The sequence below is a fragment of the Rana temporaria genome, assembly GCF_905171775.1.
Source record: "Rana temporaria chromosome 4 unlocalized genomic scaffold, aRanTem1.1 chr4q, whole genome shotgun sequence".
In the NCBI taxonomy this organism is placed as follows: domain Eukaryota; kingdom Metazoa; phylum Chordata; class Amphibia; order Anura; family Ranidae; genus Rana; species Rana temporaria.
The window spans coordinates 147,975-220,063 of NW_024404451.1; positions in this window are offsets into that span (position 1 = coordinate 147,975).

The window sequence follows — 72,089 nt, forward strand, 5'->3', positions numbered from 1 at the left end:
TCTCCCGATCTTCCGCCGGGACCCTGGGCTTCGGTGATTTCTGCCGGGGGAGGGCGCCATCCCTCGGTCCTCTCCGGAGCCTTCCGCCGGATGCCCCCACCCCATTTAAGCTCTTTTTCATTAGGGAGGGGCATCCGGACTTCGGGGTCTTCTGCCAGGGGATGGCGCCTATCCCCCGGTCTTTCCGGTGCCTTCCGCCAGGGTTCCGGTCTTCCTGGTCTTCTGCCGGGGGTGCGCCAACTCCCAGGTCTTTCCTCTTCTGTCTTCTCTGCTCCCTCTTCTGCCTGGCTCCCCCGCGGAGCCAGGGCTTTCTTCCGTCTTCTTTCTTCTCTCTTCCTTCTTCTGCCTGTCTCCTCCGGGAGCCCAGGGCTTGTCTCCGCTGTCTTCTCCCTTCTCTTCCATTCGATGTTGACACGACGAGGTTCCGCGCTGACATGCCGTGTCAGCGGCGGGCATGGACTTATATAGGGTAATGCCACCATGTGACCTCAACCCATGTGACATCACATTCCCATCATGCCCAGGGAATGTGATGTCACATGGGTTGAGGTCACATGGTGGCATTGCCCTATATAAGTCCATGCCCACTGCTCAGACGGCATTCCAGCGCCGGACCTCGTCGTGTCAACATCCAATGGAAGAGAAGGGAGAAGACAGCGGAGACAAGCCCTGGGCTCCCGGAGGAGACAGGCAGAAGAAGGAAGAGAGAAGAAAGAAGACGGAAGAAAGCCCTGGTTCCGCGGGGGAGCCAGGCAGAAGAGGGAGCAGAGAAGACAGAAGAGAAAAGACCGGGGAGTTGGCGCACCCCCGGCAGAAGACCAGGAAGACCGGAACCCTGGCGGAAGGCACCGGAAAGACCGGGGGATAGGCGCCATCCCCCGGCAGAAGACCCCGAAGTCCGGATGCCCCTCCCTAATGAAAAAGAGCTTAAATGGGGTGGGGGCATCCGGCGGAAGGCTCCGGAGAGGACCGAGGGATGGCGCCCTCCCCCGGCAGAAATCACCGAAGCCCAGGGTCCCGGCGGAAGATCGGGAGAGAAGAAACCCCCCTTCTAAGAGAGCTAAAGAAGAAAGGGGGGGCTCCGGAGCTGATTAATAAAATATTTTATTCTGTGTGGTGTTTTTTTTTTACTTTACATTTCCCCCATGTGAATGGGTAGAGGTACGATGTACCCCATACTCATTCACATAGGGTGGGGGGCCGGCATCTGGGGGCCCCCTTATTAAAGGGAGCTCGCAGATTCCGATTAGCCCCGCCCGCATACCCCGACAACCAATGGCAAGGGTTGTCGGGAAGAGGCTCTTGTCCCTATCGACATGGGGGCAAGAGTGCTTTGGGGTGGGGGGGCAGTGCCCCCCTCCCCCACAGCACACACTCCCCCATGTTGAGGGCATGCGGTCTGGTACGGCTCAGGAGGGGGGGGGGCGCTCGATCGTCCCCTCCCCCATTCCTGTCCGGGCCAGACTGCATGCTTGGGATGAGGGCTTGGTTTGGATCTTGGGGGGGAACCCCGCGCCGAATCGGCGCGGGTTTAACCCCTCACGTTCCGGACCAAGCCTAAGAGCCTAATGTAGCCCTGAAGGGGGACCCGCGCCGATTTCAAGTTTGAAATTTGGCGCCGAGTTCCCCTTCAGGGCTGAAAACAGCTCGGAGATTCCCGTGCGCCGCGTCACGCAGCGCAATCACGGGTACGCCGCTTGGTATTTACCAAGATTTTCACGGCGTACTGACAAGGCGCACGGGAATCCCTGACTTTTCTCTCTGCGCATGCCCAGTATGCAAATGAACCTCCCGAGGTTCAGGCGCACTGTGCAAGCGTACGGGGATCTGTTTTCAAAAAACACTTTCCCTTTCAATTCGGCCCGCCAAACACTTCAAAACACATGTCACTTCACTTCCCCTGCATCCCCCCACCTCCCCCCTTAATAAACTCCCGCCCAAACCCCCGCAATTTATAGTTTAATGTGCCGTGCGCCAGGTCTGTACTGGTGCACAATGCACCCTCTCCTGGGCGCACGGAGCACATTAGTAACTAGGGAAATACACTGCACTAGCAGCGTATTTCTTTAGTAAATGGACAAACGGCTGCTACTCCTGCTTTTACTCCATGAGTCATGGAGTAAAGGCTTGGTAAATCAGGCCCATTGTGCCTGTATCATCACATTGTCTAAGGTTTGTCGGCTATGTATTACCGAAAGTTGAACTTACTTGTTGCAATGTCATATTCTGTATACTGACTTTGAAAATTTCATAAATAAACAATTAAAAAAAAAATAAAAAAAAAATTGCTGTGCAAATAGGTTGCACTGGTCCACAATTCCGGATAGCATGTCCTCTGTGAACATTAGATTGAAATAATCAATTGGGGTAAAATTCTCTGTGTCCACCTGGATTCCTGGCTGGGCCGTGAAAGGGGGAATGTTGGCTTCTCCTGAAGTAGGAGGAAGCCCAAGGGGTTCTGAAGGGCATAGGGAAGGCTGGCATGGGTCCTTGAAGTTTGTTGCCGAGGCACTGCGGTGCTGGCAGATGGCACTGCGGTGCTGGCAGATGGCACTGCGGTGCTGGCGGATGGCACTGCAGTGCTGGTGGATGGCACTGCCTCCTCACCAGAACGCCTGAGTTTAGCCGGCCGGCTATCTTCCTCCTCTGAGTCACTCAGTGTTGCGCTACTGATGGCTGGCTCATAAGTGACGTCAAACTCTGAATCAGAGTTGGAAATAGAAATGGAGTCTGAAAGAGAGAGCTCCACATTGCTCTCGTCGGGCGCTGAAAGAATTTGGAAAGCCTCCTCGGTGGAATAAAGTATTTTTGACATTTTGCTGGTGTGTGCGCTAAGCCTTCACTGATGGGCACTGATTGGCAGCACAGGCGGGCACTGATTGGCAGCACAGGCGGGCACTGATTGGCAGCACAGGCGGGCACTGATTGGCGGCACAGGCGGGCACTGATTGGCGGCACAGGTGGGCACTGATTGGCGGCACAGGCGGGCACTGATTGGCGGCACAGGCGAGCACTGATTGGCGGTGCAGGAGGGCACTGATTGGCGGCACAGGCAGGTACTGATTGGCAGCACAGGCAGGCACTGATTGGCGGCACAGGCAGGCACTGATTGGCGGCACAGGCGGGCACTGATTGGCGGCACAGGCGGGCACTGATTGGCGGCACAGACGGGCACTGATTGGCGGCACAGGGGGGCACTGATTGGCGGCACAGGCAGGCACTGATTGGCGGCACAGGCGGGTACTGATTGGCGGCACAGGCGGGCACTGATTGGCGCTACAGGTGGGCACTGATTGGTGGCACAGGTGGGCACTGATTGTCGGCACAGGCGGGCACTGATTGGCGGCACAGGCAGGCACTGATTGGCGGCACAGGCAGGCACTGATTGGTGGCACAGGCGGGCACTGATTGGCGGCACAGGTGGGAACTGATTGGCGGCACAGGGGACTGGGATGGCTGACACTGGGATGGCTGGCACTGGGATAGGTGGTACTGGGATGTATGGCACTGGTGGATGGCACTGGGATGGATGGCACTGGTGGATGGCACTGGGATGGATGGCACTGGTGGATGGCACTGGGATGGATGGCACTGTAACACTGTAACAAACTAACTTTTTTCACTCACAGATCTTCTCCCTCCTCACACGCTGTCTCTGTGTGAGGAGGGAGAGGCGGCAATGAGAGATGATCTCATATGTTTACATTTGAGATCTCCTCTCATTGGCCGCACAGATCGCATCGCAAACGGCCACTCTGATTGGCCGTTTGCGGCGATCTGTAATTGGCTGTGTCCAAGGGACACGGCCAACACAGAATTTCCCCGCTGCGCGCTCTGGAGCGCGCGCGGGGAACGCGCAAAGGGGCGGACGTCAATTGACGTCCACTTGGATTTTGGGATCCGCGCTGTAGTCGTCAATTGACTATAGCGCGGGTCCCAAGCGGTTAAAGAAATGATGGGCGCACAAAGAGATTTACATTTGCATATGGAGGAGATAACAAGATTAGAAATGCACAAAAATAGACAGAACATATTTGAGCAGGGAGATAAAGGGGGTAGATTCCTAGCAAGATTGGTGCAACAAGAGTATCAGGCTACAACTATATCAGAAATTGAGGATTCAAATGGACAGAAAGTAAAAGAACCAGAAGAGATATTGGAGACTTTCAGAGAATATTACAGTACACTGTATGCCTCTTACCTGCCACCCGACTTCCGCCCAGAGGATATGACGGGCCTATTGGATCGAATAGCCCTAGGGTGGCTGTCGGATGGGGAGAGGAGAGCATTAGTTTGTCCTATTACGGCTGAGGAAATTATGGAGGTTATACGTACATTCTCGGGGGAGAAAACACCAGGACCAGACGGAATTCCAGCAGAATTCTATAAAAAATATGGAGCATTATTAGCTCCTAAATTAGCAGAAGTATTCACAGGCGGGTTAAGGAAAGGGGCCCTCCCAGATTCAATGAGAGAAGCACATATAACACTGATAGATAAAGAAACAAATGATCCAAAATGATGTTCATCATATAGGCCAATAGCGCTATTAAACACTGATTTAAAAATCTTGACGAAGATATTAACATTAAGACTACAACCCCTGCTTAGAAATATAATAGATGCTGATCAGACAGGATTTATGTCACAGAGAACAACGGATATTAATCTACGTAGGCTCTATACAAATATACATACCCATCATATGCAGGAGGGGTCTAGGACAGTGGCCTCCCTAGACATAGAAAAGGCCTTTGACACGGTCGAATGGCCTTTCCCCTGGGAGAAATACTTAGAAGGATGGGATTCCCATTTGTATTCATAAAGTGGATCCAAACAATATATGGGAGACCCATGTCAGCAGTTAAGCTGGGAGGAAAATGATCATCCTTCTTTCGGCTATATAGAGGTACGGATGCCCTCTCTCTCTCCAGCGCTCTTCGCAATAGCGGTGGAGCCAGTGGCAGAGGCTCTAAGGACCACACCGAACATTCAGGGACTCCGAGTGGGGGGGCTGGAGGAGAGGGTAGCCCTATACGCAGATGATATGCTTCTGTTTTTAAGAGATGTGGGGCCGTCTTTAGAGGGAGCGCTAGAGTTATTAAATGCATTTTCATTATTTACAGGGCTGAAAGTAAATTGGGGTAAGTCCCTATTGTTCTCCATTGATCAAGGAGCACAGGAAACTGCTGCCCCCGAACCTACCTTTGAAATGGGTAGCGGAATTTAAATATCTGGGTATTATAATATCTAGACAGGCTGAAGATTTTCGAAGGCTAAACTTAGACCCAGTGGTATAGGAGCTTGGGAGGAAGCTAAAGATATGGGGGACATTGCCTCTGTCATTACTAGGACGTGTAAACCTGGTGAAAATGAAGATCTTACCTAAATTTCTGTATATATTCAGGAACTCACCACAGTGGGTGCCAAAGAATTTCTTTATACAGTTACATGGAATGCTATCTACATTTATTTGGGCAAATAAACCAGCAAGAATTAAATTAACTACGCTGATGAGACCGGAGGCGCAGGGAGGACTGGCCTTTCCAGATTATTATAAATACTATATAGCTACACAATTAGTGACGGCCGGGAGATGGTTAAACCCGGACGGGTATGATGCAGCTACTATGTTGGAAGCGGCAGTGGTCCAATCGGTAGAGGCATTGCAGGGATTATTGTATAGAGGGATCAAAACAAGACGAGATCTAACCCCGGCAATGAGGACAACAGTAAAAATATGGAAAGTTGCTATAGGAAAAGAAGGAGATTTAAAAATAAACTTCTCACCAAATACCCCACTGTGGAGGAACCCGGAGTTACCACATCTAGTTTCCATCCAGGATCCAGGGGCGGGGACTAAATATGGGATAAAGAAATTGTCACAAGTTTTACAGGGGAGAAGTTTCTATCATACGTAGAAATGAGACAACTTTGGAACATTCCGGAGAGCCATGCATTTAGGTATAGGCAGCTTATTCACACCTTACTAGCTCAATTTCCAGAGGGGACCCCGCGATTAATAGAATCAGGTCTGGAGCAAATGGCAAAAAAAAGGAAAAAAGAAAACTTCAAATTTCTACATGTATTTAATAAAGATTACGTCTCCGGATACAAATAAATGAAGGGAAAATTGGCAGAGGGATGTTCCAAACTTAATGGAGAAGTGGGAGGAGGTATGGAGGTTTCCACTGCAGATACTTGTATCACTTAGGCCCCGTACACACGACCGGAAATGTCCGCGGACCGTTTTCATCGGACACGTCTGCTGGCAGATTTTGGTCTGATGTGTGTACACACCATCAGACCAAAATCCCAGCGGACAGCAAACGCGGTGACGTGGTGGCGACGATGACGCGGCGACGTGCGCGACCCAGGAAGTTCAATGCTTCCACGCATGCGTCGAATCACTTCGACGCATGCGGGGGATTTCGGCCCAGCGGACATGTCGGATGAGTCGTACTAACCATCGGACATGTCCGACGGACAGGCTTCCAGGGGACATGTTTCTTAGCATGCTAAGAAACTTTTGTCCGCTGGAAACCTATCCGCTAGGCCGGAAAAATGTCCGCTAGGCCCTACACACGGTTGGACATGTCCGCGGACCAATTTCAGCGGACATGTTCGGTCGTGTGTACGAGGCCTTAGAGATAAATGAATACAATTACATTTTTTTACATAGAAGCCATTACACACCATATAAGTTATACAAGATCTCCCCGATAAATCCTCAGGACTGCTGGAGATGTGCAGGCATCCCAGGGGATTTCATGCACATATTTTGGCCCAAAGATAGTGGTATTCTGGAGAGAGGTCCTGAGAATCATTGCCATAGTGACATCAATAAGATTGGAACAAGAAGCAGAGATCTGTCTGTTAGGATTGCAGGGAAAACACTGGGGTAGATTCAGTAACATTTATGCATTTTTTACGTAGGCGCAGGGCACCGTTTTTGCCCTGCGCCCCCGCAAATTTACTACGCTACCCGCAATTCACGGAACAGTAGCTCCGTAAATTGCTTGTGCGCTCTTTAAAATTGCCCGGCGTAAGCGCGCGCAATTTAAATGATCCCGTAGGGGGCGGGAATCATTTAAAGCGAGGGTTCACCCTATAAACAAAAAAAATTTTTTTTTTTCTTCTAGCATAAAATTAGGCATAGTAGCGCGAGCTACAGTATGCCTGTCTTGATTTTTTTAGCCCGGTACTCACAGTGCAATCGTACATTGAAGATTCCGACTCCCCGCGGGGAATGGGCGTTCCTATCCAGACGGAGGATGATTGACGGCCGGCTCTGGCACGTCACGCTTCTCCGGAAATAGCCGAAATAGGCTTGGCTCTTCACGGCGCCTGCGCATAGTCTGTGCGCAAGCGCCGTGAGGAGCTGAGACCTACTCCGGCTGTCTTCAGGGAGCGTGACGTGCCAGAGCCGGCCGTCAATCATCCTCCGCCTGGATAGGAACGCCCATTCCCCGCGGGGAGTCGGAATCTTCAATGTACGATTGCACTGTGAGTACGGGGCTAAAAAAATCAAGACAGGCATACTGTAGCTCACCCTTATAATCCTTAATTGTATGCTAAAATGTTGCTATGGAGGGTGAACCACCGCTTTAAATTAGGAGCGTTCCCGCGCCGATCGTAGAGCGCATGCTCCGTCGGGAAACTTTCCCGACGTGCATTGCGGCAAATGACGTTGCAAGGACGTCATTTGCTTCAAAGTGAACGTGAATGGCGTCCAGCGCCATTCACGAATCACTTACGCAAACTACGTAAAGTTCAAATTTCACGACGCGGGAACGACGGGTATACGTAACATTGGCTGCCCCTGCTAATAGCAGGGGCAGCCTAACGCGACAACCGCCGTACGCAAACGACGTAAACTGTGTACGCAGGGCTCGCGTAACGTTGTGAATCGGTGTTAGCATGCAATTTGCATACTATACGCTGAGCACAACGGGAACGCCACCTAGCGGCCATCGCAAGAATGCAGCCTAAGATATGCAGGCATAAGAGCCTTATGCCACGCATATCTTAGGCTGCAGTCGGCGTAACGAGGTTCCTGAATCAGGAGCATTAGTTACGCCGGCGCAAGTAAGCAATTGCGCTGCGTAACTATGGTTACGCAGGCGCAATTGCTCTCTGAATCCAGGCCAGTATGTCAGTAGGAAGGAGGACACAGATAGGTCTACTATTGTTCTACGCTAGAAAGGCAATAGTGCTAAACTGGAAAAAGACAGAAGCTCCCTCGGTAGTACACTGGAAAAACTTGGTAAACAGTAATTTGCCAATGTATAGAGAGGCATATCGGAATAGAGGACATGGGGAGAAATATGAGAGAGCATGGGCAAGCTGGATAGAGAACTCCATGACAGCATCCGGATAAATGGGGAATAAGGGGAGGTTAACCACACCATTGAATGAAGGGAGAGAGGAGGGGGTAAAGGTATTTGAGTCAGGTGAAAGGGACGAATTGAATTGTATGGAGGCTCTAGAGGAGAGCAGATGAATGTAAATGGGGGAATGTAAATGTATATGTATGGTTCTATTTTGTATGGAATGTTTTCGGGAAAAAATTAATAAAGAGATTTGAAAAAAGAATTAAGCAAGTAGCAAGTGAAAGAATGAGTCCATATGAAACATCCACCAGTGCTGAAGATTCACAATAATGTGACAATCCCTCCACCAGAAGTCTCACTAGGTACTCTCACCTCCAGCATAGACCCCTGAACTAACAGGAAGTCATGCAAAGCAGAAACAATTGCCACCGATCAAATCATCACAAGGAATCCTCCAAGGGGTTAATCAACACTCCACAGAGAATGTTAATAGATCAAAAGGCGAATGTAAACCAGCATATAAAAATTCCCTGATGGGCTGTGTAGCGGCGGCGGCGGGTGACGACATGTGCGGCCGATTCCCCCGTAATCAGCGGAGAACATGTTCTCTCCACCGATTATCTCAGCACAGTGAGAATCTGTAACTGACTGTCACAGAAACGGAAAGCAGTTTATGAAGGTGCGATCTCAGCACCTCACTGGCGATCTGTGACAGAATTCTCACTTTCTGATTCACCATCTCAGAGGTGGAGAATCCGAGAGAGAAGCCGAAGCTGGCTGAGTATTGTGGAGGAAGAAGGAAGTCTTTTGTCTTCCATGCTTCACACACAAGCAGCTATACAGTCAGATCCCATCTTCCCCCCAATACACCCCCCAAAATGAGCAGGTTAGGAATTTATAGTGTATGTATATGTCTATATATTGTAAGGGGTTAGCTCGGTAGCGGGGTGTGTGACCCCCTGGATGGGTTCACTACACACGGAACTATACAGAAAGGCAGCCGAAGACGGCTGAAAACAAAGATTTGGGTTTATTCTTCCATCTTGCTGGAAACAAGTGCAAGCATCCAAACAGCATAAACAAAATCAAACATAAAATAAACCCTGGCCACTTGGGGCGTCTACCTTCACCACACAGGAACCTATCTATGGAGTCTGGCACAGCCTACTGCTGGGCAGACACTGCTGGTCATACAGCAGAAAAACAAATTAGGCCAGATTCAGAAAGCGGTTACGCCGTCGTATCTTAGTTGCATATTTACGCTGGCCGCTAGGTGGTACTTCCTTAGATTTACGCGTAGAATATGCAAATTAGGTAGATAGGCCGATTCACGAACGTAGTTGCTCTCGGCGTATCTATATGTGTCGTTTATGTAAGGCGTCGGACCGGCGTAAAGTTACCCCTGCTATATGAGGCGTACGCAATGTTAAATATTGACGTCGGGACAGCGTCGAATCTTATGTCGTTTGCGTAAAACGTTCGCGAATAGGGCTTTGCGTAAGTTACGTTTACGTCGAAAGCATTGACTATTCGCGACGTGATTTCGAGCATGCACACTGGGATACGTCCAAGGACGGCGCATGCGCCGTTCGAAAACAGCGTCAATCACGTGGGGTCATGATAGTTTAACATAAAACACGCCCACTACCAGCCAAATTTGAATTAGGCGGGCTTACGCCGACACATTTACACTACGCCGCCGTAACTTAGGGCGCAAGTTCTTTCTGAATACGGAACTTGCGCCCTAAGTTACGGCGGCGTAGTGTATCTGAGATACGCTACGCCCGCCGATAGATACGATAATGTATCTGAATCTGGCCCATAGTCTTTTTGATTTTTATCACACAGAAAAATCAACATCACCTCACCTCTTCAGAAGTCTTTTCAGCTCACTGCTCTCCTTCACTCAGAAAGCCTCAGGATGCAGCAATCAGTAGTAATCCTCTGGATTACTTATAGAGGCCTTAATTGCCTCATTCTAAACAGCTGAAGTTTTCCAACGCCCTTAAACCTTTCTGGCTACTTCTGCAGCCGACACCTGATAGTAATTGCTGTATTGTCTAAACAAGGCAGAAATGTATCTCCCGTCTGTGACAACACCCACAGATTTACCTGACTTCCTGTCACATACCCCCCCCTCTTGTTTCAACCCTAGGGTTGGGACACAGGTTGCCAGGCAGGCATGCACTCGGGACAACCCATCTGCATTCCCCATTTTAACACCGGCAGCTCCTAAGCCCACATTTGACACATCTGTCTGAACCACAAAGTCCCGTGAAAAATCAGGCGAATTTAAAACTGGCTGACTACATAAGGCCTGTTTTAAAGCCTGAAAAGCTGTTTCTGCTTCGGGAGTCCATTTGGTCATTACAGACTCCTTCCCTTTGGTCAAATTGGTCAGGGGAGCAGCCTGTGAGGCAAAATGGCGGATAAAGCGGCGATAATAGCCCGCGATCCCTAAAAATGCACGAACCTGTTTCTTGTTGGTGGGACGTGGCCAATCCTGAATAGCCTTAACTTTGTTTATTTGGGGCTTGATTAAACCTCTTCCAATGGTATACCCCAGATACTTCACCTCTTCTAGCCCAAGGTTAAATTTTTTTGGATTGGCTGTAAACCCGGCTTTCCAGATGGAATCCAACACAGCCTGATCTTTTGGCAAGTGTGATTCCCAATTCTCACTGTGGATGACAACGTCATCGGGGTATGCAGCAGCATAGGCTCGATGAGGCTGAAGGGTCTTATCCATGGTGCGTTGGAATGTGGCGGGAGCATTCTGTAATCCAAAAGGCATCCTCCGATATTGGAAAGATCCGTCTGGAGTTACAAATGCTGTTTTTTCGCTGGCCGACTTTGAGAGAGGAATTTGCCAATAACCCTTGGTCAGGTCTAACGTTGTCATATATTGGGCAGTGCCTAGGCGATCAATCAGTTCATCTATGTGGGGCATAGGATAGGTGTCAAACTTAGTGATTTTATTCAGGTGGTGAAAATCTTTACAAAACCGCCAACTTCCATCTGGTTTGGGCACTAAGACAATGGGACTGGACCAATCACTATTTGACTCTTCTATCACCCCTAGCTCAAGCATTTGTTTTACTTCCTGGCGAATTGCCTCTCGCCGGGCTTCTGGAATTCTATAAGGCTTCAACTTGACCTTATCCTCTGGTGTGGTGATAATGTCATGTTCAACTCCAGAGACCCAACCTGGCAAATCTGAAAACTTCTCCTTATTACAGAGCACAAATTCTTTAACCTCCTGTTGCTGAGTTTTGGATAGAGTCTCCGCTATCCCAACTTCAGGGACAGCCAGGTTAAATGGAGCAGAAAATCGGGTAGTCTTAGCGACCAAGGACTCTCTATCCTTCTATGGTTTCAGCAAGTTCACGTGATAGAGCTGCTCAGGTTTTCGTCTTCCCGGTTGGCTAATTTTATAATTCACCACCCCCATTTTCTCCAACACTTCATAGGGACGCTGCCATTATGCTAGGAATTTACTTACGACCGTGGGGACCAGCACCAACACCCTATCACCAGGTGCAAAGAAATGGACCTGGGCCCCACGATTGTAAATCCTTTGTTGAGCCAATTGGGCTTGGGCTAAATGTTCCTTCACAATCGGCATCACTGTCATGGTCTTACCTCTCTGCAGGCCTCTTTCATCTGACATGTGCTGGCGGCCATATTGGTTTCTGGGCTTCTTATAACTTACCACACCCTGCGGCTCCTCCTTCCCACTGGGAGGAGCTGGATGCCTTGCATATATATAGGAGGTCTGTTGCTTCATTTCCCTGCTTGGTCCTTTTGTATTCACATGCTCCTGAGATTGTGCTGCTGCTTTGGTTACCGACCCGGCTTCCACGGACTATCCTTCTGGCTCCTGATCCCTGGCTTTGTTCGGACTATCCTTCTGGCTCCTGATCCCTGGCTCCGGTGGAAGACTCTGCTTACTGTTTGATTATCCGTTTGGACTTTAACCTTGCTGTTTGGTTTTTAATAAAGCCTTCCTATTTCATTTATCTGTTGTTGTATGTCTGATTCATGCTTCCCTGACATTAGGACCAAGCCATGAATTCTGACGGTACAGGGCCACCTTCGCTACCCATGCTGGTTGCCAGACTGGATCAGCAGGATCGCCTGCTGGGTCAGTTCGCTCAGGCGTTGCAAACCCTGCTTGCACGCACGGCTCATCTCGCTCCCATTGCCGATAGGCCGGTTGTCGCTCCTGGGTCTGCTCCTACTGCCGCTCCGGTTGTTGCGCCAGAGTCTACCCCGACACCTGTTGTTGCGCCTGCGGTGTCTCGGGGTATGACCGGTTCTGCCCCCCTTCCGCAGCGCTTTGGGGGACAGCCAACTCAGTGCCGAGGTTTCCTTAACCAAGTGGGCATTTATTTCGAGTTGCTGCCACATGCCTTTCCTACTGAGAGATCAAAGGTAGGCTTCTTGATCTCGCTGCTCTCGGACAAGGCCTTGGCGTGGGCAAGCCCCTTATGGGAGAACAACAATCCGGTGGTTGCCGAGTTTTCCGGTTTTGTTGCTTCTCTTCGGAAGGTATTCGATGTACCGGCTCGCTCTGCCTCTGCTGCGAAGCTCCTTATGTCCGTCAGACAGGGTTCACGATCGGTAGCCGAATACGCCATTGAGTTTCGTACCCTGGCAGCAGAGGTGGGCTGGAATAATGAGGCTCTGGTCGCTGCTTTCTCCCATGGTCTCTCGGATGCCTTGAAGGATGAGGTTGCGGCTCTTATTTCTTTCCTGATATTGATTGACACCAGACTCAGGGAGAGACCTTCCTTTAAGGAGAGCCTGCGGAGGTCTCCTAACAGATTAGCGCCTACGTTTGCTGTCCCACCCGTGCCTCCCTCTCCTCCCACGCCTCCTGGAGTTGACTTGCCTGGGGGTGAACCCATGCAGCTGGGGTTTGCTCGCCTGTCCGAGGGGGAGAGGGCATTCCGGAGACGCGAGGGCCGATGCATGTACTGTGGTCTCGGTGGGCATTTTCGGTTGGCATGTCCGAACCGTCCGGGAAACGCTCGCACCTGAGATCCTGTCGGGGGCAGATCTTGGGTGGAGTCTCTTCGTCCCCGGTTTCCCGTGCTGATAAACCACTGATCACCGTTGTTCTCTCCTGGGTTGGGGGCTCGGTGACGACCCAGGCGTTGGTGGACTCTGGTGCTGGTGGATTTTTCATTGATAGTAAGTTCGCTGCCGCCAACTCCATTCCTCTGCAGGCTCGAGTTTCCCCGCTGGTTCTCGAGGCGATAGACGGCAGACCTCTCCAGCCGTCGCACGTGACTCATGAGACCCTTCCAGTGGGGATAGCCATTGGGGCCGTTCACAGAGAGTCGGCCTGCCTTCAGGTCATTTTGTCTCCACACTACTCGGTGGTCTTGGGGTACCCCTGGCTCCAGAAGCATAATCCGACTTTCGATTGGAGATCGGCCGAGATCCTCTCGTGGTCACCACAGTGTGGGGCTAGTTGCATCCATGGGCCTGTCAAGTTGTTGTGTACCTCCTCGGACTCTGTGTTGCCTCCTGAATACGAGGGGTACCGGGATGTATTTGATAAGGTGTGCGCTGGGTTCCTACCCCCGCATCGCCCTTACGATTGTGCCATAGATTTACAACCTGGTGCCGTTCCTCCTCGTGGCAGGGTCTATCCACTGTCGGTTGCGGAGAATGAGGCCATGGAGGAGTACGTGAAGGAGGCGCTTTCCCGTGGTCACATTCGCAAATCCTCGTCCCCGGCAGGGGCTGGATTTTTCTTTGTGAAAAAGAAGGGTGGAGAGTTGAGGCCTTGCATCGACTATAGGGGCCTTAATCGCATCACGATCAAGAACGCATACCCGATACCCTTGATTTCCGAGTTGTTTGATCACCTGAAAGGGGCCACGGTCTTTACCAAACTCGACCTGAGGGCGGCATATAACCTGGTAAGGATCAAGGCTGGTGATGAGTGGAAGACCGCGTTCAACACCAGGACCGGTCATTATGAATCCTTGGTTATGCCCTTTGGGTTGTGCAATGCGCCCGCAGTCTTTCAGGAATTCATCAACGATGTTTTCCGTGACCTGTTGCAGCAGTGTGTGGTGGTCTATTTGGATGACATCTTGGTATATTCTGAATCCACGGAGGCCCACATTCTGGATGTCAAGTGAGTGTTGCAACGGTTACGAGAGAACAAGCTGTTCGGTAAGCTTGAGAAATGCAAATTTCACCGGTCCCAGGTAACCTTCCTAGGTTACATCATTTCCGCGGAGGGGTTCTCCATGGACCCTGAGAAGGTTTCGGCTGTCTTACAGTGGCCCCAGCCCAGTGGTCTTTGTTCCCTGCAGCGCTTTTTGGGCTTCGCCAATTATTATCGGAAGTTCATCAGGGACTTCTCCATGCTGGCCAAGCCTCTTACGGATCTGACCAGGAAGGGCAGTAATTCCCAGGTCTGGCCGGCCGAGGCCATCCGGGCTTTTGAGGCTCTAAAATCTGCCTTTGTGTCGGCTCCAATACTGTCTCATCCCAACCCTGGGTTGCCCTTTGTTCTCGAGGTGGACGCGTCTGAGACGGGAGTAGGCGCTCTTCTGTCTCAGCGTCGGACACCAGAGGGTCCTCTGCTTCCCTGTGGGTTTTACTCCCGGAAACTGTCTCCCGCGGAGTGCAACTACCAGATTGGTGACAGAGAGTTGTTGGCCATCGTGCAGGCTCTCAAAGAGTGGAGGCATTTGCTCGAAAAAGTTATCGTATAACGAAACGCGTCTGGGTTACGGCGTGCAGTGACGTCATCGCGTGTGTACGAGGAGGAAGGGCTCCCATCTATGCCGGCCGGCATTCATTTCTTTTATGCTGCTTCCACATTTCTATGATGTGAGTAGATTTTACTTTGTTTTAATAAATACTGTTGGACGTATTACACCATGTGCGGCTTTTTTTTCCTGCATGACATGCTGCTGAGTTCCTGAAAAGATCTTAGAGGTTCTATCTGTGCTGTTTGTGCTTCAACCACATCCCTCCGTGGATGACTGCATATGGTTCTGAGCTGCATACCTGATTCCACCTTGTGTTGTGTCCATACTGCCTGGATATCCTGATGCGGATTGTGTAATAACGCTGTTATTTACCTACCATCTGGTAAGCCTCTGTCCATGTGGTGGTGGCTCACTATTAATATTGGTGCACCGGGTGTTGTCTGTCCCAAGATTATCATCAAGTTTTGGACTTTTATTATATAAAAAAAAAAAAAAATTCTATTTGTGTTGTTCACTATGGACTTGAATGTTATTAATTAGTTTGGCGCAGATTTTTCTTTTTTCACTTATGCTGGTGCTTTGTCACGTTTTTTGCTGCCTATCTGTATATTCATTTAATCACTAACTGTTTTGGTTAAGCGCGATTTTCTTTTACCTTTTTACATATTTGCTCGAGGGTTCGGTGGTTCCGGTTCTCATCCTGACAGACCACAAAAATCTGACTTACCTTTCTGAGGCCAAGAGATTGACACCCCGTCAGGCCAGATGGGCTCTGTTCCTGTCACGTTTTAATTACGTGGTCTCCTACCTACCCGGTTCCAAGAACGTCAGGGCGGATGCCTTATCACGTCAATACTCCGAGCTGTCCAGGGAGGAATCGATACCGACTTCGGTCATACCTCCTAATCAGATCCTGGCCGCCATTCGCACCAGCCTGACCTCTCCCCTTGGAGAGCAGATTTTGGCGGCCCAGTCTGGTGCTCCCTCTGGGAGACCCAACGGCAGATGTTTTGTGCCTGAGGAGTTGCGCACCCGATTGTTGCGAACCTACCATAACTCCAAGACTGCGGGGCATCCTGGAAAGAATCAGCTGTCCTGGGCTGTTTCACGTTTGTTCTGGTGGCCTTCTCTACGTTCTGACATCGCCGCATATGTAGCGGCATGCTCTGTTTGTGCTCAGAGTAAATCCTCTCGGCACCTTCCGTTGGGCCTTCTGCAACCCATTACCACTGGGGATGGACTTCATTGTGGACCTTCCTGCATCCCGAGGCCATACGGTCATTCTCATGATTGTGGATCAGTTTTCCAAAATGTGCCACTGTGTTCCTCTCAAGAAATTACCCTCTGCACAAGAGTTGGCCACGGTTTTTGCCAGGGAGGTCTTCCGGTTGCACGGTTTGCCCAAGGTGATAGTGTCGGATCGGGGAAGTCAGTTTGTGTCCAGGTTCTGGCATGCCTTTTGCTCCCAGTTGGGGATTCAACTCTCCTTCTCCTCGGCCTACCACCCTCAGTCCAATGGGGCCGCAGAACGATCCAATCAGGCCCTGGAGCAATTCCTTCGTTGCTATGTCTCCGATCATCAAGACAATTGGGTTGATCTTCTGCCATGGGCTGAGTTTGCCAGGAACACGGCGGTGAACTCTTCCTCTGGGACGTCTCCCTTCATGGCCAATTATGGGTTCCAACCTGCCGTGTTACCGGAGTCATTCTCTCCCCAGGATATTCCGGCTGTGGAGGATCACCTTTCCGCTCTACGTGCTTCTTGGGTACAGATCCAGAGGTCCCTTGAGGTCTCTGCGCAGCGCCAGAATCTCCAGGCTGATCGCAGACGGGCGCCTGCTCCTTCCTACCAGGTCGGAGACCGCGTATGGTTGTCCACTCGCAACCTCAACCTTCGAGTGCCCACTCCTAAGCTGGCTCCCCGCTTTGTTGGTCCCTTCCGAGTGCTTCGCAGGGTAAACCCGGTTGCCTATGCCCTTGCGCTCCCACCTGGTATGCGGGTCTCCAATGTGTTTCACGTCTCCCTGTTGAAACCACTGGTGTGCAATCGCTTCACCTCCTCGGTTCCTCGGCCTCGTCCGGTCCAGGTGGGCGATCATGAGGAGTATGAGGTGAGTGATATACTGGACTCACGCTTGGTCCGCGGTCGCGTGCAGTTTTTGGTCCATTGGCGTGGTTATGGTCCAGAGGAACGTTCCTGGGTTCCCTCCGGAGATATCCATGCTCCTGCCTTGCTCCGAGCCTTCCACGCGCACTTCCCCCAGAAACCGTTTTTTGCGCCGCGGAGGAGGGGCCCTTGAGGGGGAGGTACTGTCATGGTCTTACCTCTCTGCAGGCCTCTTTCATCTGACATGTGCTGGCGTCCATATTGGTTTCTGGGCTTCTTATAACTTACCACACCCTGCGGCTCCTCCTTCCCACTGGGAGGAGCTGGATGCCTTGCATATATATAGGAGGTCTGTTGCTTCATTTCCCTGCTTGGTCCTTTTGTATTCACATGCTCCTGAGATTGTGCTGCTGCTTTGGTTACCGACCCGGCTTCCACGGACTATCCTTCTGGCTCCTAATCCCTGGCTTTGTTCGGACTATCCTTCTGGCTCCTGATCCCTGGCTCCGGTGGAAGACTCTGCTTACTGTTTGATTATCCGTTTGGACTTTAACCTTGCTGTTTGGTTTTTAATAAAGCCTTCTGTGATACATTTGCCTATATGTCTCAGTGTACTGCTCCCTGCTAGCCATGGGTAGATGTAGAAAGGAATTTCATGTGTGATTCATTCCTCTGACAGGTTATTGACGTGCTAATGTCCCCTCACTATTCTAAAGGTTAATTGATCTATTGTGTTGTGTAAAGAAGATCTGTGTTTACCCTTAAAAGATGTGTATTGTATCATCAGGCTAAATGATTAGAGAAGTAGTATGTTAATTATTCTGATTGCTTCAGTGTAGTAATTAACTCCAGTGATGTCTTTATCTAAAGAAATGTGTCTGCATGGTCGGCTCCGACTTGTCTCCTATAATCTGTATGGGAAACCCCACTGTGTGAGGGGGGCGTTCCTAACAGGCTGTAACCACATATAAGCTGAGTTTTTGTGTCATTAAAGTGTCTTGTTCTAGCAGTAAGCTTGTCTCATGTGTGGCTTTCTGGGCGATTCCAGGGATATCCCTCCTCGTGGAATATTGGGGTGATTGTCGTTATGGGAAGAAGGGAACGTTGACGGGGATATCATACCGATACCGTCACAATTGGTTGGCAGCAGCGGGATCTTCCCTTCTATTCCCCTTCACACCCGGATTCCAAGCAGACACTGGAAGAACTACTGGAAGTTCGTGGAAGGATCGCTAGCAACAAAACCAAGCGGGTCATCATAGCAGAATTAATGGAGCTAGACCAGGAGGACGGGATTGCAGCAACGCCAGCAGTACAAGAGATGGAGACACCAGTGATTCAGGAGGAGTCACCAACCAACAAGCTAATGAGAGAGAAGCTAGCGTGGTTCGGCCCGAACCCAACGCCGGATGTGGTTCTGAAAGTGATGGACCTGTTAGCGGAGGAGGCTAAACAAATAAGGGACGCAGAGCTACAGTTAAAACTGGCAGCAGTCCAACAAGCAGCCGCACCTTCTCCGAACAGTGAGTACAGCACAGCAGACGCAAGGAAGATTCCGTTCAGCGCTTTTAAAGCTTTTGATGAAAAGGACTGTGAAATTGATAACTACCTGGCGGATTTTGAGCGACAATGTAACCTGCACCGAATAGCTAGAAGAGAGTGGGTTGCAATATTGTCAGGCAAACTGTCAGGCAAAGCTTCTGATGCTTTCCGGACCGTGCCAGATCAGGATATCCATAGCTACGCCCGGGTTAAAGAAGTGCTCCTGGCTCGTTATGCGGTAACTCCAGAGTCCCACCGACAGAAGTTCAGGGACTCACGCAAAACCACGAAAGACTCTTACGCAGAATGGGCATGCCAGTTGTCCCTGTCGGCCTCTAACTGGGTTAACAGCAGCCAGGCCACCACCGCAGAGGACATTTTGCAACTAATGCTCCTGGAGCAATTTTACAATCACATCCAGACGGACGTCAAGGATTGGGTGAGAGATCGCAGGCCCATGACTCTACCAGAGGCCGCGAAGTTGGCGGATGAATATGCGGATACTCGCAAGACAAACCAGGTCACACCACGGGTACAACCCCCACAACCAACGGCGCCCTCACACCCACCAGCCGCTAGATACCAACCGCCTAACAGACCGATGACATATAGCCCTCGCTACCCACGCCAGGAGGACAACGAACAACGCTGCTTCCGGTGCAAACAGTTGGGTCACTTCAAGCAGAATTGCCCCATGAATGACAACACCAGGTCAAATTGGTCTCAACCTGGGTACCGCTCACCAGCAGCAGCCCATTGTGTAGACTCGGCTTGGGATCCCCAGGAGCTGGGTCAGGAAGAACAATTGGGCACCCCTTACGAAGCCCTCATGGTACAATCTGTTATTACGGACAACAGGGAACACCATTGTCAGCTGGTCATGGGCGACAGCCATGAGCCGGAGGGGCCTTGGAGGGAGCTGGGCAGAAAGAGGCACCGCCAGCTACCCTCCAAGAAGAAGAGGTCCTGGAAGTCATATAACCAGCGGACCTGGGAGGAGAAGAAGCGACTGGAGGAGATGGAATCGCAGCGGGCGCCCCAGATGCGGGCCGAGATGTTCGCCAAGGGCCCACCGGTGGCCCCTTACACCACCACCCAGTTCCTGATGATGAAGGACCACGTGGAAAGCCTGCAGGACATGAGCAAGCAGGATCTGATCCGTGAGTACATAGAGCTGGAGGAGTGGATAAGCCGCATGGAGGAGGAGAACAACCACCTGAGGTCACAGCAGGCTGACCCCCCCAGGCTCCATGAACTGGAGATGGAGCTGGAGAAGCTCCAAGAGGAGAACCGGCAGCTGCGGAGGGAGCAGGGGGTGGCTGATCTTATGGGGCTCTGATTCCCCTCTCCCCCCCCGGACTCTGAGCACCAGTGCTACAGCATTTCAACAAATATAACTTTTTCTTTTTATGAATCTCCTGTGATTGTCACTTCAGAGCCATAACCTGCCCCCTCCCATAGCGGGACACCTAGATGGCGGCGCACAGACCCATTCGCTGTCTTCACACTGACTTCTGGTGACTTTGCAGATCGTACAAAGACTTGGGGACTGACCGGCGTGTGATCTGACGACCCGGTGACATACCTGAGTCTGAAGCAGTTGCCAAGGGAGGTCAGTCATGCCAAACGGAGTTAACCTCGGACTAAAAGCTCTAAACCCGTCAACCCTACTGGACCAGGAAAGGTCCAACTGGGTTTGCCGGAGCAGGGAGCAAAAGGGGGGCCATTGTGATACATTTGCCTATATGTCTCAGTGTACTGCTCCCTGCTAGCCATGGGTAGATGTAGAAAGGAATTTCATGTGTGATTCATTCCTCTGACAGGTTATTGACGTGCTAATGTCCCCTCACTATTCTAAAGGTTAATTGATCTATTGTGTTGTGTAAAGAAGATCTGTGTTTACCCTTAAAAGATGTGTATTGTATCATCAGGCTAAATGATTAGAGAAGTAGTATGTTAATTATTCTGATTGCTTCAGTGTAGTAATTAACTCCAGTGATGTCTTTATCTAAAGAAATGTGTCTGCATGGTCGGCTCCGACTTGTCTCCTATAATCTGTATGGGAAACCCCACTGTGTGAGGGGGGCGTTCCTAACAGGCTGTAACCACATATAAGCTGAGTTTTTGTGTCATTAAAGTGTCTTGTTCTAGCAGTAAGCTTGTCTCATGTGTGGCTTTCTGGGCGATTCCAGGGATATCCCTCCTCGTGGAATATTGGGGTGATTGTCGTTATGGGAAGAAGGGAACGTTGACGGGGATATCATACCGATACCGTCACACCTTCCTATTTCATTTATCTGTTGTTGTACGTCTGATTCATGCTTCCCTGACAATCACTTGGGCAATTCTATCTTGCATTTGGGCCACATGTTCAATCACACTTTGATGAGGGGAACTCTCACTCTCCCATGTTTCCCTGGCAATGTCCAGTAGGCCCCGGGGGTGCCTCCCATACAGTAGCTCAAATGGAGAGAACCCTGTGGACGATTGGGGAACATCTCTTATTGCAAACATCAGATAAGGGAGCAGATAATCCCAATTCTTTCCGTCTTTATCCACCACCTTCCTCAACATTTGTTTTAAGGTTTTATTAAACCTTTCCACTAACCCGTCAGTTTGAGGGTGATATACTGATGTACGTAATTGGGTCACTTTCAGGAGTTTACAAAGTTCTTTGGTCACCCTAGACATAAACGGGATGCCCTGGTCAGTTAGGACTTCCTTAGGAAGACCCACACGGCTGAAAACCTGAAATAATTCTTTGGCAATGGTTTTAGCAGAGGTGTTTCGGAGAGGAATCGCTTCTGGGTAACGGGTGGCATAGTCCATTATTACCAAGATGTGCTAGTGCCCTCTAGTGGACTTCATTAAGGGGCCAACCAAGTCCATGGCGATCCTCTCAAAAGGTACCTCGATAATGTGCAGGGGTACCAACGGACTGCGGAAATGTGGCATGGGTGCAGTAATCTGACACACTGGACAGGAAGAGCAGTACAATTCCACTTCTTTAGTGATCCCAGGCCAATAAAACCTCTGGGTGATCCTCTCCCGGGTTTTTTCTGCTCCCAAATGTCCCCCAAGAATGTGCCCATGGGCCAGTTCCAAAACCATCTTGCGGTATGGTTCAGGCACTACCAGTTGCTCAATGGTGTGCTCTATCCTCTGTGACACTCAATATAACAGGTCCCTTTCAATAATGAAGTAAGGGAGGGCAACCCTCTTGTCAGGGTTAACTAACTCCCCATCTATCTTCACTACATTCTCCCGGGCTCTTAGCAATTTGGGGTCCCTCAATTGCTCATTGACAAAATTTTCTCTGTGCACCTCGAGGTCATCAAACCCTATCGGCCGCTGTTCCTCTTCTGAGGTAGCAGGCTCCTCCCTAGGGACTGGTGTTTCCCCTGCTAAGACTGAGAATGGAAACTCAGGAGAATCCTCACAGTTAGAGGTTTCTGGAGTAGATGGTTCAGACTCAGAAGAACCACCTACTGGGGAATCTGGACAGTCCCAGAGTTGCCAGAATTTTGGGAAATCCCTTCCTACAATGGCGTCATATGGCAGTTTGGGAACTAAACCCACCTGGTGACACAAGTTACCGAGGGAGGTTTCAAAGGAAACGGTAGTCACCGGATATTCTCGAGTGTCCCCATGTACACAAACTACAGCCATTTTCCTCGGATGTAAGGTTTTCCCACCACTAGATCACTTTTCACTAAGGTGACCAGGCTACCTGAATCCAACAATACCACAACATGTTTACCATCTAAGCACATTCTATATAAAGGTTTCTCATTTCCCTTTACTGCAGTGCATGTGGTTGCAAAAAGGGACTGTCGTCTCTCTGTCAGAAAGTCACACTGCATGGGTTCATCAACCGCGGGGCAAACCGCTGCTACATGTCCCTCTTTCCGACAACGGTAACAAATCAACCTTCTGGTCCTCTCCTGTGGGATGGGTCTTCCAGGCCGCTCTCGCCAAACATTAGCAGTAGTCCCGATAATTCCTCTAGTTGCTCCTTGGTACCTCTCTACCTTCACCACACAGGAACCTTGTGGTGTATTGGTGTATTGTCTAAACAAGGCAGAAATGTATCTCCCGTCTGTGACAACACCCACAGATTTACCTGACTTCCTGTCACAACATATATATGTACATATACATAATCATATAGAATATATATATATGTGTGTGTGTGTTTATTTCTATGTGTATATATATCTATAGATACACACACACACACACACACACACACACACACACACACACACATAAATATATATATATATATATATATATATATATATATATTCGTCTACCTGCATTAAAATGTTAAAATGCTATTAAAGTCATTTTTATATACATTTGTATTTATTAGTAAAAAAAAAATTGTAAACCCTAAAATATGGTTTTACCCATGGACTGTTCTATTACAGTTATACAGGGTTTATATTTGTATACTTTATAAAAAAAAATGTAATGATTATAAATGTATTTTTCATTGATATGAATGGTGTATAGCTGCATTACATATGTGGGATTCCATTCATTTCCTATACACCATTCACATGTAAATAGGCACATGTATGAGCTTTAAATATTGATAAAAACATAGTTGCGCGGCGCAAGTGCTTACTTGCTCCGGTGTAACGAGTGCTCCTGATTCAGGAACCTCGTTACACCGAATGCAGCCTAGGATGTGACAAACATAAGCCTCCTTATGCCTTCACATCCCAGGCTGCATTCTTGCGTTGGCCGCTAGGGGGCGCGGCCTTTGTGATCGGCGTGTAGTATGCAAATTGCATACTACCACCGATTCACAAAAGTTGCGCGGACCCTGCGTACGCAAGGTACGGAGTTTCCGTACGGCGCCTTTAGCATAAGGTTGCTCCTGCTAATAGCAGGCGCAACCAATGCTAAAGTATAGCTGCGCCTCCCGCTCGCGACGTTCAAATTTCACATCGTTTACGTAAGTGAACCGTGAATGGCGCTGGACGCCATTCACGTTCACTTACAAGCAAATGAGGTCCTTGCGACGTCATTTGCCGCAATGCAGGTCGGGAAAGTTTCCCGACGGAGCATGCGCTCTTCGCTCGGCGCGGGAGCGCGCCTAATTTAAATGATTCCCGCCCCCGGCGGGATCATTTACATTAGGCAGCCTTGCGCCCGGCTGCTTAGCATATTGCCCGCGCAATTTACGGAGCAACTGCTCCGTGAATCGTGGGCAAAGCGCAATATTTGCGTGGGCGCAGAGAAAAAAATTTGCTCTTTGCCCACGCAAATATTGCGCGATTCTACTTGAATCTGGGCCAATGTTTTTTAATAATTAGGTTAATGTATATTGTTTGGTGGGAATGTAACTTTATTATGTTATTAATATGTGGTCTATAATGTGTGCTGATCCGTGTTCAACTTGTTCTGTATTTTTCACTTCCTCATACTGTAATCCCGCTACATCACACGAGATTACAGTGAGAGAAGCAGTTCTCAGGAGTTTCCAGCCGTTTTGTAGATCGCTCCTCATCTCAACATGAGAATCGATCTACAAAGCTTCATAAACAGGCACTCAGAGGAGAGCGATCTCCCCTGAGAATGCCTGAGAACTGAATAGCGGTATTTTACCGCAACCTTCATAAAAGGACACCTATGAGACGTTTCTCTGGGCTGCAGTTCCTCTGATCTCCACAAGATGGTGATCTCACTTCTACCATAGAGAGAAGAAGTCTCTATGGAAGACAGGAAGTTCCGGGTGAGAGGTGAGTCGGGAAGAAGTAGTGAGGAGACGTTGCTGGAAGAGGCAGCAGAGGAGGTAATAAGATCTTATCTTCTATTTACACCCAGTAACCCCGTCATGTCCGTCCTCTTCCTCCATAGTCACTGTGACGTCTTTTATCTCCAGCAGATGATGATACACACATATATAGTGTGGAGACCTAGATTAACCCCTTCAGGGTCAGAACATTCCCCACTTGTGGGGCCGGAACATTCTCTTCATTTCAGTTTATACCAGTGTTTCTCAATTCCAGTCCTCAGGCCCCCCCAACAGGTCAGGTTTTCAGGATTTCCATTATTTTGCACAGGTGATTTGATCAGTTTCACTGCCTTAGTAATCACCACAGCCTTTTCATCTGAGGGAAATCCTGAAAACCTGACCTGTTGGGGGGGCCTGAGGACTGGAATTGAGAAACACTGGTTTATACTAACAGATTATACGATAATACGGGTTGGTTTTGTTTTTTTAGAGGTGAACTTATGATACGTGTTTTTGATTTTATAATCTTTATGGAGGAGGAAATAACTATTCCTGATGTCTGTGAAGGTTCAACACAAGGGGTGTGTCTGGATGATGACTTTATCTTTGTAAGTATCAGGTGATGTCACTGTCTATTTCCCTATGTAGGAGTATTTAGAAGGACACAAGGATCTCTACAAGGACGTCATGATGGACAATCAGCCGCCCCTCACATCACCGGGTAAGAGGAGACTTTATTGTAAAGGAGAGAGCAGTACGGAGGCTCCACCTAGATCCCCCATCATCTGATAAACACATAGAAACAATGTGTATAGGGTGAAACTGGGGGACTTCTACTCGGAGCCTATTAAGGTGACTTGTGGGGTGCCTCAGGGGTCCCCGCTTTCCCCTCTTCTCTTTAACATCTATCTTCGCCCTCTGCTGGCGGTGATCGCAAATCTGGGACTTCGATTTCAGTCCTATGCGGATGACACCCAGTTGTTCTCCAGAATCTCGACCAATGAGCCAGAGGCGGAGGCCAAGTTGGTTGCAGGTTTAGAGATCATAAAAAACTGGATGGCAGCTAACTACCTGCAGCTAAACCAGGCCAAAACCGAGGTTCTGAGATCAGGCAATATTCCTGGGGGACACTGGGTGTTATCATGGCCTGATGGGGCAGTGGTGTGCCCGCGGACGGCCGACACGGTGGGGACACTAGGGGTCCTAATTGACAGCGACTTGACGCTAATCCCCTATGTCAGTCAGGTTGTCAAGACCTGCCATTTTAAGATGCGGCTTCTTTACCGCATTTTGCCTTTTCTGTCAGACCTGGAAAGGATCTCGGTAGTGCGCGCTCTGGTCCTTCCACATCTGGACTATTGTAATGGTCTTCTGGCTGGACTGCCTCAAGTCCAGATTAGGAGACTTCAAGAAGTCCAGAATCAGGCGGTAAGGCTTGCATTAAATCTCAGAGGCCACTGCCCCACCGCGAGACATCAGGCTGCCCTGCATTGTCTGCCAGTTGGTCAGAGGGTGCGTTTTAAAATTCTAACACTTGTTTTTAAAGCGTTTCACGGGCTAGGACCCGCCTATCTCTGTGAGAAATTGAATAGACATGTTACTGGCCGCTCCCTTAGATGGAGCTGCCAATTCCGTTTGGAACAGCCAAAGAGTCGGCTGAAAAAATGGGGGGGGCAGGGCTTTTTCTGTCCTTGGCCTCAGAGATTGGAATCTACTTCCCCTAAGTCTTAGACAGAGTCCTGACCTACCCACATTCAGGAGGGATCTAAAAACCTATTTGTGGGCAGAGGCAGATTGATAGGAAGAGTGAGGTTAGGGTCATTCTAGAGGGAAGCACTGTTAGATCTGTTTGTGTGGGGAATTGTGTGTTGTCTCTCCTTTGGTCTTATGTCATTTCTATGGTTTTTGTACTGTTTTGGTTTTATGGTGTTATATTGTTGTTTTATTAGTTGATTTTAATTGTGGTACATATTTTATATTGTTACTATGTTAATTTATGCTTGTAACACTCGGTCTTGCTGTGAATTGTTAATGTCTGGAAGCGTTTCAATACCTTCGGGTGATTCTACGCTATACAAGCAATAAGCAATATTCAGTCAGTGTGTGTGTTTCCTACAGATGGATCCAGTAATGGGAACCCACCAGAGAGATGTCCCCGTCCTCTGTATTCCCGGGATTCCACACAGGAAGGTCACACCATCCCCCACCATCATCAGGTAGATGAGGAACAATCACTGATAGTATCATTAGGATCTGTACATTATCTGCATTCTTACCATTGATGTCATTTTTATTCTATATTCAGAGTGGAAACCTGAGAGATCCTAAAGTTGAGGTTAAAGAAGAGATAAAAGAGGAGGATGATGAGGATGGGGTGATGGAGGAAGAACACACCATCCCCCACCATCATCAGGTAGATGAGGAACAATTATTGATAGTTATGATTTATACACAAACATGTTTATTATAATGAATGTTTTATTATATATTCAGAGTGGAAACCTCGGGGATGATAATATTGATGTTAAAGAAGAGTATAAAGAGGAGGATGAGGAGTATGGAGTGATGGAGGAGTTTTCAGAAGGACACAAGGATATGATGGAGCCACCTAATATCAGGAACCCCCCAGAGAGATGTCCCCGTCCTCTGTATTCCCGGGATTCCACACAGGAAGGTCACACCATCCCCCACTGTTACAAGGTCGGTGGGGCGGAGCATCTAGAACATGGACTGGTGGAGATGATGTGTGGATTTTGTATGTAAGTTTATATCTTACAGATGATATTCTCTCTCATTCTCTTGGTTTAGAGTGGAGATCCAATCGATATAGAATTTGAGGTGAAATCAGAAGAAGAAGAAGAAGAGACGTATGTGAGGGATGATCAGCAGTCTATGGAGGAGGATGGAATAACGGGGACATTTATAGAGGAGGACACTCCTACAGAGATCAGCACAGGTGGGTCATTAACACTAAATCCATTCCTCCACCCATACTGCTCACTGATTGGTCCAGAGTAGGGCGGGGACTGGGTGATATCAGCCTGTAATCCCCTGGTCACTTTCCTGAGCTGTGTTCCTCGTCCTGTATTCCTGTATTTCTCTCGGATAATCTTCCTTCTCTGTGCTGCAGACACAATTTATGTCTCTAGACTGGATTTATGGAGATTCTGGGGTTCAGCTGGCAGCAAAATGTTGATTTTCACCATAGGGTTTGCTTGACCTAGACACCTGGGGTATGTACCTTGGGTCTTCTGTCCTATGCCCGGGTCTAGTGAGATCTCTGACAGAACAATTCTCCCGGGGTTACTTGCTGGCTGTGCCGGGTGGAGGGATATGTCTGTATAGTCTCAGACCCAAGTCACTGAGTGCAGTCTCAGGAGATGGGAGGCAGCCGTGTGGAACCTCTGCAACTTGTCTCATGTAAATATTTAAGTTTCCACTGATCACTGAATACCAATATTTTGAGTCCTGACCCTTACACTGTATAATTTATATTGTACATTACATATTCATGACCCCTGCACTATATATTCTATGTTGTACATTACATACTCCTGACCCCTGTACAATATGTACTCTATGTACTCAATATGTACTCTATGTTGTACATTACCTCATTCTGATACTATATAGTCCTATCTGTTGTATCTTATACAATATGTTGTACATTACATAGTCCTGACTTCTGCTCTCTCCCCTCTACCCACTGCTATATACACTGTGAACTTTTGGGGTTGTTTGGCTCTGCAGGATTAAGTGCGTAAACCGGTAACGTTGAACAAAAAGGTTTTTTTTTTTGTGACCAAATCAAAAACAACACTTTCTTCAGCACACAGGGAAAAACATTAAAGTAAAAGTCCGCTTGTCTCCAGCATAAACAAAAAAGTCTGTTTTTCTTCAGCACAGTAAAAAATCAAAACAAAGGCACATACGGTTTTAGGCAGAACTTCCAGTCCTTGCTGACCCTTTACCAGCGTCTCAGCAGTTGGTGTGGACGCAAAGTTTTGTCCATGGCCCTTTGGAATGTGGCGGGGGCGGAGTGTAGACCACACAGCACTCTCTTATACTGGAAGTGGCATTCCGGGGTAGAGAAAGCTGTTTTCTCCCTGGCCTCCTTGGTCAGGGGAATCTGCCAATACCCTTTTGTGAGGTCCAGTGATGTACCTGGCAGGACCCAATCTCTCAATCAGCTCAACTTCCCGTGGCATGGGGTATACATCGAACTTGGAGACGTAGTTACGTTTTCTAAAGTCGTTGCAGAAGCGGAAGGTACCATTGGGTTTGGTCACCAACACGATCGCACTGGACCACCCGCTCTGTGACTCTTCGATGGCCCCAAGTTCAAGCATCCTTTTAACCTCTCCAGACACTGCCATTTTGAGGTTCTGGGATACAGTAGGATTTAAGCCGGATTTTTACCTTGGGCTTGGTCACAATGTTATGCCCGATGACGTTGGTGAGCCCAGGCAACCCTGAAAACATGTCCCTATTTCTTTGCAGAAACTCTTTTACTTGCTGGCTTTGGGGCCTAGTTAGGGTAGCTGCAACCTGCACCAGGTCGATCCCTACATGGTCCCCTGACTACCGCCACCACCGCGGACACCGGTTCTCTGTCTCTCCAGAGCTTCAACAAATTTATGTGATAAATTTGGTAGGGTTTTCTTTTCCCTGCCTGGTGTACCTTATAGTTTACCTCACCCACTTTCTCCACTACTTCAAACGGACCTTGCCACTTGGCCAAGAACTTGCTCTCCACTGGGACAGCTACCCTGTCTCCTCCTTGAAACACTTTAGTCGACCGGTTATATTCTCTTCTTTGGGCATCCTGAGCCTTCTGCATGTGCTCCCTCACCAGCGGCATCACCTTAGCCACCCTTTCTCGCATTTGAGAAATATGCTCTACCACGGTTTTATGCGGTGAGGACTCACTTTCCCATGTTTCTATTACTAGATCAAGCAACCCCCGGGGCCTTCGTCCATACACTAGGTCAAACGGTGAGAAACCCGTGGATGCTTGTGGAACCTCCCGGATATCGCACAACAGGGCAGGGAGTAACATATTCCAATCCTTCCCGTCTTTCTGGTCCACTCTTTTTAACATGGACTTTAGAGTTTTATTAAACCTCTCAACTAGGCCATCGGTCTGCGGGTGATAGACAGACGTCCTTAACTGCTTAATTTGAAACAGTTTGCACAAGTCCGCCATCACCTTTGACATAAAAGGGGTGGCCTAGTCCATTAGTATTTCTTTGGGGAACCCAGTTTGTGAGATCATTTGAAATAACTCCCGGGCAATGGCTTTAGAGTAAATTTTTCTCAACGGTACTGCTTCTGGATATCTAGTTGCATAGTCTGGAATGACCAATATGTATTGGTGCCCCCTTGCTGACTTTGCCAGGGGTCCCACAAGATCCATAGCGATCCGCTCAAATGGGATCTCAATAATTGGCAAGGGGGTTTCTATAGCGGGGCACTGGGGCAGTTAACTGGCAAATGGGACAAGATGCACAATATCTTTTAACCTCGGCCTTCTCCCCTGGCCAGTAAAACCGGTCGGTTATCCTGCCTCTGTTTTCTCCACCCCCAGGTGTCCTCCCAGTGCGTCATTGTGGGCTAGATCAAGGAGCATCCGCCTATACGGTTGAGGAACCAGCAACTGCTCTATGGGTTCTCCTTGGCTTTCAGCCACTCGATAGACTAGGTCCCCCCTCAACGCAAAATGAGGAAACCTCTGATCTGCACCTGGTATTTGTGAAACCCCATCAATGACAGAAACCTGCTCTTGAGTGTTGACCAAGGTAGGATCCTGTAATTGGGCGGTGCCAAATGCACCCCTGGATACATCCAGGTCTGGATGCACTGGCCTTGAGGATGTTTCCCCTTCACCCTCCTTAACCGGGGAGAGCTCCTCGTCATCCTCCCCCCAGCATGACTTGTAACGGGGAGACTCCCCCCCCCCCAGAGGTCAACTTGGTTTTTGAGATCTGAAACAGGACCATTATTATCCAAACAAACATCCTCTGCAATGTCATTATCAACAACAGGTATCGCCACATTAGAGGGGTGTGTTGTGGAGGTTTTAGGCCCGGACACCCCAGACTCTGTCCCTTCCAAGCCCAGTGTCCCCAGTTCTCCTGGCAGCCCTGTCTGTACCTGGTTCCATAAATAGTGGACAGTCCCGCCCCACTATAATGTCATTTATTAAACTGTTTAACACTCCAACCTCCTGTGTAACTGAGGTATGGCCATAGGAAACAGTCACCGGGACCAAGGGGTACTCCTTGGTGTCCCCATGGATACATACTACCTGTAGAGTCTTAGTTACTGGACCAAGCCTCCCAAGTACCCTGGCATGTAACAGTGTTACCATGCTACTGGAGTCCAGTAGAGCCCTGGCAGGAAGGTGGTTCACCCACACTTCACACTCAAACTGTCCGAAAGCTAGATCAAGATGCGTGGCACACGCTCTTTGCACATAAAAAGAGCTTCTTCGGGCAGTCCCGCAATCCATAGGCTCCTCCTGAAGCGGGCACTGTGCCCGGGTATGACCCCAGGATCGACAACGCCAACACTGTATGTCCCCCATCTTTGGCACAGGAACCGACCTCCGTGGTTCTATGGCAGATGGTGTAGACCTGCGGATTCCAACGTCCGGCAAGGCTTCTCTCCTCGGGGCGGTGGCTGGTCTGGGTGTCCTTGGTGGCAGGCCCAAGCAGGACCTCCACCACGGTGTACCGTTTGACCAGCTCGACCAGCTGGTCAGTGTTTGTAGGGTTTCCATGGCTTACCCAGCGCTGTAGGTCATCTGGCAGGGACCGTAGGTACCAGACCATCACCACTCGTTCCACCATTTGTGGACCTGACAACATTTCTGGCTGCAGCCATTTTTTATTTTCCAATAGTGTTTATTAATTTTTTCAAAGAAAAAAAGGGGGGGGATAAAACATACAAAAGTAATATCATTCTTAAGAAACGGTTTAGCAAGCTGAATCGCAACACAAAGTGCCATTGCCTTTTGAGGATATAACCTCCTCTAGCACACGAAACATCACAGTATGTCGCAAGCAAAATAGACATTACTTAGCAATACATCCAATGTGTAAAAGGAAAGAAGGAGGTACAGAAATAGAAGGTTCAATCCCGTGGGGGGAATGACAAATAAGAAAACAGTGAGATAAGGAAGACTAAGAATAGTAATAAAAGGGAGGGGGGGAAGTTGAGGCTCCGTGCTCCATAAATATTCCACAATATTAACCTAAAGACTGCTTGATCCAGGATCACCTGTCAAGTAGCGGATCCATGGGTCCCAGACTCCGTAAAACTGCTTTATCCTATCTTGTGTAATTGCCGTTAGCCTCTCATTCAGCATAAGCCAGGACAGTTTATATATAAGCTGATCAAATGTCAAGGCCGCTGACTTCCAATTTCTCGCTATAGTTATTTTCGCTGAGGTGAATATGAATGCCACCAGTCGTCTCTGGGAGCCAGAACCGTCAGGTACCTTACCCCCCAGGAGCGCATGTTTAGCAGATTTCACCAAATTAATCTGGGTCAGGGAATAGATGAAATTATAGACCCTGATCCAGAACCTCCGAACCCTGGGGCAGGTCCACCACATATGGTAGGTGGAACCCGTCTGGCCACATCCCCGAAAGCATTCCCGAGAGGCACCCGGCACAAAAGCGGCCAGTCTAGCCGGGACCATAAACCATCTCAGCAAGACCTTGTAGTTAGCCTCTATAATGGAGGTATTCATGATTGAGCGAGAAGCTGACTCCGACAGCCTGTGCCATTCATCAATCTCAAACGTCTCCTGGAGATCCTGTTCCCACTGGAGCAGATAGCTCAGCTTGTTAGAGGTATACGATAGAATAGAATATATAGCAGAAATATGGCCTCTTATTTTGTCATATTGCTTACATACATATTCCATAGAAGTCATAGTGGTTAGATCCCCTTTACGAGCTACAGCTTGCAAAAAATGATAGAGTTGCGTATACCTGAAACGTTCAGTCGCTGGCATTCTATATTTCTCAACTAGTGTTCTTTCTGACAATATCCCTTTGTGATCGCACATATCAGCTATTCGTATAAGACCCTTGTTTGTCCACCAATTAAACCCAAAGGGAGAGAGGCCCGGGGTGAAATCTCTATTCCCCAACAAGGGGGCTAATGGGTTGTGAGGGGACTTAAATTTCTTTGACCTCGAGAGCCTGTCCCAAATTCCCAAGGAGAAGGAAAGAGTGGGACACAGTATGATCGGTCTGTCCTTCATAGGTAGCCACATAATGTGGGAGATCAATTCAGGGTGACAGGAATAGGATTCCATAGTCATCCATATTGTGTTGGGTTTTTGAGAGTGATGCCTCGTGAGTTGGGCCAACTGGGCCGCATAGAAATATTTAATAAGATCAGGCACTCCCAAGCCTCCTTTTTGCTTTGGAGTGTACATAGTTCCTTTATTCACCCTAGGCCTCTTATCACCCCAGATGAACTGAAAAACCTTTTTTTGGAACGCGTGGAGGTCCGATCGAACTAGTGACACAGGCAAGGTGCGAAACAAATATAGAACCTTTGGTAGTACATTCATTTTTATTGAGTGCAATCTGCCGAACCACGAAGGAGGGTGAATCTGCCATCTGGCTAAATCGTCTGTTAGGCGTTTAAATAGGGCTGGGTAGTTCCGTCTATATAACGTTTGAATAGACAAAGTCAAATTTACACCGAGGTAAGGAAGAGCCTCTAATTCCCACTTAAACTGGTGTGATCGTTCAAGAGTCTCCTGAATAGGTTTCGGTAACGAAATATTAAGTGCCCTCGATTTGTCGTGGTTAATTTGCAGACCCGATATTTCCGAAAATGGATGTAAAATCGCGTATAGGTTAGGAAGGGAAGTAATAGGTGATGACAACGCCAATAAAAGGTCGTCAGCAAAGAGCAAGCACTTATGCTCATCTTCACCGCAAACTATGCCCCTGACATCTGGACTCGACCGGATCTTGATTGCCAACGGCTCTCTTGCTAGGGCGAATAGCAGCGGTGACAATGGACATCCATGCCTTGTTCCCCTTCTAATATCGAATGGTGGGGATGAATATCCCCGCAGTCTCAAAGATGCCGAGGGAGAATCATACAGTGTTCGTAGGAGGACCAGAAAGCGCTCGCCGAAGCCGAAACGGTGCAGTACATCGAATAAATATTCCCACGAGAGGGAGTCAAACGCTTTCTGAACGTCCAACGAAAGCAGCATTCCCCGCCTGGGACCTTTCCCGTCCCAGTCCGACTGAATTGCTGAAATTAAATTTATAATTCTACGAGTCTGATCCGATGCCTGACGATTGGGGATGAAACCAGCCTGATCTGGATGGATGTAATTGGAAAGAAACATATTTAATCTGAATGCTAACACCTTCGTCATTATCTTGAGATCTGTATTGATCAGGGAGATTGGGCGATAGTTGGCGCAATCTCCATGATCTCGACCCGGTTTTGGTATAACATGGAGATACGCTACATTTTCGTGATTAGGGATAGTGTTTCCCCTCCTCAAGTCGTTAAAATAGGAACACAGGTGTGGTACAAGAATCTCATTATATTTCCTATAGTAATGGCCTGTAAAGCCGTCTGGTCCCGGAGCTTTAGATGGATGAATAGTTTTTTTTTTTTTTTTTTAAATAAAAAACGACATTTATTGAGCATAAAGAGAAAGGATTACAGACATATTAATAATCGGTGCAACATGCACCACAAGCAAGGATACAATGCAATGTCAGGTATACACACATGACGGACACAACAAGGAAATAGTGAGCTACATATGCAAGGTAATACATGTGGAAAAATGCACAGTTGTAGGCCGATGGACAGGAGCACGGAGCCCTACTCATCAGGAGTAGCACAGGCGGAGGCCTCCCCCAACCACCTGTCCCATACTTTGTAATATTTATTGGGGCAGCCCCTGTGGACATATAGCAGTTTTTTAAAGGGTAGGGTTGCGTTAACAGCTCTAATCCATTGTTGCAGGGTAGGGGGTGGTCCCCTCATCCAGGTTCTAGCTATCTGAAGCCTGGCAAGGAACAACGTCTCTTGTAGAAAGATGTTGAGGTATTTCTAGGCCTCAGACAGTGAAAGAAGCCCGAGTAAGCATTGGCGGGGGCATAGGGACAATGGTGACCCCATACGGTCGTGAAGGAACTGGACCACCTGTGTCCAGAAACCTTGCACACAGGGGCATTCCCAGAGGAGGTGATAAAAGGAGGCGTTGGAACAGCCACAGCCTGGGCAGTTGGGGTCACTGCCCGGTCTAAACTTTGCGATTCGATGAGGTGTCAGGTATGAACGATGTAGGATGTATAGTTGGGTGAGACGGTCTGAGATTTTGGGAGAAACTAGTCTGCAATTAATAAGGGCCTCGTCCCAGTCCTCCGCCGACACCACCCCCAGATCAGGCTCCCAACGGGACTTTACCTGCTGGAGAGTGGCGGTCGCCGAAGGCACTAGTAGGTAGGAATAGAATTGGGAAATGAGTTTCTTAGGGTCAGAGCCCAGTATGATGTCTACAGGTAACGGGGTCTCGAGCGCAGGGATGTCGGAACTAAACTGTGTGACTAGTGCATGGCGAAGTTGGAGGTAATGGAAGAGCATGTGGTTAGCTAGGGTGTGGGTTTCCTTAAGGGATTGGAAGGACCTAACCGAGCCGAGGGCAACGACCTGTGTGAGGTATATAACTCCACTCTTGATCCAGATACCGTGGTCAGGGATTGTGGCCAGCTCGGGTAATCGAGGGTTGTCCCATAGGGGCGTGTGTGAGTGCGGAGACGGCGCCTCGCCGACAGTCATGGCGATTTGCCAAATTTTGCGATGATGGAAAAGCAGTTGCTGTCTGTCACCCGCCCGCCGGAAATCGCGAGGCTCGCAGAACAGAATCTGAAAGGGATGTGAGACCAAGCCGGGGGCCTTAGAGCACACCATGGCCAGGTAGCGCTCCCTGTCAGAGTGGTGAAAATAATAAAAGTGGGAAAGTTGGGATGCAATGTAGTAGAGGAAAAGGTCCGGGACCGACGTACCACCCTGACTGGTTGGGCATTTTAGCACCCGCCAGGACAATTTATGTCGCGAGGGGCCCCAGATGAATAAATTGAGGATGGACTCCATGGCTTTGAAAATGCGGGGGGGGATGTACAGCGGGGCATGCCAAAGGCATAGAGCAGCTTCGGAAGGAGAATCATCTTAACAAAACTTATGCGACCCATAACTCCTAGGGGTAGACGGGACCATGTTTGTGTCTTGGACTTAAGGGTAGTGAACAAGGGTTCGATATTGAGGCGTATATAGTCAGAGGGAGATCTGGTAATGTGGACACCCAGATATTTGATGACATCCGTTCTCACTAAGGGGAGGGCCGCCTGATCGGCGGTAGGGGGGCCTAAATCCAGGGGAAGGATATGGGACTTGGTCCAATTTATTTGTAATCCTGAGAATTTCCCGAATTGTGTTATGAGTTGGAGAGCCGTCTGGAGCGAGGGGCCCGCATCCGAGAGGTACAGGAGCATATCGTCAGCGTAGAGACTGAGAAGCTCAGTAACCCGACCGCAGCGTAGCCCAGCGATCCCGGGGTGGTGGCGCAGAGCTATGCAGAGCGGTTCCACTGCAAGAGCATAGAGCATAGGCGAGACTGGGCAGCCCTGTCGAGTACCTCGGGACAAGGAGAAGGGGGAGGAGGTCCTACCATTGACTCTAATACGCGCCGTAGGGGCCTGGTAAAGGAGTTGGAGCCATTTAATAAACTGGGGACCGAATCCAAACCTACCAAGGCACTCCCATAGGTAGGTCCATTCGACCGAGTCGAAGGCCTTGGCGGCGTCTAGGCTAACTACCACTCTGGAGCCCACGTCCGCATGCTGAGCCTGGAGATTCATGTGCAACCTACGGAGGTTGAAGGCTGTGTTCTTATTGGGCATGAAACCCGTTTGGTTGGGGTGCACTAGGCTTGAAATGACCTTGTTAAGGCGCAGGGCGAGGATTTTAGCAAGGATTTTCACATCCAATTGGAGGAGTGAAATGGGTCGGTAGGATTCAGGCAGCAGGGGGTCCTTGCCAGGCTTCGGAATCAGGACAATAAGGGCCTCACTCATGGAGGAGGGGAGAACGCCTGTTTCAAAGGCATGGTTGTACAGTGCACAAAGCCTGGGGACAAGGGTCCCCTGAAACTGTTTGTAAAGTTCGAGGGGAATCCCGTCGGAACCCGGGGTCTTGGAGGTGGGGAGGCTCGCCAGAGCCACCTCCACGCAAACAGTAGTAATAGGGGCCTCCAACACGGAGACCTGTTCCTGGGATAGCGTGGGGAATGAGAAATCCCGTAAGAGGGCGGTTAGCTCCTCCACGGAGTGTCGTGCAGTTGATGTGTACAGATCAGAGTAAAAGGACCTAAACTCCTCTGCCACACTATCCGGGTCCGAGAGCAGGGCCCCGGACGCCGACCGGAGGGATACAATCACGGGGGGCTTATGATCAAGGTGAGCCATATAGGCAAGAAGTCGCCCAGCCCGCTCACCATGCTCATATGTGCGTTGCTTACTAAAGAAAATACCTTGGCGCGCCTTTTCGAGGTGTAGGTGGTCCGTCAGCCTGGTCTGTAGGCGCAGTTGAGAGGCATTGGTTTCCGATGGGTCAGCCTGGAAGGTACTCTCAAGGGCATCGAGCCGCTCCTCCGCCTGGCGGATTAGCAGTTTCGAGGAGGCCTTGTGTCTGTTGATGCGGGAGGAAAGAATCAAGCGAACATGTAGCTTGAACGCCTCCCACACCCACCCCACCGAGGCTGAACCATCGTTCGTGGTGAAGAAGCGATCCCACTCAGACCCGATAGAGTCCAGGTCCGGGAGAACACTCAGCCAGAACGGGTTCAGGCGCCAATTCTGGGTCACAGGGGGCGACGGAAGTCTAAGCTTGATCCAGTATGGGGAGTGATCGGAGAGTGTCCTAGTGTCAAAGCCTACATCGAGAAGGTGAGGGAGGAGGGGAGGAGTCACCAAGATAAGGTCTATTCGGGACATCACTGCCCGAGCAGGAGTGAAGCAGGAAAATTTAAGTAGTGACGGATGTTTGTGTCGCCAGGTATCGTTAGGGCAAATTCGGTCAGAAACCTACCAAACCTAGTGATCCTCGGTAGGGAATCCTCTGGGACACTCGAACCCAATCTGTCCTGGGACGGGGAGATGACCATGTTGAAATCGCCCGCCCATACAGCGGGAACAGACGGGTGTAGGGCCATGAAGGTCACCCCTCGCTGCAACACCTCAAACTGAAAGGGGGGGGGGGAGCACTTCGAGACCTCCAATAGTGGCGTGTAAAAACAAATAGCGACCCTGAGGATCAGATTGCAATGTGTGAAGTTGGAATTGTTGCGACCTTGCTACAAGCACCGCAACTCCCCGGGAATTGGAAGTGTGAGGGGCCTGGTAGACCCAACCCACCCATGCTTTTTTGAGGCACAGTTGTTTCTGACCCGCTAGATGTGTCTCTACTAAAATTGAGATATCAGCATGTTGGGACTTCAAATGAGAAAGGACTGCCGTCCGTTTAGCACGGTCGCCCAGACCCCGGACGTTCCAGGTTACAATCTTGAGGGACGCCATGAGTAGGTGTGATAATTAAAGGAGCGGAGCCGTCCCCCCAAGGGACAGGGGGGCGACACCAGATCCAGGGCACGCCCATAGGAAACGGTAATGGGGTGCAGGCTGGGGGTCACATATCCTCCGAGGGCACAAGCAGTGCCCCGCCCGAGGAGATGGGAGACCCACCCCGCACACCAAGACCCGCAGACCCCACACAGCAGCGGAACAAAACATACAGTAGCACTAGTATGACACCTTGACATTGAATTAGAAAGAAAAAGAAAAAATTGCAATTGTAAAATAAAAACGCTACTTTGGTTAACAGAAAAAACATGACCTGCTTTAACACTGGACCGACATAGCAGGTATAACACCCCACCTCCCACCAAATGTCTGAGGGCAGGGGCCGGCCAGGGAAACTTCGGCTTTGCGATGGTTGCCAGTGGCGGTGACAGTGCCCAAAGTTCAGGGCAACCAGCGCGGGCAGGGGGGCGACCAAACTGCAGAGCGCACACCTGTGGAGGGGGGTATCCGCTCAACTGGGATACCGGTGCGGGTGAGCCGCCCGTGACACAAAGCAGGGGAACAATGTCTGGGGGTATTCAAAGAGAATAAATGGGGGGGAGCCCCCCCCTCAAGTCCAGGTGGGGGGATAAACATAAATCAAAGAAGGGGAAGGGAAGGCCCGGAGGCAGTGCCTCCAACTTACAGTTAGCGATTTCCTGCAGTGCTGGCAGCGATAGCGTGGGTGAGTGCATAGTCAGCCAACGGATCATCAAGGGTCGGGAAGGAAACAGCAGTGGTCAGGATGTCAGTCCCGGGACGTACCGGCTCCATCACGCCGCTCCAGCCAGGACAGGACAGCCTGAGGATCTTCGTAGAATTGCGCTTTGCCGTCACATACGACCCTGAGTCGCGCAGGGAAGAGCATGGCGTATGGCAAGTGATGAACACGGAGCTGTCGCTTGGCCTCCGTGAAGCACGCCCGCTTCTTCTGCACCTCCGAGGAAAAGTCCGGGTATACAGCAACCGTCGTGTTGCCAAGGGGAATGTTACCTTTCTCACGGGTGAGCCTGAGGATGGCGTCTCGGTCCCGATAGTTGAGGAGCTTGGCGATGAGTGTCCTCGGCGGCGCACCTTCAGGAGGGGGCTTGGCAGCAAGACGGTGGGCGCGCTCCACAACGAATGTGGAAGAGAAGGCCTCCCTACCAAAGGTCTTGACCAGCAGGTTCTCTAGGTAAGTGGGGGGGTCCGATCGCTCCGGGAGCCCCACGAAGCGCAGGTTACACCTGCGAAGGCGGTTCTCCATGTCGTCCTGCTTGGAGAGTACCGCATGCAGTTGGTGTTGCAGGTGTTCGACCGTAACCTGAAGCGGGTGCAGGCCATCCTCCACGTGCTCGAGCCGGCGCTCCGTCTCCGACACCCGCTCCCGCAATTTGTGCATATCATGGCGGATGTGCGAGATGTCGACCTTCACCTCCTCAATCTTGGAGGTGAGGGACGTTTGGCAGGCGGCGATGGCTTCCAGAACTCGGGCAGTATCGCCGGAGGGACGGTCCGCACCATCAGGGAGCGCAGCGGCGCCATCTTCCTCCCCCAGGTCACGATCCCCATGGCGACTTTTGTCAAGTTTGGCGAGGGCTCCCGTCTTTTTGGGGGGCGACATAGCGATCCCAAGCTGTTGAAGAAGGGGGTGAGTAAGTCTATGGTCGGGTTGTAGGTGGAATTACCCCAGGATTTGGTAAAAAGGATTCGTCACGAGCGGAGCTCTCACACAGCACGTCTCACTCCATGCGGCTCCAGACCACGCCCCCCTGGATGAATAGTTTTTATGGCCAATTTAATTTCCGCCTCTGTAAATTCCCCGTGCATTAAGTCCATGTGGGCCTGGGTAAGTCGGGGCAGTTGCATGTCGTGAAAAAACTGTTCCGCTTTGGAGGACTTGTAGCTAGCGGGAGAGCTATATAGAGTGGCATAGAATTTTTGAAATTCCCTGAGAATGGATTCGGGGTTCTGAGTGGGGTGACCTGAGGGTAATCGCAATTTAGGTAACGTTGAAACATATTGTCTGGGCACTAACTTCCTAGCTAACATGGTGGTGGGTTTATCACCCATTGTATAGAATTTATGCTTAGACCAGCTAATATGCTTTTCTGCTTGGGTGGTCAGACTTAGATTAAGTGCCAACCGTGCATCGTCAATTTTACGTCTAATGTCGGTCTGGGGGTTTCTGCGCTGTTCATCTAACAGCTTTTCCCTAGCAGCCAATTGAATCAGTTTACCCCGTACCGTGACTTTGTGTGCCCCCCAATTAATGGTAGGGGAGGTGTCTGATGCCTTGTTATTTCTGAAGTACTCCTGTAGCTCCTTTTCAATCTCTGTGTACAGTAAGGGGTCGTTTAATAAACTAGGGTTAAGTCTCCATGGAGAAGGACCAGGTTTAGACCACAGTCCTTTCACTGAAAGTTTAATTGGAGAATGATCTGACCATGGGGTCGACAGTATCCTAACCGACGTCATGTACGGGAGCAAGGGTGTGCGCACTAAAACGTGGTCGATCCGCGGATACGTGTGATGTACCTGGGAGAAGTGTGTATAGTCTCTAACCGTGGAATTACATTCCCTCCACGCGTCAATCAAATCATATAAATGGAGTGGTCGTCTGAGAATCGGTCTGGCTGGGTCAGATTTGTCCATTATTCTGTCTAGCGGGATATTGCTGTCTCCTCCCATAATCACCTGTCCTAATATCTTAGGCATCAAAATTCTGAGCATTTTGCTGAAGAATTCCGTCTGTCCCGTATTTGGGGCGTAATAGGATATAAAGGAGACCAACTGGTCATGGAGGCGACCCGCCACCATAACATATCTGCCTCCCCTATCTCTCACCACTGTGAGGGGAGTGAAGGGAGTCCGCTTGGACAAGCAGATCGTCACCCCTCCCCGTTTGGTAGGTCCGCTAGCCAAGTAAAATTGTGGGTATTTTACATTTAGGTACCTAGGGGCTGAAGATTTTGAGAAATGGGTCTCCTGCAACAAGAGGACATCTGCTTTTTGTTTTTGATAGAATTGAAAGGACTTAGTTCTTTTAATGGGGGAATTAAATCCATGTACATTATGGGTGATAATTGAATAGTCTGTGGGAAAACTACTGGCCATCGTGGTAGGGCAGATCACTCTTACCTTGTGTCAACCAGAACCAACATGAGGCCCCATCAAGATGTAACTTCGGCACGATCCAGGATCCGGACCAAGCGGGCACAGTGGAGCACGGAGCCAGAACTCGGGGGGGGGGGGGAAGGGTAGAGCCATAGAGGAAAGAAAAGAAAAGATATAGGTAAAATACATTCGTTCGACCATAGGCCTGCAAAATTATTTATAGGCGACCTGAGATAGGATACAACATTATGGGGATTAGCCCCAACCTGGATACAACATCTGGATCTGTATTAGCAAGGGTACCCCCCTCCGAAGAGGAGAAGTAGTCTCGCAACTGGGTGGCATGGATAGCCCCCCCAAACCAACCTACTAAGGCCAAAAATACAGGCCAATAACATATAAAAAATATATAGAACATTCTTCCGATGCAATTGAACCCGAACAGTTATGTGTCCGTGTAGAGAAAAAAAAAAGTAACCAAAAATGGACCGGAACCAGAGGAGAAAATATAAAAATATAAAAAAAAATAAAAAGAATACAGTAAAATAAAACTTCTTATCTCTCCTCAGTCTTCCTCGCAAAATTTGGAGTCGAAAATCAAAAATCTTCAACGTAACGGCCTGAGTAGAACTGGAACTGTGCGCTTCCCGCGCTGTCAGGGTGACTAAGTCCGGGCCGTGGGCATCAGTGGACTAAATTTCAGTCAATAGAAAAAGGCATCTGCTCACCCCGAGTGAGGGGGTAGTTACGTCCGCTTTCTGGTCATCTGAGAAGATCCAGCCTTCTGCGAGTTTCGTCGGTTTTGCCACAGTGGAGAGACGGGTCGATGCTCCTGACGTGAGGCGGAGGCATTTGAATCCTGAGTGATGATACCAAGACCCAGTAAAAGATCTTCGCCTTCTGAAAACTTTGTGAAGGAATGGGATCGTCCCTGATATGAGAACGACAGCCGAAAGGGGAAAGCCCAACGGTATTTTATCTGTTTACGAACAAGCTGCTGTAGCAGAGGTTTCAGGCTCCTGCGTTTTTGCACCGTTGAAGGAGCTAGGTCAGTGAAGAGTTGAATCTGAGCTCCATACAGTGACAGATCCTGTCTATTGCGAGCTGCTAGCATCAGCCGTTCCTTGATACTGTAGTAGTGCGGCTTGACTATAATATCACGCGGGAGGCCGTCCTTCCTTGGGCCCGATGAATGCGGTCGATTTCCATATGATGTGCTTTAATGTCAGGGATCAGGTCTTTCATCAAATCTCTCATGGCTCCTTCTAAGTCAGTGTGATTTTCTGGGAGACCACGTATGCGCACATTCTCCCTGCGAGAGCGGTTCTCCAAATCTTCGATCTTACTATAAGCCTCCTCCAACCTATCTTGAAGGTCAGCAATCATATTTGAGTTTTGGTTAACCTTTCTGACAGTACTATCCACTTTGGTTTCAATTATCTCAAATCGCTCTCCCAAGCCATGAATGTCTCTTTTGAGGTCTGTGGTAATCAATGTGCATGCTTTAGACAGCTCCTGTTGCAGCATTGCTGAGAAGCGAGTTAGCAGAACTGCATCCCCAGAATATGTTGGTGGTTGAGGTGTCAGGGCATTTAGGCTAGATTGACTAAACACAACCTCTGTCAGCTCTGCCATATTTCTGTCCATGGATGACATAGGTGAATCAGCCATGTCCTGCATGCCTCTATATGTGGCAGGGGATTGGGGCTGTGAGGAAGACTCACCCTGCAGCTCAGCCTCTTGTTCTCCCGACGACTGAGAGGAGAAGGGATCCCTGGGATGGTCAGCCAGGATCTCCTCTTCCTCCTGCTGAGATTTCTGCATCTTGGAGGCCTGGCTGCCTCGTGTATCGACGCGACCCGGCGCCATCTTGGATTGCGGCTTGTTACCAGGGGAGGGCCCCGTTCCGTGGGACTTAGCCTGATATTTCTGGCCTTTTTTGGGTTGTCCTTTCGCCCTCCTGTTCATTACCGCCGCGGGACACCGATCGTGCTGTTCCCGGCGACGGAGAGCTGCTGCCTGTGCTAGTTTTAGCTGTCGTTGGCCGGGAGGGGTGCGGAGCTCCTTCAGAACACCTCCGTCCTCGTGAACCCGCGCATGCGCACTGCAGCCATTTTTTAGCTAACTGTATTAGTTCATGCATTTGGGACCTGGGTGGTTGGTCGGGTTTTTACCGCCAGCGATGCACCCTCTGAGCCCGGACGGCCGTGGTTACCCCCAGAATGGCCTAGATCTCTGCCTTCAGTCGCTCATAGTCGCTGATGTGCTCAGATGGGAGGTCAAAATAGGCCTTTTGCGGGTCACCGGTGAGGAAAGGGGAGATAATGCCAGCCCATTGGTCACGGGGCCACCCCTCTCTCTCTGCCATCCTTTCAAAGGTAGTAAGAAAGGCCTCTACGTCATCGCTGGGTGTTAATTTTTGTAAAAAATGGCTGGCTCTCAGGGATACTTGGTTGCCAGCGGCAACGACTGCTTGCTCTCGTCCTTGAGCCAGCTGCTGTACCGCCTCCTGCAAGGCAGCCACCTGAGCTTGAGTGGATTCCTGCTGGGCCGTAAACTGGGCGGCTAGCAACCGTGTGTTTTCCTGCTGTGCAGCTATAGCCTGTGCCAGGGCCTGTTGCTGACTTTACCCAAGACATGCCATAAGCACACTGTCTCTTTAAATGTCAGTTTTCAGTTTTAAATGTTTTTTTGCGCCTGCAAATGCACTTTGCCCGCATTCTCCACCAGTTGTGAACTTTGGAGGTTGTTTAGCTCTGTGGAATTAAGTGCGTAAACCGGTAACGTTGAACAAAAAGGGGTTTTATTTGTGACCAAATCAAAAACAACACTTTCTTCAGAACACAGGGGAAAAACATTAAAGTAAAAGTCTGCTTGTCTCCAGCATAAATAAAAAAGACTGTTTTTCTTCAGCACAGTAATAAATCAAAACAAAGGCACATACGGTTTTAGGCAGAACTTCCAGTCCTTGCTGACCCTTTACCACCTTCTCAGCAGTACACAGCTTCTGCAGACAGGTGCACTCCCATACGCCTCCACACCCTCTATCAGCACTTCCTGTCTTTTAAGCTGATTTCCTGGAAGTTCTTAACCCCCTGTGTGCTTGACAGCCAGTGGTCAGGAGAGGAGGCTCTTTCCCTCCTGAACGTCACTTTAGAGCCTCCGAAATCCTGGGCCCCAAATGACATTTTAACAAGGGCAGAGAGGATTGTAGGCCAGTCCTCTCTGGAACAACTTTTATTGCCCAGAATTTCTCACCCCCTCTGGGTGATTTCCTGAACCCTATACTATTGCCTTATAGGGACCACACTCCAAATATTGGCCCAACATAGCGTCCGTCCAGGACCCAACCCTGGCGTCCTGTACAATACACATAATATGTATTTTCTTTTGTTACACCCATTTCCTACCAGCTGGACATTTTATATCTGGTCATTTGATTGGAGCACAGACTTTTACACAGCGATAATAATGTGATAAAATTTTCAATCTTTGGAACATTACACAGAAAGTGATAATGAGGGGGAGGAGTCAATAACCCAATGATGGTGGTCTTCAGGATCAGTCCAGTCTTCATCTTGGTTGTTCTCCCCCCATCCTCATTTTCTGACCTCTAGTGGGGCTCAGCCCGCTGTAATTCGTGACTAAATCATGGACTAAATAAGGAAGTGCAGGACTTCTTGTGTTGGGAAGATAGCAATGAGTGATAGAGGGGGTGGGGACACTCGTCCTATAATCCCCTCATCACTGTCACTCCTATAAAAGACAGTTCTCGTTGTTTCCTCACTCACTGACTAAGGTCCATGAATAAAGAAATGATCTGGTAGGAGATCAGAGGAGCCATTTACTAGTTACCTTGAGGGGGGAATTGTAAGATCCTCAGAGACAAAGCTGCCTGATGTGGGCGGAGTCCTGGTTTAGGGGAACCAATCAGCTCATGTCTAGTAATAATCTTTGTATTTCTATTTTAGTAGATGGACGGGAGATGAGGAAAACCTCAGAGGATTGTCTCACTTTGTCTCCAGACTGTAAAGTAGAAGATGAGGACATCACACAGTATAGTCCAGGAGAAAACCTGACTACCTCAAATGTCCATCCGGCACCACACAGTGTAGATGGACCATCGTATTCCTCTTATCCTGAGGAACCTCAGACTGTGCGGGACGGTGCCGGACCATCGTATTCCTCTTATCCTGAGGAACCTCAGACTGTGCGGGACGGTGCCGGACCATCGTATTCCTCTTATCCTGAGGAACCTCAGACTGTGCGGGACGGTGCCGGACCATCTTATTCCTCTTATCCTGAGGAACCTCAGACTGTGCGGGACGGTGCCGGACCATCGTATTCCTCTTATCCTGAGGAACCTCAGACTGTGCGGGACGGTGCCGGACCATCGTATTCCTCTTATCCTGAGGAACCTCAGACTGTGCGGGACAGTGCCGTCCTTCCAACAGAGAAGATGTTTTCCTGTACTGAGTGTGGGAAGTGTTTCCGTTTTAAATCTGATCTTAATGTGCATACAAGATCTCACACGGGGGAGAAGCCGTATTCCTGTCCTGAGTGTGGGAAATGTTTTTCAGTGAAGTCCAGTCTTTCCAAACATCAGAGATCTCACACGGGGGAGAAGCCGTATAACTGCCCTGAGTGCGGGAAATGTTTTTTAGAGAAGCACTATCTTTACACACATCAGAGATTTCACACGGAGGAGAAGCCTTTTTCCTGTTCTGAGTGCGGAAAATGTTTTTTAATGAAGTCCAGTCTTTCCAGACATCAGAGATCTCACACGGGGGAGAAGCCATATTCCTGTCCAGAGTGCGGGAAAGGTTTTTCAGATAGTTCCGGTCTTTCCAAACATCAGAGATCTCACACGGGGGAGAAGCCGTATAACTGCCCTGAGTGTGGGAAATGTTTTTCACAAAAGTCCAGTCTTTACACACATCAGAGATCTCACACAGGGGAGAAGCCGTATTCCTGTCCTGTGTGCGGGAAATGTTTTGCAGAAAGGTCCGGTTTTTCAAAACATCAGAGATCTCACACAGGGGAGAAGCCGTATTCCTGCCCTGAGTGCTGGAAATGTTTTTCAGATAAGTCCAGTCTTTCCACACATCAGAGATCTCACACGGGGGAAAAGCCGTATTCCTGTCCTGAGTGCGGGAAATGTTTTTCAGTGAAGTCCAATCTTTCCACACATCAGAGATCTCACATGGGGGAAAAGCCGTATTCCTGTCCTGAGTGTGGGAAATGTTTTTCATTGAAGTCCAGTCTTTACAGACATCAGAGATTTCACATGGGGGAGAAGCCGTATTCCTGTCCTGAGTGAGGGAATTGTTCCTCACTGAAGTCCTGTCTTCCTGTACATCAGGGGTCCCACACAACCCTTGAGGTGTATTAGTGAGTGCGGGAAATGTCTTGTATATGAATGTTGCTGGACATCACAGCTCTCATGTGGGAAGAAGCACACCCTGATATACACCTCAGATATACTCCATGGCTGATCTTCATCATGTAAGAAACAGTTCATAAGGAGATCAGAGATCACCAAAGACATGGATGAAGTGTTGTACCGTGTTGGCCATTGATAGCAGGAGAAAAATAAAAATTGAGTCATTCCCTCTCATTGGCTGAGTACATTTTGTGGTGTAAGATTTTCACAAATACTTAGAGACCTGCTTAAAAAAATAGTTAATAGTTAATAGTTAAACGTTTATGACCAGCATTCACCCAGCTGTGATGAATATTGTCCGTATTTTATTTCATACTCTGATTTCCTTGACTCCATCTAGTGACCATAATGCAGTATTGCACTAATTGAGGTATTTCAGGGAAAATACCTGATTATGGCCACTAGATGGAGCTGATGATCATAGGAAATCACTGTGTTAGATCACAGCCAGAAATTGTAACAGCTGGATGAATGATTGTCACATTAGTCCAATAAATTCTTTGAAAAACAGACGTCTTATTTCCCTTCATCAGACATGTCTTCATACTAATACCTGAGATCATACTCATACACTTATCAGTACAGTACACACTGAAGGATAGAACTTCAATAAGACAACACTATTACACTAACCATTGAATTACAATGAGAAATACTATGTTTGGACTTTAGATGGCGCTAAGTATAATAGCAATTATCTCCAGCTAGTGGCAAATGTAGTATTTTCTATTTTAAATGAATGGAAATTATTCGACCAGCAAATAGCCAATTAAACTCAATTTCCCCTCATTCACACAGAAGGAATGTACATGTATTTTCACCCGGAAAATTGCTGTACAATTATTTATGACTAGACCCCTAAATGTCAGGAGAGGTTTATATAAAGATGGGAAGTATGGAGCAGATAAATGAATAGACCTCCTAGCAATGTTATTACCAGGCTGCAGCTAGGGGGAGCTCTAATGATTAGAGTGTGACCACAGCGGAGTGATCCCATCTAGCTCACATTAACCCTTTCACTGCCAGAGCTGGTTTTTCATTCTTTTTGCACACATGGTAAAATGCAGATTTTGGGCCTGAAGATTAGATAAAACCCCCAAACATATATTTTCTGAAAGCAGAGGCTCTGGAGAATAAAATGGTGGTAATTGTTAAGGTGTTCCTCGTACACAAATGTCACCTTCATATCCGGGTTTATTTTCTTCTTTCCCCCATTTTCTATGGTGTGTTCTTTTCTACAATACTTTGTTATAATAATGTAACATGTTGTGTATTGTATTGTACACAAATTAATAATGACTCCGCCTCCACATTCCAGACACGTCATTTTCCTGACCAATCGGATTTCTTCCTTTACTATTTCCTGATTTTATGACTGCAATCTTGTTATAAGTAACAATATAATAAAAAGTTTATTGAATGAAGAAAAACAAAGAGTGTGTGTCGGTGTAATGATGAAAATCTGTGATATGAAACATTTCTCATCGGTGACACTATAAAAGTCTTTACAGGTCATCAGTTTAGAGTTCGGGGTCATTATTCTCACCATCTGCAGAGATCTGCCTTGTTCTGCACTAGGGAAATGCACATCTGTGCAAGACACATAGATAACAATTGTTTTCTATGTCTGGTTCACACCCAAACCCGTGTGTGATGTGCGGGGCGGAGCTGTGTGGGGTTATGCAGCATGTCTGCAGTTTTCCGCACCTAAACTGAAGGAAACTGACAGCGCCGCTCTGCACTCCATGTGAGAGGAGAGTCGTGTGTCCCCACAGATAAGAGAGGACAGCAGGAGGACTCATGGGGGACAGGAGCATGTGATCAGTGTGGTGGGGGAAGGGGGGCAATTATAAGAACTGATCTCCTGTGCATCTCTCCCTGCAGTTGCTAAAAGCGGCTTCCACTTCGTGCCTACTTCTTTGATCTTCTAATATTTGCTGCTATAATAAATAAACTAAAAATCTGCGCAAATTCATGTAATCATACAATATTTTTTGCTCAATTTAGTGTTCAGAAAAATCCACCAATCAATGAAAAGTTGATAAGGTGTGAAAGTTCTCGGTGCTCCAAACTGTGCCAGCTGTAGTGTAGCCACGCCTTCTTCCTCCTCTTACACACGTGATGGTGAGGGCGCCCCCTTAGTAGTGCTTCCCCACTCACCAGAGCAATATGACTCCCAGCTTTTCATCTACCAGAGTCACCAACATCCTTCACACTCTCCTCACCTCCGATGGATCCTCCTCACTCACTCCTGTAAGTCTGCTGTGCTTTCTGTCAGTCTTCCTCCTAGACTCGGCTTCCTCCTCCGACCGCTGTTCCAGCAGGAGCTCCACCTCTTCATACACACTCATGAGCTCCGCCTCTTCATATACACTCAGGGCTCCGCCTCTTCATATACACTCAGGACTCCACCTCTTCATATACACTCAGTAGCTCCGCCTCTTCATACACACTCAGGGCTCCGCCTCTTCATACACACTCAGGGCTCCGCCTCCTTATACACACTCAGGAGCTCAGCTTCTTCATACACACTCAGGAGCTCTGCCTCTTCATACACACTCAGGGCTCCGCCTCTTCATACACACTCAGGAGCTCCGCCTCTTCATACACAGTCAGGAGCTCTGCCTCTTCATACACACTCAGGGGCTCCGCCTCTTCATACACACTCAGGGCTCCGCCTTTTCATACACACTCAGGGCTCCGCCTCTTCATACACACTCAGGGATCCGCCTCTTCATACACACTCAGGAGCTCCGCCTCTTCATACACACTCAAAGCTCCGCCTCTTCATACACACTCAGGACTCCACCTCTTCATACACACTCAGGAGCTCCGCCTTTTCATACACACTCAGAGCTCTGCCTCTTCATACACACTCAGAAGCTCCGCCTCTTCATACACACACAGAGCTCCGCCTCTTCATACACACTCAGAGCTCCGCCTCTTCATACACACTCAGGGCTCCGCCTCTTCATACACACTCAGGGCTCCGCCTCTTCTTTTTGTATGACCCGCCCAGTGTCAGGGAAGGTTCCCCCTGCTGGTGTTACTGCCTGGTATTTGGCGTGCAGTACTGTGGCCCACCACCAGGTGTCTCCCGACAGTCTTAGACTGTCGGGGGAGTTCTTCCCTGGTGGTGCTATGTTATCCTTGGGCTGCAGTATTGGCATCCACCAGCGGGGGATTCTTGGCAGTGTGGTGCATAGAGCCCTTCCTGCGTTCAGGTGTAACCTAAACGTAATTAACAGGCTTATATATACCCGGCGTGTGCAATCAGTCCTTGCCCTGGTATCGGTCTACTTACCCTGATCTTGAGCTTGTATTTGACCCTGATCCCTGGACCTGATCCCGATCCTTGATCCCTGCCTGGACTTGTCCTCCCTGTGTCCTGATTCCTGTCCCCATCCTTACCCATCTACTGACCTCCCATGTGTATGACCTTGGCTTGGCTCGTTTATGAATACGGTATTCCCCTTTATTTGTACATACTGTTTGTCGTTTTATTGTGCACTGGTGGTTCACACATTTGTAAATAAACACATTTTATTTCACTACTCACCTTGTTTGGTTCCTCTGTGCAGTCACAGTCTTATCTACCAGCATTCCTGACACAAGCTATGGAAGTGCGGCAACGAGTCCATTATCGTCCTCCATGTAACGGTATCTTTTACCCCCCTAATGTTCCATGCGGTAATACTCATGTCTGTAGTCATAAGGGGGTGGTGTATAGGGATGAGCCCGATCTTCTAGTCCAACGTAAGAACATTTTGGGGCGTTCGCGGGAGATTAGCCCTGCAATCTAGCATGCACCTGACCTGCATGCTTTGGCCAATCACAGCACGCTCTCCTGTGAGAGCCATGATTGGCCAAAGGCAGGGTGCCTTTGGCCAATCATGGTTCAGGGGGCTAAGTCCACGCCCCACATTATGTAAGGCTGCTTACATGGCGGCCGTACATAGTGTAATGAATGAGAGCAGCAAAATGATATTTCTAAAGTAAAAAATGTCATTTAACCACTTCGTTATTTTGGCACTGTTCTCCTTTATGTAAAAATCACAATTTTTTTGCTAGAAAATTAATCAGAACCCCCAAACATTATATATTTTTTTTTTTAGCAGACACCCTAGGGAATAAAATGGCGGTCATTGCAACTTTTTTTCTCGCACGGTATCTGCGCAATAATTTTTCAAACGCCTTTTTTTAGGGAAAAAAACAGTTTCATGAATTAAAAAATAACAAAACAGTAAAGTTAGCCCAATTCTTTTGTATAATGTGAAAGACGATGTTACGCCGAGTAAATAGATACCTAACATGTCACGCTTTAAAATTGCGCACACTCATGGAATGGCGCCAAACTTCGGTACTTAAAAATCTCCATAGGCGACGCTTTAAAATTTTTTACAGGTTACTATTTTTGAGTTACAGAGTAGCTCTATGAGAAGAATTGTTGCACACGCTCTAACGCACGCGATGATACCTCACATGTGGGGTTTGAACGGTGTTTACATATGTGGGCGGGACTTGCATGCGCGTTCGCTTCTGCACGCGAGCGACCAGGACAGGGGCGTTTTAAATTTTTTTTTTATTATTTTATTTTATTTTTTTACTTCATTTTTTTATTTTTACACTTCTTTTTTTTTTACATTTTTTTTTTGATCACTTTTATTCCTATTACAAGGAATGTACACATCCCTTGTAATAGGAATCACTGTGACAGGTCCTCTTTATGGAGAGATGTGGGGTCAATAAGACCTCCCCCTCCCCCCCACATCTCTCCTACAGGCTTACAAGCATGAAATCGGTGAAAAACATTTCACCGATTACATGCCGACAGCCGCGATTGCGGCTTTGTTTACTTCCGGGTACCGGGCGTGACGTCATAACGTCGCGCCCGGCCCTCCGACGGTCATAGAGATGACTGTGACCGTCTGGTCACCAGTCATCCCTATGGTTCAGCAACGCGCGCCGGCCGATTCGCTCTCCGGGCCCCCGATGGCACGGGAGAGCCCGGAGAAGCACCGGATGGTGGCGGGAGGGGGGGGGGGACGTCCCCTCGCTGCCTAGAAGAACGATCGAGTGGCGGAACCGCCGCTTTGATCGTTCTTCTGGTGCACAGAATCGCCGGCTGAAGACAGAGATATCTGAATGATGCCTGCAGCTGCAGGCATCATTCAGATATCACCGCTCAAAGTCCAGGACGTCCCAGGACGTCCTACGGGTCTGAAGTGGTTAAAACTGCTTGCAGCTGTAATGTATTGCCCCCCAGTGTCCCCCCAGTCTATTACCAGGCCCTTTGTGTCTGGTATGGGTATTAGGGGGAACCCTGAACAATTTTTTTTTAAATGGCATGGGGGTCTCCCCTAAAAACCATACTAGGCCCTTCAGGTCTGGTATAGATTTAAAGGGGAACCCCACGCCCAAATAAGAAAAAATGACATAGGGATCCCCCAAAACCCATACCAGGCCCTTCAGGTATGGATTTTAAGGGGAACGCTATGCCAAAATAGAAAAAAACGGTGTGGAGTTCCTCTAAAATCCATACCAGACACTTATCCGAGCACGCAACCTGGCAGGCCGCAGGAAAATGGGGGGATGAGAGAGTGCCCCCCCTCCTGAACCGTACCAGGCCACATGCCCTCATTATGGGGACATGGGTGCTTTGGGGTCCCCCCTAAAATCCATACCAGTCCCTTCAGGTATGTATTTTAAGGGGAACGCTCTTCCAAAATGAAAAAAATGGTGTGGGGTTCCCCTAAAACCCATACCAGACACTTATCGAGTGTAGCACTACCCCCGTAGGATAAGGTGGCCACATTTTTTAAATGAAATCCGGGGACATATTTTTTTTTACTAGTAATGGCGGCAATCAGCGACTCTCTGCCCCCCCCCCCCCCCCCCCGTCTGCCTCACAGCCTGTCAAGTCTTACTCTCCGGGCCCCGGCTACTACTGAGTGGGGAGCGGAGGAAGATCACTCCACCAGGGAAGCCAAGGAGATAAGCAGGCAGGCGGCTGGCTTGGACTTGATCCAGGGCAGAAGAACATGCGAGCGGAGCTGAATGGGCATGCACCCGAAACTGAAGAAATATTCCCTCCAGTCTGACAAGCACATGGTCATCAGAAAGGGGCACAGATAATGGACAAAAAAATACACCTCCCTAAGCTAGTAGGTGTGTTGGGGGGGGGGGGGGGGGTAATTCTGATTTTTTTTTTTTATTCTGCACTGACTGTCTTTGAAATTGCCCCAGGCTCTGTTCAAATCCAATCCGGGGACAAAACCGGGGAAGACTTGGTCTGGGGACAGTGTCTTCTATCCGGGGACTGTCCCCAGAAAACGGGGATGTCTGGTCACCCTACCGTAGGAGCTGCTGGTTATATTTTTGGTCTGTACTCTGCCTATCAACCCCAATATGTTTGGCTCGAACCCTCCCTTGGCACAACTGGACCACGTATCCCTGCACGTGGCGTGTTAACCTCCAAGCAACAATGGTAAGTCTACTAGATCCACCTTCCTGCGATACAGTTATTATATCATTGGGCAGGTGCCCTTCTCACCCAATGAGGCCTCGCCTCTCCGGTATGCTCCGTCTGCAGTGTCCCGGTTCTCGGCCTCTCCACAGCTGACAGTCTCTGGTATTCCGCGCAGTCGTCACAAAGTGCTGGTGGACAGGCGACACTGGTTGCCCTGGAACGTAGGCCAAACACTGCGTCAGGGACCCCCTCCTTTAAGTAGCTTCTCCCAGAAGGCAATGCGCCGTGGGTAGCAATGGAGTCTTTATCTCCCTGCACTTCAAGTTCCATAATGCAATGTTGTAATATCATAAAACCAAACAAGTGGTGGCAGTATAACGATTGACCACCGGAGGGAGCTGAGTTCCTTCTTAATTATAAACTGTAGTCTTTCGGCCACATTGCCAAGTGGCACCTCGCTACATGAGCACACAACCCGGTAGGCCACAGGAAAAGGAGGATGATAGAGTGCCCCCCTCCTGAACCGTACCAGGCCACATGCCCTCAACATGGGGAGAGTGCTTTGGGGTCCCCCTAAAATACCTTGTCCCCATGTTGATGGGAACAAGGGCCTCTTCCACACAACCCTTGCCGGTGGTTGTGGGGGTCTGCGGATGGGGGCTTATCTGAATCTGATTAATAATGGGGCCCCCAGAACCCGGCCCCCCTATGGGTATCCGGTACATTGTACCCCTACCCATTCACTAAAAAAAGTGTCAAAAAAGTAAAAATGACAGGAGACTTGGACTTCCTTTATTTAAATAAAAAGTGTCCGGCGATGTCCATCCATCTTAAATCACAGCGCAGACGACCCGAGATTTTTTTCAAAACAAAATTTAAAAAACTCCGCCTCCATGGGAGGCGTCCAGCCGACTGCAGCCTTTTTATGAGGACAGCTGTTATATGGTTGAGGATGGGGCCAGCCGGTGATGTAAATTGGTGACCCCACCCCCTCTGACATCGCGTGATGTCACATGATGTTAGAGGGGGGCAGGGTTGGGCCCCAAAGCACCCTCCCCATGTTGAGGGCATGTGGCCTGGTACGGTTCAGGAGGGGGGCGCTCTCTCATACCCCCATTTTCCTGCGCCAGGTTGCATGCTCGGATAAGGGTCTGGTATGGAATTTAGGGAGGACCCCCATGCCATTTTTTTTACAAAATTTGGACGCTGTTTTTTTAATGACTTTCATCTATATTGCAGGGACCCGACAATTCATTACAGGGGCGAGTAGTTTTAAATGACATTTTTACCTTTAGAAATGTCATTTTGCTGCGGGACTGTTCTAAACACGGGAAACATGCGCTACTTTACAGGCATACTATAGACATCCCCCAGGTACGAAATTGAAAGGAATATTTCACTTTAATGCCCCGTACACACCATCACTTTATGTGATGAAAAAAAACAACACTTTCTGTGAAGTAAAAAACGACGTTTTTGAAACTTCAATTTTCAAAGACGAAGTTGCCTACACACCATCGTTTTCTCACAATGATCTTGCAAAGTGAGGTTACGTTCCACCACGTTTTTCCATTGAAGCTTGCTTCTGGGCATGCGTGGATGAAAAAACGTCTTAGAAAACGACGTTTTTTGCTACACACGGTCAATTTCTGTGAAGTAAAAAGTGCACTTTTGAAAAACGACACATAAAATTGAAGCATGCTTCAATTTTTTTTGGTCGTTTTTTACAAGACATAAAACGACGTTTTCCCCCACACACGGTCAATTAAAGTGACGTTTTTAAAAACGTCATTTTTTTTCATCACATAAAGTGATGGTGTGTACGCGGCATTATTGTTTCACTTTAAGCATTATTAAAACTGTCGTTTTTAAAACGTTTGTTTGCATTGATACATGTCCCCTGGGCCAGGACCCGGGTCCCCAAACACTCCCCTGGGGCAGGACCCGGTCCCCAAACACTCCCCTGGGGCAGGACCCGGGTCCCCAAACACTCCCCTGGGCCAGGACCCGGGTCCCCAAACACTCCCCTGGGCCAGGACCCGGGTCCCCAAACACTCCCCTGGGGCAGGACCCGGGTCCCCAAACACTCCCCTGGGCCAGGACCCGGGTCCCCAAACACTCCCCTGGGCCAGGACCCGGGTCCCCAAACACTCCCCTGGGCCAGGACCCGGGTCCCCAAACACTCCCCTGGGCCAGGACCCGGGTCCCCAAACACTCCCCTGGGCCAGGACCCGGGTCCCCAAACACTCCCCTGGGGCAGGACCCGGGTCCCCAAACACTCCCCTGGGCCAGGACCCGGGTCCCCAAACACTCCCCTGGGCCAGGACCCGGGTCCCCAAACACTCCCCTGGGGCAGGACCCGGGTCCCCAAACACTCCCCTGGGGCAGGACCCGGGTCCCCAAACACTTTTTATGACAATAACTTGCATATAAGCCTTTAAAATTTGCACTTATGGTTTTTCATGTTCGTATCTCATAGACTTTAAAGGTGTTCGCACCAATTTTTTGCCTGTTCACATGTTCTGCTGCAAACCGAACCGGGGGGGGGTGTTGGGCTCATCCCTAGTGGTGTATATCCAATGGAAAATGAAGAGACAGTAGAGGCAAACGCCTATCAGACTGTAGTGGATACCGGATGGGTAGTGCAGCAAGTCATAGAATCCCACCTCAGGGCACTTGTGAGTAATCAGGTGGTATTGGCACAACATATGCAGACAAATCATGTACAATAAATTGCAGTAGGATTGGCAAAACAGTCATAAAAAATTGAAAGAAGAAAAAAACATGAACGTATAAACAAGCACAAATAACGATTCCCGCAGGAGTGTCCATGGAGGAAAAAAGTGGGTTTCCCCTTTCACCACCACTTGTAATTTAGCGGGGTACAGCATGGCATAGGGAATTTGTAATGTGTGCAGCCTGCATTTCACATCATCGTATTGGGCCCTCAGCTTCTGGACCTCCACCGAGGAATCCGTAAAATAGAGATCTTTGGGTAGAGGATTGGCCATCTTGACTGCCTCTGGCTGGTGCCCCCGGCCTCTTCTTCATTCCTCCGGGTCATCGTTCTAGTTGTCGGGCGCCCCTGCAGTGTTGGTCGGGTGGAGGAGCAGACTGCAGGGAAGCCCCCACACCGTTGCTGGCTGCTGAGGGAGAGCTGTAAAGCTGATTATTTGCTGATAATCGGCAGGAGCACAGAGCTCAGTGTCCACTCACCTCGGCAGCTGTGCCACGCCCCATCATATTTTAGTGTATTTGTGATAATTGATGTGCGGCACACACAATAGGACAGCGCTGTGACTAGGGTTGCCACCTTTTCGTCAAGCCAAACCCGAACACTTCAGCAGCACATGCCATTTTTTTTTTTTTTTGTAGTACATTCAATGTATTACCTCTGTACAAAGCAATGCACAGCAATTTTGTGATTAAATAAATTTCTAATCATATGGAGTTAATTACAGTAGTTCCCCTTTACATCAGAGTCAATATAGTTCCCCTTCTACATCTGAATCCACAGAGTTTACCTTTATATCTGAATCTGCAGGAGAGGTGTGCGGAGGGGATGATGGGGGCAGTACTTACAGGAGAGGAGTACGGAGGGGGTGATGGGGCAGTATGTACAGGAGAGGACTGTGGCAAGTATGATGTGGGCAGTACGTACAGGAGAGGACTGTGGTGGGTATGATGGGGGCAGTACGTACATGAGAGGACTGTGGTGGGTATGATGGGGGCAGTACGTACACGAGAGGAGCGTGGAGGGTATGATGGGGGCAGTTTGTACAGGAGAAGAGCGTGGAGGGCATGATGGGGGCAGTTTGTACAGGAGAAGAGCGTGGAGGGTATAATGGGGGCAGTATGTACAGGAGAGGAGTGTGGTGGGTATGATGGGGGCAGTATGTACAGGAGAAGAGCGTGGAGGGTATAATGGGGGCAGTATGTACAGGAGAGGAGTGTGGTGGGTATGATGGGGGCAGTATGTATAGGAGAGGAGTGTGGTGGGTATGATGGGGCAGTACATACAGGAGAGGAGAGAGGAGTGTGGTGGGTATGATGGGGGCAGTACATACAGGAGAGGAGTGTGGTGGGTATGATGGGGGCAGTACATACAGGAGAGGAATGTGGTGGGTATGATGGGGGCAGTACGTACAGGAGAGGACTGTGGTGGGCATGATGGGGGCAGTATGTACAGAAAAGGACTGTGGTGGGCATGATGGGGGCAGTATGTACAGGAGAGGAATTTGGAGGGTATGATGGGGGCAGTATGTACAGGAGAGTAATTTGGTGGCTATAATGAGGGCAGTATGTACAGGAGAGGACTGTGGTGGGTATGATGGGGGCAGTATGTACACGAGAGGACTGTGGCAAGTATAATGGGGGCAGTATGTACAGGAGAGGACTGTGGTGGGCATGATGGGGGCAGTATCTACAGAAAAGGACTGTGGTGGGCATGATGGGGGCAGTATGTACAGAAAAGGACTGTGGTGGGCATGATGGGGGCAGTATGTACAGGAGAGGACTGTGGTGGGTATGATGGGGGCAGTATGTACAGGAGAGGAATTTGGAGGGTATGATGGGGGCAGTATGTACAGGAGAGGAATTTGGTGGGTATAATGAGGGCAGTATGTACAGGAGAGGACTGTGGTGGGTATGATGAGGGCAGTATGTACAGGAGAGGACTGTGGTGGGTATGATGGGGGCAGTATGTACAGGAGAGGACTGTGGTAAGTATGATGGGCGCAGTACGTATAGGAGAGGACTTTTGTGGGTATGATGGGGGCAGTATGTACAGGAGAGGACTGTGGTGGATATGATGGGGGCAGTATGTACAGGAGAGGACTGTGGTAAGTATGATGGGGGCAGTACGTACAGGAGAGGACTGTGGTGGGTATGATGGGGGCAGTATGTACAGGAGAGGATTGTGGTGGGTATGATTGGGGCAGTATGTACAGGAGAGGACTGTGGTAAGTATGATGGGAGCAGTACGTACAGGAGAGGACTGTGGTGGGCATGATGGGGGCAGTACATACAGGAGAGGAATGTGGTGGGTATGATGGGGGCAGTATGTACAGGAGAGGACTGTGGTGGGTATGATGGGAACAGTACATACAGGAGAGGAATGTGGTGGGTATGATGGGGGCAGTACATACAGGAGAGAAATATGGTGGGTATATGGGGGCAGTATATACAGGAGAGGACTGTGGTGGGTATGATGGGGGCAGTACGTACAGGAGAGGACTGTGGTGGGTATGATGGGGGCAGTATATACAGGAGAGGACTGTGGTGGTGGGTATGATGGGGGCAGTATGTACATGAGAGGACTGTGGCGGGTATGATGGGGGCAGTACGTACAGGAGAGGACTGTGGTGGGTATGATGGGGCAGTACGTACAGGAGAGGACTGTGGTGGGTATGATGGGGGGCAGTACTTACAGGAGAGGACTGTGGTGGGTATTATGGGGAAGTATGTACAGGAAAGGACTGTGGTAAGTATGATGGGGGCAGTACGTACAGGAGAGGAATATGGTTGGTATGAAGGGGGGAGTATGGGGAGGAATTTCTTGCAGTGTCTATGGGGTTACCAGGGAGCGATGTTGGGTAGAGAAGGGAAGGTAAGTGACCATGGAATGATGTCTCTCAGCGGGGGGTAGAAGGCAGCTCCGATTGGTGTCTGTATGAAGTAGTCGGGGGGTGATGTAAGTTGGGGGGAAGTGGGGGGCTGAGAAGAGGTCAGATAGCGATGTCTATAATGAAAAAAAAAAAGCTCATCCACTACTATATAGAACAATACTGCTCAGTGAAAACAATCGGGTATAAGAAGTTTATATCTACTCTATATACTGTAATCCGGCTCCCAGCACTCTGTATACCTGGAGGATGTGAAGGTAATGGATGACCATTCATATATCCCTGTGTTATCCAAGCTCTGAGTGTACAATCACACCATACACACACAGGGTTACATAAATGACTTCACATTATCTGGACTGAGGATTTGGGATGTTTGTATAGACAAGTGTTTGGGAGATAAACTGTCAGCTGCGACTCCCCCTCCCCCCACACACACTCACTATCTCCTCCGATTCTAATGCAATCTTAACCCTTCAATGCATCAGTAAAAACAAGTCTTCCTGAAAGTTTACATCTTTCCATCCATGGAGACTTGTCACAAAAAACTCAGCTCACCTCTCCCTGCGTGCAGTGTGAACAGCAGCCAGCCCGACAGAAGTTACAGTGAGCTCCGCCCCCCGATTCTCTCACTACACCGCACTGGTGATTGGGGGGGTTCAGTCAGAGATCAGAGAGACTCTGCCTGCAGGAGGGGGGGGGGAGACACAAAGGACCTTCGGGTTTTCAACACACCACAGGCACTGTGTATTTAGAAGACATGCCTTTTCTGCTTCTGCTGTCTCCACAGTGGCAGGTGTTCTAATATTCCCCCTGCCCAGATGGTCTAGCCCTAGTCTGCAGCTGAGTAATGTGCCCGGGTGTCAAGCAGTACAAAACCCGGTCACATGATTCAAGACCCGTACTGTCCGGGTGAATCCCGAACAGGTGGCAACCCTAGCTGTGACACATAATGCTCTTCTAGGTGATAAAGGGAAGACTTACCTTTGTTACAGCAGCAGTCCGGTAGAAGTTATTTCTGGAGGTATTTGAGTTGTTACACATAGCGCAGGTTTTTTTCTATTTATATTGGGGACATAATTGCCCAAATCTGGGGATCAGGAGCCATTTCCACCCTTTACTCTCGGCTGGGGTTCTTTGTATCCATATAACTAGGGTGACCACATTTCCAAACTGCCATTCAGGGACACCCCCCCCCCCTAAAAAATATATGTTTTTTTACATATTTGTTTGCGTATTTTGGGGGCAGGGGTGTATCATGAAATCAGCGGGCCCGTGTGCAAGATCAAAAGAGGGCCCTAGGCCCCATCAAATGCTGCCACTGTGCCCCATCTAATGCAGTCACTTGTGCCCCATCTAATGCAGTCACTTGTGCCCCATCAAATGCAGTCACTTGTGCCCCATCAAATGCAGTCACTTGTGCCCGTCAAATGCCACCACTGTGCCCCATCTAATGCCGCCACTGTTCCCATCATATGCCGCCACTGTTCCCATCAAATGCAATCACTTGTGCCCCATCAGATGCAATCACTTGTGCCCCATCAAATGCCACCACTGTGCCCTATCTAATGCCACCACTGTGCCCCATCATATGCAATCACTTGTGCCATCATATGCAATCACTTGTGCCATCAAATGCAATCACTCGTGCCATCAAATGCAGTCACTTGTACCATCAAATGCAGTCACTTGTGCCATCAAATGCAGCCACTGTGCCCCATCTAATGTCGCCACTGTTCCCATCAAATGCCGCCACTGTTCCCATCAAATGCCACCACTGTTCCCCCATCAAATGCAGCCACTGTTCCCCATCAAATGCCACTACTGTGCCCCATGAAATGCTGCCAGTGTGTCCAGCAATTGTTGCTACTGTGCCCCATCAGATGCTGCCAGTGTGCCCATGAATTGTCGCTACTGTGCCCATCAGATGCTGCCAGTGTGCCCATGAAATGTTACTATTGTGCTCCATCAGATGCTGCCAGTGTGCCCATGAATTGTCGCTACTGTGCCCCCATCAGATGCTGCCAGTGTGCCCATGAATTGTCGCTACTGTGCCCCATCAGATTCTGCCAGTGTGCCTATCAATTGCCGCTACTGTGCCCATCAGATCAGATGCTGCCAGTGTGCCGATTAATTGTCACTACTGTGCCCCATCAAATGCTGCCAGTGTGCCCATGAATTGTCGCTACTGTGCCCCCATCAGATGCTGCCAGTGTGCCCATGAATTGTCGCTACTGTGCCCCCATCAGATGCTGCCAGTGTGCCCATGAATTGTCGCTACTGTGCCCCATCAGATTCTGCCAGTGTGCCTATCAATTGCCGCTACTGTGCCCATCAGATCAGATGCTGCCAGTGTGCCGATTAATTGTCACTACTGTGCCCCATCAAATGCTGCCAGTGTGCCCATGAATTGTCGCTACTGTGCCCCCATCAGATGCTGCCAGTGTGCCCATGAATTGTCGCTACTGTGCCCCCATCAGATGCTGCCAGTGTGCCCATGAATTGTCGCTATTGTGCCCCATCAAATGCCAGTGTGCCCATGAATTGTCGCTACTGTTCCCCCATCAGATGCTGCCAGTGTGCCCATGAATTGTCGCTATTGTGCCTCAAATGCCAGTGTGCCCATGAATTGTCGCTACTGTGCCCCCATCAGATGCTGCCAGCCAGTGTCACTGTTAATTGCCCCTATTTGCTCACCTTTTGATATCATATAAATATAATGGAGTCTGGTCACTGGTGGTGGTGGAGCAGGCCTCAGCAGGGTAGTCTTCAGCCAGCGTCAGTCAGGACTTTAGGAGGCACTGAGACAGTGAATCGGGCCAGCTCGGGCGGGAGCCGGGAGGAGCCTGTCTGGGCCCTGGTCCTGCTGGAGCCGGAGGAGGTCAGACCGGCAGATGTGCGAGGTCACGTCGGTCGGAGACCTCCAGATGTCGCAGGCAGCGGGCGGGAGTCGGGACTCGCGGCCGGGAGGTCGGTCACGGACGGCCGATCGAGTCCAGCAGCTGAGCCCTCTGGAGCTGGGGAGGAGGAGGTCTTGGTCGGTGACGGTGAGTGACTCACTGTGAGGTGCCTGCCCCAACGATGCTGCTGCTCTCTCTGCTGCAAGAACCGCGGCTGGCCGTTGGAGGAGGAGGAGGTGGGGGTGGAGTCGGAGCGTCAGGGAGAGCGGGCTGCGGGACACGGTGACGTCACTGGTTGCTACACGCCAAGCGGGGGGGCGTCCCTAGCAACCAGGGATTTAGAATGATTAAATTAAAGCGGCACTGTGGCAGCAGCGGCAGTGAGTCTTGCAGACTTGGCAGGCAGTTGATTCCGGGACCCTCTATTGTCCCGGTTTGCAGGCTCCCGGGACACGGGACGAAAATGTAAATTACGGGACGATCCCGGGCAAACCGGGACACGTGGTCACCCTACATATAACAGATGTTCTACATGACTAAATCTCACATCAATTTTACTGCAAAATCAAAGGGGCCAAAATGTCTCCCCCCCTCTCCCCCGAGCAGTAATATATTTCTATCCCCCTTGGTGGGAGTGGAGATGACCCATCTATAAGGATATACAGTACATACACACACAGCACAAGGCCGTGTTCACACTACGAGATGTTTCTGCAGTTCCTCTGAGATCCACAAGATGGCAGACAAGACATCTCTATGGAAGACAGGAAGTGATGTCAGGTACAGACAGGAAGTTCCGGGTGAGAGGTGAGTCGGGAGGAAGTAGAGAGGAGACGTTGCTGGAAGAGGTAATAAGATCTTATCTTCTATTTACACCCAGTAACCCCCCTCATGTCCGTCCTCTTCCTCCATAGTCACTGTGACGTCTTTTATCTCCAGCAGATGATGATACACACATATATAGTGTGGAGACCTAGATTAACCCCTTCAGGGTCAGAACATTCCCCCACTTGTGGGGCCGGAACATTCTCTTTATATTTCCATAGGTGGGGAAATGTAATAGACCAAAGGGAAGGAGGATCCCAGACCCCAGAAACATATCAAACACTAAACTGAATGTTCCTCTGTGTGTAAGACCACTGGGGGGCGTTCTTACATGATAGAACCCCTCATATTATCCCCCATACACCCCCATACTAATATTATACAACCAGTACAGTCCAGATCATTCTCTCTTATCAATTATTGGTTCACAGGTAAATCTGTATACATCACATGACCAATCAGCATGGAGGAGGACCAGAGTCACATGACTGAGAGGATTCTAAACCTCACCCTGGAGATCATCTACCTGCTGACCGGAGAGGTGAGGAGGATTCTGGGAGGTCACATGACATCACTCTTATCTCTATTAGTAATACAGACCTGACCGGAGAGGTGAGGAGGATTCTGGGAGGTCACATGACATCACTCTTATCTCTATTAATAATACAGACCTGACCGGAGAGGTGAGGAGGATTCTGGGAGGTCACATGACATCACTCTTATCTCTATTAATAATACACAGACCGGAGAGGAGAGGAGGATTCTGGGAGGTCACATGACATCACTCTTATCTCTATTAATAATACAGACCTGATCGGAGAGGTGAGGAGGATTCTGGGAGGTCACATGACATCACTCTTATCTCAATTAATAATACACAGACCTGACCGGAGAGGTGAGGAGGATTCTGGGTTTCTAACATGATATTCCTATTGGTTCCTCAATACAGAGATTTCCTCTTGTGAAGTCAGGTGATCACATGACCATCACAGTGCCTCCATGTGACTCCCTAAAACCTGAGAGACACAACATGGAGAAGATTCTAGAAGTCACCAAGAAGATGATGAAGCTGCTGACAGGAGAGGTGAGGAGGATTCTGGGAATTCTGGGACATTATCCAGTAACAGACAAGGGGTGTGTCTGGATGGTGACTGTATCATTGTGTGTGTCAGGTTCCTATAAGGTGTCAGGATGTCACTGTCTATTTCTCCATGGAGGAGGGGGAGTATTTAGAAGGACACAAGGATCTCTACAAGGACGTCATGATGGACAATCAGCCGCCCCTCACATCACCGGGTAAGAGGAGACTTTATTGTAAAGGAGAGGGCAGTACGGAGGCTCCACCTAGATCCCCCATCATCTGATAAACACATAGAAACAATGTATTCAGTCAGTGTGTGTGTTTCCTACAGATGGATCCAGTAATGGGAACCCACCAGAGAGATGTAACCATCCTCAGGATTCCACACTGGTCAATATTAAAGAAGAGATAAAAGAGGAGGATGATGAGGATGGGGTGATGGAGGAAGAACACAAAGATCTGTACCAGGACACCATGGTGGAGTCATCCAGCTACAGAGACCCACCAGAGAGATGTCCCCGTCCTCTGTATTCCCGGGATTCCACACAGGAAGGTCACACCATCCCTCCTTATTTAAAGGTTGGTGGGATGGAACATCTAGACATGGACTTGTGGGGGGGATGTGTGGATTTTATAGATGTGATGTCACAATAATAAAGATGATATCTTACAGATGATATTCTCTCTCATTCTCTTGGTTTAGAGTGGAGATCCAATCGATATAGAATTTGAGGTGAAATCAGAAGAAGAAGAGACGTATGTGAGGGATGATCAGCAGTCTATGGAGGAGGATGGAATAACAGGGACATTTATAGAGGAGGACACTCCTACAGAGATCAGCACAGGTGGGTCATTAACACTAAATCCATTCCTCCACCCATACTGCTCACTGATTGGTCCAGCGTAGGCCAAGGACTGGGTGATAATCTTCCTTCTCTGTGATGCAGACACAATTTATTTGTACTCAGCCTCTTGTGGAACTAGGGGAAGGAAACAGAAGAAAGCTGAAAGGTGACCTGGGGTGTGCCGTGGTCAGTATGCCTAAAAGGGGGTAAAAACAAAAGACATTAGGATGAGTATATAAAGGAGGTTTATTGAAACAATACAAATTAATTGGCCAAATGAACAAATGCTTGAGACATCTCAATGAGTGGCTCCGGGATGTACCTGGAGTAACATGATGACCTCCACCTGCCTAACCTTTTAATAATGTGAACCGGGACACCCTGGCGCGATGCCGCAGAAGCGGCCCCAACCCTAAATGAATGACCTGAGCAGGACATGGGATTCAACCCCAGATTCCCTAAGAGGGTGCAACAATACTTTATGAAAAGTGCAGAGGTGAGAGGGGCCCCGTTAACCGTCAAAAGAGGACTATCCCTGGGTTCCCCTGATAACTGGGCCATGAGTAAAACCGAAACCGGGCACCAACCAGCCTTAATCATGAAATCCCTGATATCGGTACCAGCCCTAGTTTGCTGTGTTTTACATGCCTCTAGGTGTAACACGAAATGGTCAGGGTACCTGATCGACTGACTAATCAGTGTACAGGAATTATCTCCCGTACAAGCTGTAACGGGATGACCCGTGACGCCCAGAGACTTTTGAGGGATGGGGGATACTCCTGTGCCAGCGGCCCTAAGGACTCTTGGGTCTAAGTTCACCCTGTGCCTCTTTTGGGCATAGGGTGGCTGGTAAATCATAATTCATGTATTACATGAGATGGGACATTACTGATAGTTCATAATACAGGTGATTTCATGTGGACTCACAACCAATGGTCAATAGACTCCTAAGATATTCCATTGTCCATTGTGTAAGGCTGTAGAGGTGTTCATTCAGTTCTGCTCCTAAGACCTTTTCATTGTGTGATAACACGGTTTAAAGCCTATTGATGCCCAGGTGTAAATACCTTTTTGTCAGAGACAGAAGTCTGTCTAAAGATGTGGATTAAGTAGCAGTCTCCTTTCAGGTGTATTAAATTAGCATGTCAATTATGTTAAGGGGAACTTGTCAAGCCAGGCTGTCTGGATAATGCATTCTGTTACAATTAGTAATAAACTCCACTGAATGTCATTATCTAAAGGAATGTGAGTTCTCACGTGTAGTAATTAGCTCATGTTAATTATAGCCCGGTGCCGAAATGTCTGGATACTAATTAGTAATTTGCCCCAGTGTGTGATGAGGGGGGTGGAGATTTCATTGTTCCTGTGATTAACTTTAACGTGCTGTACTGGATATATAAGCAAGCTAAGGATACCATTAAAGCGTTCATACATGTTGGAACAAGTACAGAGCTGAGTCTCGTCTTGATTCTGGGGGAATGGATCGTGTATGCAGGATTGTCAGAGTGTCGGCTAAGCTGTCTTGTCTTGGGTGGATGGAAGGTCGTAAACGGTGGTGACCGTTACAAGTGGTGGCACAGCAGTGGGATGATTCCATCGCCAGAAGGATGGCTACAAGGACACATGACAATGGAGACACACTATAAACGGATGAAGCTCTCTTCCCTCATGGACTTACTGGAGAGGCGGGGCAGACCGGCCAGCAACCGTAAGAAAAGGGACATTATCGCAGAACTTGTCGAGATGAATAGAGCTGAGAGGCCCAGTGTAATAGATAGGACACCCGAGGAAGATTTTTTTGATCGGGCTGTTAAACATGGACTGGCACAGTATGGTCCTAATCCTCCACCGGAGATCATAGACCGGGTTATAGCGGCTGTGGATGCCACCTTGCTACAGCAAAGAGGTGCTGCAGAAGCAGAAGTCACAGCAGCACCAACTGAAGAGAGGGGAGAGGTGCAGATACCAGTCTCCATAGAAGAGGAATTCAAAAGGAGGTTACAAGAGATGCGGATTCAGCACAGAGGACCAGTATCAGAGGAGGCCCTGCCCTGCCTGGTCGGATATGATTTGTTGCCAACTCTGGAAGGAAGCGCTAGCTCTGGAGCAGCAACCACAAGGAAAGGTCCTGCCCTCCATCTATGTAAGGTACTGGCCGCAGTATGACGTACGAATGTCGTCGTTGGGGGAACAACCGAAGCAGGAGTGGACAGCGGAGTTAAGTAGGCTGATCAGGGCAGAGATGCAGCTGGACGAGCGCTACAGAGCCCTCCGGTGGTATGTAGCCCAAGAGTGCCCGTGGTCAGCGGATGACAGCCCCATGGAAGGCTATGACTATGATGGCCTGGGATTGTTGTATTGGAGGATGTCCAGTGATCCAGACTTCGGGGATGATCGGGAGTGGCGCTTGGAGGACATAATGGAGCAGAGAGAGGAAAAATTTAATATCTCAGAAGGGCACTGGTTACAGGAAGATTTGGAATTTCTGGCCATTCAGGAATGGGAGCTGGAGATCGCCTACAGACAGCTGCTGGACTCTGCTCAGCAGCAGGGTGGGGCTCCCGTTGCCTGGGACTATGAGGAAATTTCAGATGACAACTATGAAATCCTGGATGATGAATCGGCAGTGGAAAATCTGACGATTGCCATTACCAAAGCCGAAGCGGATGATGTGGAGTTCCAGGGAGCCGGGGCAGTTGGCCCCTCTCTCCAGCAACAAGCTGAGGTTGTAAAGCTTTTACTCCCAGCTGAATCACTGGCAGCGGGGCAGGATGCTGCTGACCGCTGCACAACGCTGCAGCTTGAGCTGACATCGGGTGATGGGACTGTGATCTCCCCTCACAGAAACCCAGCGGAAGAGCTGGCAACAGAGCAGAGTGCCACGGGCCTCTGCTCCCAACTAACAGAAGAGGGGGACCCTGTGGTAGTGGATGGGCCTGTGGTCTCCACTCGCAGCAACCCAGCGGAAGAGCTGGCAACAGAGCAGAGTGCCCCAGGCCTCTGCTCAGAACTAGCAGGAGAGGGAGTTCCTGTGATAGTGGATGGGACTGTGGTCTCCACTCGCAGCAACCCACCAGAAGAGCTGGCAATAAAGCAGAGTGCCACAAGCTTCTGCTCTCAACTAACAGAAGAGGGGGTTCCTGGGGTAGTGGATGGGACTACAGTCTCCACTGACACAACCCCAGAAAATGGTGCGGCACTGAGACAGGAGGATGTCGGCTTTGCTTTGCAAGCACCAGGGGATTTTCACCTACCACCAGTGGATGGGACTTCAGTCTCCACTGGTATACCCCAGGAATGGGGGGCAGTTGGCCCAGATCCCCAACAGCATGATGGACTGAGCCCAGTCACCCTGTCTCCTCTCCAGCGGCTAAAAGGACTCCAGGCAGAAGGGCCAGTCCAGGCCTCTCCCCAGCGGCAGGCATGTTCTCTGAGAGAGGCAGAGGTTGGCGGGGTGAGTAATGCTCTGTTTGGAGCCATTTACTTGGGGTACAGTATGGATACCAGCATTGGAGGACTGGAACTACTGACTAACTTTGGAGTCAACCCGTTTGGGGTTCCCTCCTGTGTCAGTCTCCCACCGAAAGGGGAAATATGTAACGGAATGACCCGTGACACCCAGAGACTTTGGAAGGATGAGAGGTACTCCTGTGTCAGCGTCACTAATAACTCTTGGGTCTAAGTTCACCCTGTGTCCTTTTGGGCATAGGATGGTTTATGTTGACCTGAGTGGTTTATGTTGACCTGACCAGGTCAACAGGACAGTGACTCATTCCTCTGTATAACAGGCTGTTGAAATGCTAAGTGAGGCTGGCCCCTGAAAGACATTTCATTGTGTGAAAACACGGTTTAAAGCCTATTGAATTACAGGTGTAAATACCTTGCTGTCGGAGACAGACCGTCTGTCTAAAGATGTGAATTGAAGGGAACTCATTGTGTGAGGGTGTTTTCTTTGATTTCTATTGAAAGGAATGTGACCCCTCAGGGGTAGTAATTAGATCATGTTAATTATAGACCGGTGCCAAAGTGTCTCTCTAAAATCTGTATGGAAGCCCCCAGTGTGTGATGAGGGGGGTGGAGATTTCATTGTCTCTTTGATTACTGTCACATGCTTGTAATTGCATAAAAAGCTGAGAAGAGACCATTAAAGTGTTCATACATTTTGGAACAAGTACAGAGCTGCGTGTCTCGTCTTGATTCTGGGGAAATGGGATGGATCGGGTCCTGTTGGTTGGAGTGTCGTATAAGCTGTCGTGGGTTGATGGAAGGTCGTAAACGGTGGTGACCGTTACACAAGCGAACTCCCCCGCTCTAAGGAAACCATAAAAGGCTAAATAAATAGCCGCCTTCAGCACCAGGCTAGGTAGCTGCCCAAAAGGAGACCTAGACAAAATATCCGACATGTGCCCTGCGATAGGCAGCCTGTTAGTAGGGCTCGGGGAGTTGCTCTTCTGAATACCCTTGAGGATAGCTTTAACAGCATGAGCTGCAAACAATGACTGCCTACCGGGATGAAGTAGAGAAATAAAATGTTGGCTACCTGCCAAATACCCCTTGATGGTATTGTGGGACAATTTCAGTTGAAAATGACAGTAGGCCACAAAAGACAAAAGGTAGTGATTATCAAAACAATCCGACCTAGAGTACCGAGTTAGGAAAGACTGAAATGTTCTCCAGGCTGTACTGTAAGCCCTCCTTGTGTTGATAGACAGTCACCTGTCAATCAACCCTAATGCCCCTGCCCAGTGCATGTTTAATCCATTCTCAACAGCGAGACATGCAGGGACAGGTGGCACAGAGGTCTGCATCCGGAACCTGCTGGAAAAAGGACGAGAAATCAAAACGAGACAGAGCGTCTGCTGCCGAATTTTGCACCCCACTAATAAACCTGCAGTGGATGTGGAACTTAAACTGTAGGGATAACCAAATGAGCCTGCGTATGAAAGCCATGATGTGTAGCGAATAGGGATGAGCTTCGTGTTCGAGTCGAACTCATGTTCGACTCGAACATCGGCTGTTCACTCATTCGCCAAATTTTGAACATTATGGGCCGTTCGAGCCAAGTTTGAGTGGCGCGTCACGGCCCATAATTCACTGCGTCATCGCAGTGCATCGCTGGCTGATGATTGGCCAAGCATGCACTATAACCCGCATGCTTTGGCCAATCACAGCTTGCAAAAAACGGAGACCCATAATTGGCCAAAGCCAGGGTGGCCGTCTGAAGGTCGTCCTTGTGTAGTGTGTTGTGGTGGTTGAGAGAGAGAGTGTCATTTTTTCTAGGTAGATAGAGCCAGGAGGCTAGTCAGTTAAAGTTACAGGGCCAGATTCACAAAGCACTTACACCGACGTATCTCGAGATGCACAGCGTAATTGAAAAAAGCGCCGCGCGTATCTTTGCGCCGTATCCTCAAAACGAGATACGCCTGAAATCCAGTTTTTTCCTTCCGACGTAAAACGATTACACCGGCGCATCTTTGAGCGCAAAATACTTTAGACACACGAGGGAGATACGGCGATCCACAAAATTAAGTTTGTGCAGCGTAGGCTACGCCCTGAGCGCATCTGTTAGTCTCCCGGAGTAAATTTACACCTTATAAAAGCTGCCCTAACTTTGCACCAGCCGTGTAAATGTCAGCTAAAGCAACACCGTTAGAGAAGAGCTGAGCACACACACTTGCAGGACAACAATCTGTATGCCAACATGCCAGGGGCATCCATGCTCATAGCTATACTAGTGACTTTAGTAACCCAGGGTACCCCGTTTTCTGAGGGAACAGCAGCCAGAAGACGCCTCGCAGAATGCATCTTTGCCCAGTAAACACCCACATTAATCATGGCATAGAATGCATGCATGCACCCCACTGTGGTCCCTAGCACAGACACATCACATCATCATCTAATTGGATTAGATCCAAGTACCCCCCATGGTACTTGGGAGCAGCCACGCCACGGGTCCAATTATGTTACTGTGCATTCATACACCTTTCACACCGACCTGGGATCACTTCTCCCTGGTCCTGGTGATCCCTACTCCACCAAAACTGAGGGTGACACCCTTATTTAATCAGGAATGCCACGCCCACATTCATACATCATTCACACACATAAAACAAATCATAATCACAATATAAAATCATAAAAATAAAAAATAAATAAATCAAAGGTACCCCCAAAATCTCATTAGCGGCGGCGTGAGCTACGCCTGGGCCGGCCACGGCCCCTCGGGGGAGACTCATGGGGGGGGGAGGCAGGGGAAGGAGGAGCCTCCCCGGGGGGCTGCCCACCTGCTGGCCTGCCCTCCAAGGCCACGGCGATCCTGGTCAGGGCCAGAGTGAGGGCTGCCGTATTGGCCTGGACAGCCCGGGTCAGGGCAGTGACCTCAAGGGCCACGCCTGTTGTGGCGGCCTGCAGCTCACAAAAGCAATTAATCAGGGCTAAGGAATTTGTGCCCACGTCGCTGACTGACTCATTGATGGAGGCCAGGCTCTCCTCCATTTGGGCCAAAGTCCGGCTGACCTGACCCAGATGTTGTGTCTGTCGGGTCTGGTCCCTCTGCAGATTTGCAGGCAGGAACTCGGCCACCCTGGTCTTCTGGGTGGCCTTCCTGCCTGCAGTTGAGGCTTCTGGCCTGGGAGGAGGGGAGCCCCCCTCGGGGGGCATCCCTGTTGGGGGAGGAGTGGGAGGGACTACCCCTGATGGTGGCCTGACTGCCTCCAGATGAGGCTTGTGGCCTGGGAGCAGGGGATTCCCCTGGGGGGGCAGCCCTGTTGGGTGAGGAGTGGTAGGGACTACCCCTGATGGTGGCCTGACTGCTGTCAGCCGCAAGGGAATCCTGATCCCAACACAACATCACTTCTCTGGCAATGTCCATCCGGTCATCCACAACCTCCCCCCCTCATCCTCCTCCCCCTGAACCTCCTCATGAGGGGAGTTGTGGCCACTCCCCTGCCCTGGGGACTTCGGCTTTTTTTTGGGGCTCCTCAGCAGCCTGTTGTCCTGGGGGTGGTGCAGTCTGGCCTGATGGCCCAGCAACCTCCTGGCCATCTGTGGAGGACACAAAACATTCACAGGTTGGAGGATCCACACACTTGGCACATATTCCCTCCCCCCCCCCACACATGCTACTCACCAGATGGAAATCAAAAATAACTTACCTGTCCTCACAGGATCATCAGATTCAAAGCCAGGCAGGCCCACCACTTGCTGGCTGTGAAAGCAACGGGCCACCGCAAGTTCCTCCTCAGTCCACCTTAGGGTGCAGGGTGGGCCTCCTCCAGTGCCCCTGGCATGGGCTGCTTGCTTGGCCATCTTGTTACGGACCAAACTCCTCAGATCATTGATCTTCTTGGCAATCCCACCTGGGGTCCTTGTCTCCCCCCCCCTCCGCATTGATCCGATCAGTGATCTGCTGTAAGATGTCCCTCTTCCTGGCCGGGAGGACGTCCCGGCTGTCAGGGCCATGCAAAAATTGCCCAAATTGGGTGATCGCCCTGGCCAGCAAGTGCTTCTCTCGCACAGAGAAGTTAAGCTTCCTTCTCTTAGGTGCCATCTCACCACACAGCACTCAGCAACAAACAGACACAAAATTCAAACAGAACAAACAGCCAAAAAGACACAGAACAGACACAAAAACACACAGAACAAACACACACAAAAATC